The sequence below is a fragment of the Herpailurus yagouaroundi genome, unplaced genomic scaffold (genome assembly GCF_014898765.1).
Source record: "Herpailurus yagouaroundi ecotype Mexico unplaced genomic scaffold, PumYag 161, whole genome shotgun sequence".
In the NCBI taxonomy this organism is placed as follows: Eukaryota; Metazoa; Chordata; class Mammalia; order Carnivora; family Felidae; genus Herpailurus; species Herpailurus yagouaroundi.
Genome location: NW_024412402.1, coordinates 15,553,211 through 15,625,299, shown reverse-complemented (window position 1 = coordinate 15,625,299; position 72,089 = coordinate 15,553,211). Strand labels below are relative to the sequence as shown.

Sequence of the window (72,089 nt, the reverse complement as noted above, 5' to 3'; positions counted from 1 at the left end):
AATACTCCAGATTCCTTTGCAACTCAGTAGGACAATTCGGAGGTTGCTAAACACCATTTTTCAGAGGATCCCTTGTGCTATTGAGCCACAGTTCCTCACAGTGGTAACCCATTCATTGACACTTGCTTGATTGACTGTCCTCTCCCTGTGTCACTTTCCCTCTGTTTTATCATGTTTTCTGGAATCATCTTCCAGATAAATTGTTTATCTTCAAACCTTTGTCTCAGGGTCTGCTATTGGGAAAATCCCAACTAAATAAAATTTTTCATTTTCTCTTTTCCCTGATAGAAGGAAATCATAAAGGGAGGCTGGTGATGGTATCTTTGTGTCATATCTATATGTACTGAGAGGTATAAAGAGCCCACCAAACGTTGTGGCGGTTTAAAAGAAAAGCATTCTTATATTCTGGAAATTCGCGTTTAAGTTATAAGTAAAAAACAACAACAGAGAATAAATGTTGATATATTCATACAATGGAATTCTGCACCTTGGCGGTAATGAATTAACTTCCCATGCAAAGACATTAATGTCAAAAGAGTGACATTTAAATGAAAAATAGCAAATTTCAGTAGAATTAAGTTAATATAAAGTTCAAATATTGCCATAGGCTGTTGAGAGACACAAATATAGGGGTGAAACCTAAAGAAAAACAAAGGAATAATAACCACAAAACTCAAGAGAGTGATGACTTCTAGAGGGAGTGAGGGTAAGGAATCAGACTGGGGTCTACTGAGAACATTCAAGGCACTGACACTGCTCTCTGCCTTAAACTAGGTAGTAGGACCCAGGTGTTCATTGTATCAGAGTTCCTTATACTTTACATATTTTTAATTATTTTCTAAATGCTTACTATTTAATAAAAACATGTTAAAAATAGTTCCAACGAGATGATGATGTCTTTTTGATGTTGTCATTGATGATGATGTCATTTGATGTCACTAGGTTATTTCTCACCAATTTAGAAGTCCAATAACCACAGGCACTAATGTTCTTCTTACCCCAGATGAACTAGCAAAACATAAATACTCTTTTAGCTTGAATAATTATTTTTGTAAAGGTAAAGCCAGTGTTTTTGACATACCAAAAATTGCAAGTCAAGTATTGAAAGCATTAATTTCTGACTTTTTTTTAAATTTCAATCAATTTGATTGACAACAAATCAGCAGGGTCCCAGGGAGAGCAAGGAACACACAGAACAGGACTACTCCTGTGAACATGCCCTTGAACACCTGTCTTCACATCCCCCCAATGCTGGGTAAGAGCCATCAGCTCAGCTCCACTGTTAATGTCCATACCATACGTGTCCGCTTGTGATGCCCACATCGTAGTTTCTCTCGCCAGGAACTGTAGGTAAAACAAAATACGTAAGTGAAATTCATGACGGGCATCGGTTATATGTAAAACAAATTTAGAAAGGAGCCGAAAGTGACTGGAGACTATAATGGTGTGTTGCAAAAAGGGTTGGGATGAACAGGGACACCTTTCAAGAATCTAGAATCCACCTGGAGTCAGGTCTTGGGTGCCACTCCTGGCCCATGCTTGGGTCCAGTGTTTCACATGACCTTGCTGCGGCAGACCACTCTGCTCAAAACATTCTCTGGACCTCTGCTTTAAAATTCTTGTTCTTCTCTGGCCTCGCTGCTCTTGGATCTTGATTCTCTGTCTTTGCCCCTGTGGATTAAATATTTTGCTAAGTGGCCTACCTGATTCGGGGTTTCTCAAATTGATATTTTTTCTCAAGTTCTCCTTACATTGTCCCTTTAATCATAGAATACAGAAAAGTCTCATTCCACCATCAAACCTACCCTGGGCCTCCACACCCCAGGCTGGGCCCTGCTTAGGCGGAAAGATGTTAGACATTACCTAGAGACACAAGAGCTGCCAGCATTATCAGGGGATGTTCTAATTAGTTGCAAATCTGTTTATTTTCTCTGGTGGACTCTGACTTCTTTCAGGTAGAATCGTATCTTGTTCAGCTCCGCATTCCCCACCCCTGGCACAGAGTTAGTCCTCGAATGACATCTGAATGAGTGAAAACGAAACGGCATTGTGTCTCATCTTTTATTCTTACAAATTATTCTACTTTGATGATCTGAGCAGCTACAACCAGGAAACTGAGGAAAGGGAAGAGATCTTCAAATGGACTCAGAGAGGCTTGAAAAGGCTTCGGGATACACTAGATTTGAAATTACTTCAGATGTATTTCCGCCTTCCCTTTTAAGCTCTTGTTTGCTGAGAAACAAGGGAGAAAACAGCACTGAGAGGGATTTTAGGAGCCTACGAGAAGAGAGTAGGCAAGAGTTTACTCTGCCACGGGAGCTTGTACTGGCTCAGCCACAGGTAGAGGGCACACAGACCCAGTGGCACTGGTCTGGTCTGGCAAGTTCCGTGGCTGCTCTCTGATTCTGAGAAGTACAGATGGGAGAAGAGGACTGGTCTCTGCCTCTGTCCCTCCTCTTCCATTGCCCTTCGCCCAGTGGTCTTCTCTCTCTACATCACCGTTAGAATAAACATCATAGCAACTGTATTCCCCAAGTGGAATCCTATTCTCATTGCATCCAGTCATACAAACAATAGTCTACTATATTGAAACAGCGCATTTTTCATTCTGAGCATATTTCAGCCACCAAATGAAGAATTATAGGACTGGGGACCAAAGTCCAAACTTTTCGGTAAACAGAAAAGCCAAAGTCACCACACAATGACAGCGTGGACCCAGCATGGCCCCCTGGTGGTAGTGAGCAATACAAAGCCAAATTCAAAGGGAATCACAGCCCAGTCACCCCTCCAAGGATTCCCCGTCTGTCTTTTCCAAATCCTCATCCCATCAAAATGTTGCTCCGGGTCTAAGCCTGACAGATAGGGTTTGTAGGGGACGGTACACCAGTAAGTACCTCTGCTTTGCACAGAGACCTGCCTCAGTCCCCAGCTGGAAGACTTTCTCTTTGCACAACGTGTTTATGTTTTCTTACGGTGTTACTTGAAGCCTTGGGCATGCACCCCTCCCATTTTGTTTCAACAACTCCTAGACCAATAAAGCGAGGGCTTAACCAATGTGGCATTTGAGGAGACAATTACCGCAGCCAGGAGGAAGAAGTGCCAGGGTGAGGGGGAAAGAAGAGGAGGAGGGAGTGTAGGAGGAGGCAGAAGATAAATATTGGGAAGCAGAAGGTCCAGGTTGTTTGGCCTCCTGGGGAGAGCTGCCTCCTTCCTTCATCAGCAGTATGAACTCCTCAAGACAGTAAAAGTCCCAGGGTCAGGAAACCAGCCCTAGAGTCTTCATTCTGCCATTCAGTCTTTATGGGTCCTTCGAGAAGCCACTTTAAGGCCTCAGAATCTTAGTCCCCACACTGTAAAATGGAGACAATCCATTTTATATAAATGGTCATTTATATAAATGGCAATGCCTGTCCTTACAGATTCAAAAATATGTATGACAACGACATAAAATTGTTATATACGCTACAAAGTTCAGCTGAAGCCTTAACTAGTGTTCTCTCTGTACAATTGGTCAGCAAGGAAGCCCAAGTGATGTAGCACCTTCCCCAGAGAGGATTTTACTTCCTTGTTCCTGAGGCTGTAAATCAAGGGATTCAGCATGGGGGTGACCAGGTTATTCAGGATCTGAACAGTTGCATCCAGCCAGGAGCTTGGGGTGGGCCTGAGGTAGATGAGGACCACCGGCATGTAGAAAAGCAGGATGGCGGTGAGGTGGGCACTGCAGGTGGAGAAGGCACGGCGTCTGCCTTCAGTAGAGCGGATCTGCAGGATGGAGCAGACAATGCGGCTGTAGGAGGTGAGGATGAGAAGGAAGCAGCTGAGGGGCATGAGGCCCACGCTGACGAACCCCACCCTCTCCAGGGCTGAGGTGTCAGCACAAGCCAGCTTCAGCATCACCGGGATATCACAGAAGAAGTAATCCACCTCATTGGGACCACAGTAGGGCAACTGGAAGGTGAGAGTGGTTAGGAAGGTGGCCTGAATGCAGCCAAAAAAAGAGGTCCCCACGGCCAGGATGGCACACACCCTGTGGCTCATGATTACCGTGTAGCGGAGAGGGTAACAGATGGCGACAAAGCGGTCGTAGGCCATCACCGTGTACAGGAAGCACTCGGTACAGCCCAGGAAGTGATAGAAGAAGAGCTGGGACACGCAGCCCGCATAGGAGATGGCCCGGCTGTTCCCTGAGAGGTAGAAGAGCATCTTGGGGGAGCTCACAGAAGGGAAAAATATGTCACACACAGACAGTTGACACAGGAAGAAGTACATGGGGGTGTGAAGCTGAGTGGAGGAGACAATCGCCATTAGGATGAGCAGGTTCCCCATAAGAGTGAAGACATAGCAGCCCAAAAACAGGACAAAGAGCATGGTCTCCAGGTCCTCCGTGTGTGGGATGCCCAGCAGGATGAACTCAGTCACTGCTGAGAGATTCTTCATAGCTGTGAGAAAGGCAGACCTCTGAACGCAACCCACAATACCAAAGTCTGAACACCAACATCAAATTATCAAGCTTTTCACTGATGAATGCTTTGATTGTGTTTTTAACAGGCAATGCCAGCCTTCTTATGAATGGCAAGATGTATATCAAAATATCAGGTAGTAAGAAATGCCAATTTCAGCACCACACTCCATCCCACTCCTGGAAGGAGTGTGTTAGAGAGGCTGATGGCTGTTCTCTATGATGAGATCAGAGGTTTAGAGTATATACAAAATATTCTCCTGCTGAGAAACCTTTTTCAGTTTGTTCAGTTCTCTCGTTAGTATTTCCTCTCCTTAGGTGTCTTTGTATTTTTATACTCTCATGATATCTTTGAATAACAAACTTCCACTATTCATTATCCTTTAGAAAAATCAGCAGGTGGGGAGGGGGAGGGGGAAATGTGTTAGAAATCAGAGCATTTCATTTAAATCCTGGCTGTCTTAGTAAAGTTTATGAGATGTCTGTGAGGGCATCTGGCAAAAACATAAACCCTAATAATAAGTGCTCATTTTATGTATCTTTTTTATTTTTAATAAAATTTTTTAACATTTGTTTGTTATTGAGAGACAGAGAGAATGTGAGCAGGGGAGGGGCAGAGAGAGGGGGAGACAGAGAATCCGAAGCAGGGTCCAGGGTCTGAGCTGCCGGCACAGAGCCCTATGTGGGACTCAAACCCACAAACCACGAGATCGTGCCCTGAGCTGAAGCTGAGCTGACGCCCAACCGACTGAGCCACCCAGGCGCCCCGTATGTATCTTAAACTTCCTTCTTTAAGTGCTTTCCTTTGGTGATGGCAGTCTGTAACTATTTGTAAACAAATGTTTTATGAAACAAATTATTGAAAAGACTTAGACCGTATCCTCTTCAGATTACATCCCTCCTGACTTGAAAGGTCTTATAGCCCCATATCTTTTGGGTGACACTGCTCTGGTTCTTCTGGTGCTTTTAACTTTTCCTCAGGAGACTTGAGGCAACTCTGAAATACTAAGCAAAAGAAATAGTAACAGCAAGAAAGCAGCAATTTCATGTTACCGTGATGAAGAAATACAGGGACCCTTAGAGTGGAAAGTCAAAGAACAACTCAAACAATTCAAGAGCAGGGTATGGTGCCTGGAAGACACAGAGACCTCTTCCTCCCACTACTCATTTAATAACAACAACAATAATAATACACAGACACGTGCATATACATACATACCATTTAATGAATATTTACTGTGCTCCAAGGACTGTGCCCAACACTTTCCAAATGTGACTCATTTAAGTAAACCTATAAGAAGAAGCTATTACTACTATCCTCATCTACAAATCAGGGAACTGAAGCTTGGAAAAGTTCAGCAAGTGGCCGAAGGTTACTAAGCTAATATGTGACAGAGCTGAGACCCAGACGGGTTTCATTTCATTCAGGCTGCTTCGTACTCCTAATCACTAGGAAAACTGCCTTCTGCCTCTGCTTTTAAGACAGCCATCCACTGCAAGCAATGACACTCTTCTAGATGGGTTCACATCATTTTATAGTAAGATAGGACAAGCCTTCTTGTCTTACTTCTTCCTGGTTATTTCCAGTCTTGACTTTACAGCACACCTAGTTAAAATAGAATTCAGTTTTAGAGATCAGACAACAGACTTTTTCTATCCTTTTGACACTAGAACTTAATATCAGCCCCACTACAAGAGCTTTCAACCTGAGAAACTTAACAGAAACCCATGGGGGAGGGGAAGGGAAAAAAAAAAAAAAAAAGAGGTTAGAGTGGGAGAGAGCCAAAGCATAAGAGACTCTTAACAACTGAGAACAAACTGAGAGTTGATGGGGGGTGGGAGGGAGGGGAAGGTGGGTGATGGGTATTGAGGAGGGCAGCTTTTGGGATGAGCACTGGGTGTTGTATGGAAACCAATTTGACAATAAACTCCATATATTGAAAAAAAAAGAGCTTTCAAGTGATAGAGTCACATGCAACATGGGGATTCCAATCATAAACTGTGGCAAGTGACACTGAAAAACACGCCAAAGAGAATGACCAAGCCAAAATGAGTCATTCATATACCACCCTGCAACTGAGACAAAATTGAAGATAGCAGAGAGGGAAACAGTGACATCCTGGGGGAGAGAGGCTATTGACAACCTGCTTCTTATGACAAATTCTAGTCATACCTGAAGAGTGTCTCCTAGCAATGCCGAATTTTTATGAGTTCTGGATCACCTCTTCTTGGTCACAAAAAGGCTCTCAGAGGTCTTTGGTCCTTACTTATAGTTGGATATTCTATAATTCTATACTCCTGTTTGATTTATAAGTCTATTTTAGGAAAAAGATGTGCCCAGGGACCAGAAAAGCTCCTGTGTGTGGACCTGCTCATGTGTGAGGGGCAGAGGCGAGCAGTCAGATACGGGCAGCAGTCTGGATATTCACATCGTCCACCCGAGAAAACAGTCAAGCTTGCCAAAGTGTCATAACAAGACCTCACCTTTACTGTCTCAAGCAGAACACAGAGTGCTCTAACCAAAAGAGCTTCAATTCTCCTACTTATAAAGAACCGAGTCTCATAGGGTTTGTACAATCAAGATCTACACTCACTCACTCTCCCTGGATTGCTTCCTTGGAAATTTTTTTAGATTCCCTTACGTCATACTTGAGGTATAGAGATAGCTCTGAGGGAGCAATTAGTTTTTTAACCTTATTTATCATCCAGCTATGAAATAATAGCAATAAAATCATCAGAAAGAGATGCTGTAAAGTGGGAAATAACAATGTTCCTTCAAGATCACTTACATGGTAGAATGAGCTTCAATTCTATCATTTTTTTGGTTGTCTTGTACACTCTCAAGGCTTTATTATATTACCTGTCAGTTGCTTTTGAGGTTATCTGTACACTCATGTGACTATACAGTTATCTCTAATAAACATTACTATTAAAGACAGAAACCTCATCGGTTAATGATTATTTATTATGCATCTCCTATCATGATGTGTCCTTCAGGTCAGTACTCCTAAAGAGAAATATTTACATACTAGATGCATCCATAGCAGAGGACCCGTATAAATAAAGGGGTTGGCTATAGGGCACCTGGGTGGCTCAGTTGGTCAAGCGTCTGACTTTGGCTCAGGTCATGATCTCACCATTCATGAGTTCAAGCGCCACATGGCGCTACGTGCTGACAGCTCAGAGCCTGGAGCCTGCGTTGAATTCTGTGTCTCCTTCTCTCTGTCTCTCTGCCCCTTGCATATTCTGTCTCGCTTTCTCTCAAAAATTAATAAACATTAAAAAAAATTTTAAATAAAGGAGCAGGCTATAAACCTTCTCAAAATGATTGAGAAAAATGATTGAATAGCTAATATTCAGTTAATCCATAGTAAACATTTACCTCAAGCTAAGTGCTATGCTAAATTTTACATTCATTATTACTTTTAATCTCCAATAGAAACCTTATAAAGTAGGTGGCATTTGACAAAGAAACTGAAAAGTAGATGAAATATCTTGAAGATTACACAGCTAGAAAGAAACTGAATTGAGATTCTAATTGCAAAGCCAATGCTTTCAAGCATTATGCTTTGATGAATGCCAGAGATCTGAGTTTTGTACTGAAACAGAAACAGAGATATAATGTGGTCTTCAAGTGCTTGCATGGCTGGTAGTCTTGATATATGCTGTTCCATGTGATGACTCGGGAATCATAGGCAGATATGGTAGAAAGATTTATTTTCAGAATAGAAAGAAAGTGTTTATTAGAAAATGTACATAGGTGAAATACGCAAGCTTATGAGATGATTAGCTCCTTGTCGCTAGAAATATCCAAGGTGTGGAGAGAATCATCTTGTAGGTGTGCCATTAAGAATGTTGTCAATTTGGGGGCGCCTGGGTGACTCAGTCGGCTAAGTGTCCGACTTCGGCTCAGGTCGTGATCTCGCGGTCTGTGAGTTCGAGCCCCGCGTCGGGCTCTGTGCTGACGGCTCAGAGCCTGGAGCCTGTTTCAGATTCTGTGTCTCCCTCTTTCTCTGACCCTCCCCTGTTCATGCTCTCTCTCTGTGTCAAAAATAAATAAATGTTAAAAAAAAATATTGTCAATTTGGATGAATAACTTGAATCAATGTTCTTACTAATTATGAAATCATTTGGTTTTGTTTATACTGTAAAAATTTTCAATGATACTGACCTAACACAATAAAAGTGGAATGTTTATTTAATGATGGTAATTCTACTAACCCTTATACAAAAGAAATGACAAATATGCCCGTAGTGGTTACAAAAGTAACTATTGTAATACCAAGACTGCTGTGAAAACATTTTTTTGAAAGGAGAAACATAGGTCATGGAGCGAGTCCAGACGCTACTCAGGCAGGGTCTCACAAGATGAGAGTGGCCTGTTGAGATGTCATAGTGAACAGACCACAGATTTTTTTATTTTTAGACTACAGTTTTAATAAAAGCTAACATTTATTGTGCGTATATGCTAGAATTGTGTTGACTGGTCTACATGTATTATCTCTTTCAGTTCTCACTAGAACTCTATTAGGCACGTAGTATTATTTCCCCCATTTCTAGTAGGAGATTTAGCCTCATAGGGTTTAAGCAATTTAATCAAGGTAATAAAGTTGGTCAGTGGTAGAGCTGCATCTCAAATCCAAGGTAACATGACTCTTTCCTTTCGGTTATCAAGAAAAATGTTCAGAACTAATTCTGACTTTCAAATACTTATTCATAACTAATATCACTTTCCTTGTGTGATTGTTTCAGTTTTCTGGTGCACTTTTATGTCATTTTAATTAACTCTCTCAAGAACTTTGTAAGGTGGCCCTTATGAGCCCTGTTTTACAAATGAGGAGGTTGGAACTCACAGCATCTGTGACTTTCCTAAAGTTAGACCACAAAGGAACCCAGGCATTCCCAGGCTGAGCCCTCTTTCCACTACATCATTACTGCTTCCAAAAATGACTCCATACAGACAGCAGCTGTCCCTGTGTAAGAGGAGAGTTAATAGTAGATTCATTCTCGAGATTTAGAGGAGGCTTATGTATACCCTCACAGTCATTACTGTTTTTATGTAGTGTTTTCTGACAAGATTATGGCCGTACACTATGGGAGAAAGTGAGAGAGTGACAGAGAGCAGCTTGTTCAGCTCATGTCCTATTTCATAGGGTAGGAGTCCCAGAAAGTTCAGTAGATATTCCACAAGAGAGATGTCTTGCTATGGTATATTTGCAGGGAAATTTCCCTTATATTGAAAGCATCCTTGTTTTAATCAGAGAAAACCTTGTTTAACTCCTTTTTCCTCTACTCCAGGAATTTAAGTAAGTCACCGGCATATTCCAGAAACAACTGGTTTCTCAACTAATCACTCAGCAGAACTTTCTGATTATAAATAGCAAGGCTAAGTCTAGGCATTCTTGGTCCAGTGACAGGTGCTTTATTGTTTGTTGGCAAGACTGGGGTCTGGGGGAAATGGCCAAGTGAAAATTTCTTCCCTTACTGCAAAAACTCTGGGGAAGAATTGAACTATGAGACAAAAATGGAAAAGAGTAGGATGATGGCTAAAGGGTGATAAATTTCTTAAGGCTGATATTTTTTTCCTTTTCTTTCTTTCTTTCTTTCTTTCATTCTTTCTTTTCTTTCCTTCTCTTTTTTCTTCTAGTAGGAAAGTGCTCAGTTTCTTTGTTTGACCTCTTGACAATTTAATGGTTTCTATGAAAGAGATGTGATCCACCTAATAGAGGAGTTAAAGTAATAAATGTGGGAATAAAACTCATAGTTTCTACATCTTTGGTGGTGGAGAGATGGGAATGATAGAAATATCGGGGACTTGAATACATGGAACTTTCTTGAATGATTTGGTGTCCTCAGTCATTACCAATTCCTAAGTGATTTCACATGCTTGTATCTGGTCCCCACTCCCATTTTGATAACTCCTATGAGCCTATGAACTCCTGGGACATGGTTCAGGTAGCCACATCAAGCTAGAATACTGGAACAGCTTCTGGATCAGAGATAGCAGACAGATATTAGTGGAATTATCACTAATCTAGGAGGGTCTGAGATATAGCCCCATCTGCCAAGCAAACTACAGTATCCAATTTCCATGGGATACGCATATAAGTAGGTCAAGGTTCAAGAAAAGTAAACTTTCTAGTAAACAAAATATATCCTAGAAGAAACAGTATAGCATCCTTACAAAAGGGGGAATAAAGAAAAAATATATATATTTTAAAATATATTTTAATATATAAATATAAATAAATATATATTATATATACAAAGAAAACCCAAAGACGAAGAAAAAACTTGAAAGAAGCCTGAGTGGGGGAGAAACACCTTACCCATTAAAAAAAAGAAGAAGAAGGGGCGCCTGGGTGGCGCAGTTGGTTAAGCATCCGACTTCAGCCAGGTCACAATCTCGCGGTCCGTGAGTTCGAGCCCCGCGTCAGGCTCTGGGCTGATGGCTCGGAGCCTGGAGCCTGTTTCCGATTCTGTGTCTCCCTCTCTCTCTGCCCCTCCCCCGTTCATGCTCTGTCTCTCTCTGTCCCAAAAATAAATAAACATTGAAAAAAATTTTAATGAAAATAAATAAATAAATAAATAAATAAACACTACAAAAAAAATTTAAAAGAAAGAAAGAAACCTGATGCGGCTATACTCATTTCAAACAAAGCAGATTTCAGAACCAGGAAATCCATCAGGGATATAGGTGTTACATAATGACAAAAGGGTGCATTCTCCAAGAAGATACAATAATCTTAAATGTGTACACAATCTAACAAGAGATCATCGAAATACCTGAGGCAAAAACTGATGAAGCTGGTAGGAGAAACAGTACATGCGCTTAGCTCATTGCATGAGATTTTTCTTGGTTTTCTTCTAATCAATCAGATACTAGAAGCACATGGACTGTTTTTGAGGAAGCAACGGCTCAATTGGGAGAGGAACGGCACACGCTACATGATCCCAGCGTGACTATGTTGCAACTGGGGAAAAGAGGCACTGGGTTTCATTAAGTCTATGCGCAGTAGGGTACCCTGCTCTGGAAGGTACTGGGCTCAGTGTGAGTGGAAGAATCTCGAGGTAGTGCTATCTGCCATCCTCCTGTGGCCAAGTCTCTGCAGCCAGGAAAGAGCTGCAGGGTGAGGACGCCCAATGGGAGTTGAGCTCAGTTTCTCTCCTGGGATCCTTGCCCAGATCATCAGTTCCTGAAAGTACAGATGGTGCTTTATATTTTCCAAAAACATGAAGCACCAGCCTTGAAAGTGGGCTTCGATAAATGTGCCAAAACATACTTGTTGATTATGAAGACCAACACTTGTTTAAATTTGAGGAATTTACAGTTGGCACAACATGTTACTGCATGAGCTCGAATGGAAAAATAAAACCATCCTACTTTAAAACTATAGTCAGTTCTGTATGTTAAAGAAGACACATGGAAGATTGCTTTTGTTGTTATTGTTTTGTTTTGTTTTTTTGCTCTAGAAGTTCCCAAGCTCTAGCCTAGTCCACAAGCTGAAGGGTAAGAAAAAGGGAAGGGAATAATACATGTAATTAAAAAAAAAAATGATCTGTACAATAAATGTAAAGGGCCATATTTTTATGAGCACAGGGTAGTTCTACAAGTTGCATGGTCTTTGGGAAGCTGTCTCTTGTCACAACATCAATAGGACCTATCTAGATGGCAGCCATGGATATAAACAAGCTATTTTATAAAGACTAAGCCCTCACTTCTGAAACTCGAATGTTCACATGAATTACCTGGAGACCTTGTTAAAAGGCAGACTGTAATACGGTGGTTCTTGGGGTTGCCTAAAACTCTGCATTTCTAGCAAGCTTTCAGGTGATGCCACAGCCCTATTCCACAGGTGACACTCGGCCATAAGCACACTTGTGAGAAAATCCTGGGAGATCGGTCTCCACTATGAAGTCAGGCTAATGTTCCTGACGTTCACTCAACAGCTCAACAGAACTCAGGTCTAGGCCATTCTCTACATAAGTGAACAGATACTGAGGTCTTCCTCAGTATTCTTGAATATTCAAGATGAAAGTGACAATGGAATTCGAGTGTAATCCCAGTTTTGCATATAGGGATACTGAGCTCCTGGGGGTTAAATCATTTGTCCATTATCACATAACTATTTAAATGTATTGTCAGGATTCTACTACTGGTTTTCTGATCAGTGTCCTTTCCTTGCCTCATGTGAGTCAGGAAATCAGCCTACAATGGAAGATGAGGGGACAGGACCCAGTGTAAACCGTGCAGGCATCAGCAATGTTGAGAGGGAAAATAAGGGATAATAAAACCAATGCAGGTTCAAAAAATAAGTCCACAAAAGATCAGACCCAAGAAAGTGCAGTGTAGAGACAGCCATTTTAATATTGATACAATAGTATCGTAGGGGACACCACGTCAAATAGGGTCATTCCCACTAGGACAGAGTATGTGGGACATGAAGGTCAGAAACAAGCATAGGGAGCCCCTTTCTTCCTCATGGGCTGAATGATCCAGTCTCAGGTCCCAGGCAAAGCTACCTTTAAACCCACTTTTTCCTTTATTATAGATTATAGAGCCTGACTTTGAGGCCTCGTGGGTTCAGGCCAAGACGAAAGATTCCATTATTAGCTTCTTACTAAGATGTTTAACAATTAAGGGGTGCCTGGGTGGCTCAGTCAGTGAAGCATCCAACTCTTCATTTTGGCTCAGGATCTCATGGCTCATGAGATCAAGTCCTGTGTCAGGCCCCACAGTGACAGCATAGAGCCTGCGTGGATCTCTCTCTCCCTCTCTCTCTGGCCTTCCCTAGCTCACCCTCTCACCCTCTCTCTTTCAAAATAAAGAAACTTAAAAAAAAAAAAAAGTTTAACAATTAAGGAGAAACATCTGTCCCCAAAAGGTATGATTCAATCCCGTCTCTTAGGCAGTGGGAGGGAAGGCATGTGATACTGGTTAGCAAAATCCAAGTGGAATCAACCAGGAAGGCCACCAGCAGTGCCGCCTCTCACAGAGGACCCGTGGAGTCTCTCTCTTTGTGATCTTGAGGTTATACTGATCCCGATGCTGGCTTTCAACCTCCCTTCCAACTCTTTGTCCTATCTTAGAATAGAAAATTGGATAGCTCAGCAGTCTGATCATGATGAGTATATAAGATCGAAGGGAATAGGGGTGCCTGGGTGGCTCAGTCGTTAAGCATCTGACTTCGGCTCAGATCATGATCTCACAGTTCCCACACTGGGAGTCCCACACTGGGTGAGCTCGAGCCCCAGTTCAGGTGAGCCCCACTTCTCTCTCTCCCCTGCCCTTTGCCCCTTGTGGGATTCTCTCTCTCTGCCCCTTGCTCAGTTGCACCATGTCTCTCTCTCTCAAAAAAAAAAAAAAAAAAAAAAAGACCAAAGGGAACAGGCAAATATAGTGCACTGAATTCTCTTATTTAGGGATCTCCTACATCAGTGCTGTACCCGTTAGTCTGGAGTCTGTGTCACCTGTTTTTCATGTGGTCATTCTGGAAAATCCGGAAGGAATGTAAATATCTAAATATCTAAATGCTTTAAATTCCTCCAAGAAAGGGAACAGATTCTGGGACCATTGGCACTTGGCTGAGGGTACATGTGGGGGGGGGGGCGCAGCGGATCGCCCTACCCAAAGGGAACCGGGAACACAGAGGCAAGGTGGGATGGGCATCCTTCACTTGTATGTCAAGAAACTGACAGGCCAGGTGTAAAAGGAAAAACACACTACAGCAGGAGAGCGTAAAGGAAAGGGCAGCAGCAGGGGAGAGGCACTTCTTTCTCTGGACAGTCTCCTCAGATCCCAAAGACAGCAGGGTCCACGGAGGACTTGGTAAAAGCAATAGCAGCTTTCACAAGCTTTTTCTTGATGGAGCCTGTTAGGAGGAGAAAACAAGAATTAGGCTGAGGAATCACAATGACAGGTGAACGCTCTTCCCCGAGTCTCCCCTAAACTGGCCTGCTCGTCTCCCCGGAGTCCGGCTCCTGTCTTTCTTTAACACCCCTGACTTTCCTCTTCCTACTGCCCAGATTCCCTTTCATCTTCTCAGACCCCGGAAATACTGAGCAGCAGTGAGCTAATAAACCCCCGAGGGGTGAGAGCTCCAGCCCAGCCTTACACTCGGTACAGTACCGAGATGGTGAGGAGACTAAACACCATGTCATCTCCTTCTCACAATTCACAGTCCCCATCCTTGTCCCTTTCCCTCTTTACTTACCTCCCCCTCCCCCATTTAAGACTGCACTCTCAGCCCCCTCAAGGAAAGAACTATGGGGGAGTCCAGAAAAGGTCTGAACCGGGAGAGGACCACGGGACCTCCCTCTCAGTCATCTTCTAGCAGGCTTGGAGGCTCAGCACCTGGCAAGATGGCCAGCTTCCGACGGAAGGAAGGAGATGGGGTCTTAGGACTGAACTCCTACCTGCATTACTGTTAATCCAGCTTCTGGCCTTCTTTTCCAGAAGTTCCCACTCACACTTCTGGTGCTTAGCCTCGGCATGTAGCCAAACCACCGCCAGGACTGTGGCCCAGCTTGAGGAATCTGCATCCTGTACAACACACAGAGACTTCCCTGAAACCTCCAAGCTGGAGCAGGAGGCCCCTCGAGGGGACACAAACACCTCCTCACTCACTTTGCTCCAAACTGCTGTTAAATGTGATGACCTGCTCTCTCGGAACCTCATCTGCTACTTGCAAGGCGTAAAGCCAGGCCCTGAGCCTCAGGGCAAAAATTGTGAGTCTTAGATTAGAAAAGTCTTAAGTTTTCAATCCAGCAGAACCACCAGGGTGGTGCTGAAAACTCCTACAAAATCCCCAACAAGCATTCCCAAGCTATGATAAGAGAATATGTGCATAATTTCTTTATATTTGTATAAAGTATTGAATGTTTTATTTGAATATTTGCCAAACCAAAAGAAAAAAAAGAGGAATTACCCATAATGACATTTTTCAATAAAAAAAAAACAATTTTAAGTTTATTTATTTATTTTGAGAGACAGAGATAGCATGAGTGGGGGAAGGGGCAGAGAGCTAGAGAGAGAGACAAAAAGAGAGAGAGGGAATCCCAAGCAGTCTCTGGGCTGCCAGTGCAAAGCCCCATGTGGGGCTTGAACTCACAAAACCATGAGATTATGACCTGAGCCAACACCAAGAGTCAGCCACTTAACCATTGAGCCACCCAAGCGCCTCACCAATAAGGACATTTTTGAGACAGAAAACTGATTCATAAGAAAGTGAAATGATTTGCCCAAAGTTGGCCTTCTAGCAAATGACACAGCTGGGACTGGAGTCACACTGTTCACTCAAGAGAGAGTCTCAGGCAGAGAACAGAAAATGAGTTTTAGGGATGCCTGGGTGGCTCAGTCGGTTAAGGGTCCGACTTTGGCTCAGATCATGACCTCACCAACAGTGAGGTCAAGCCCCACGTCGGGCTCTGTGCTGACAGCTCAGATCCTGGAGCCTGCTTCGGATTCTTCCTCCCTCACTCTCTCTTCCCCTCCCCTGCTCACACTCTGTGTCTCTCTCAAAAATAAATAAACATTAAAAAAATCTTTTTTTAAAAAAGAAAGAAAATGAGTTTTCACCCAGGGTCCCACCTTCAGTTTATAGACACAACAGATCAAGAAAAACTGTTCTTTTAGATCATGACCTTTAAAATTTGGAAACAGCTAATCAGGTCCTCTGTGAGGAGTCCTGTCAATCAAAATTCTCAATTCCTTTCATTCTTCTTTAAAAGAACTGCTAATGTCAAAGCAATAAGAATCCCCATGCTTGATCTAGTCTAGAAACAAACATCACAGTGATGTTTAAAATATACCTCCTTAGGGGCACTTGGGTGGCTCAGTTGGTTAAGCATCCGACTCTTGATTTTGACTCAGGTCATGAAGTCATGGTTCATAGGTTCGAGGCCTGCATCCGGCTTTGTGCACTGACAGTGTAAAGCCTACTTGGGATTCTCTCTGTCTCCCTCTCTCTCTGCCCCTTCGCTGCTCTCTCTCTCTCTCTCAAAATAAATCAACTTAAAAAATAAAAATAAAAACTAAAATACACTTCCTTAAGTGCTCACATATGGAGGTCAGTGAACTTATGAAATTCTATGACCACAGCCCCAAATACATAACACACACAGCTCTTCTGAAAACCCTGTGCCTTCCACTGATCACATATCACATGCGTTGGTTCACATGAAGTTTCACCCCAAGTCTGCATGTTGTAACAGGTCTTACGTCATTTTGCTTCTATTCTCTGCTTACAAAATTGAAGATTTAGAAGCAAAAAGGGTATTTTGATTCCTAGTAAGTTTTTTCTTCCCCCCCAGGAAAAGTTACAAGTCATTCATTGTTCAAGGTCTTTTGGGATCTCAATTTTGTTACTGTTTCTATCTCCCAGTTTTGGCAAATTTACAAATTTAGCACTGGATCTAAATTTTCATTGAAAATACAAACCTCCAGAGAATGCAGAGCCTGGTGGCTCCAAAAACCTGTTGTAAGTTTGAAAAAATTCATTATTCAGTGCAACGAATTTTCAGTGAGTTTGTTCTCAGTCCATATACTCATCGTTTAAAAAATTCAAATTCCTTAATGAAATACAGATACTCCAGGGTTCCTGACTCCCTGGATTGGTTGGCCCAGTTACCATGTCAAAGAAGGAAATGTTAGTCTGACATGTCATTGGTTTCCCAATAAAACCGAGTTGGAACATCATGATTCTTATATCTTTTTCCAACGGTTTATAAATTATCCTTTTAATTATTTGTTCTAGAACAGTTTTTTTAGTAGAAATATAATGTCACACACACATATAATCCTAAATGTCCTAGTAGCCATATGTAAAAATATAAAAATAAACAGGTACAATTATTTTACTAATATGTTTTATTTAACCTAACACATTAAAAATATCATTTTAACATCAATATATAAATAATTATTAATGAATATTTGCATTTGTTACAGTAAGTCTTAAAATCAGCATGTGTTTCACAATTACATCCCATTTTAATTCAATTAAGAATTTGGTTCCTCATTTGCATTAGCCATATTTCAATTGCTCAATAGCCATTGGACAAGTGGATACTGTATTAGTTGACGCAGGTATAGGATTTTTGAGGGTTTTTTTTTAATCATTTAAAAATTTTCTTTTAAGCTTATTTTGAGAGAGAGAGAGAGCACGAGTGGGGTATGGACAGAAAGAGAGGGGAGAGAGAATCCCAAGCAGGCTCTACGCTGTTAGTGCAGAGACCCGTGTGGGGCTTGAACTCACGAACCATGAGATCATGACCTGAGCCAAAGTCAAGAGCCCAGTGCTCAACCAACTGAGCCACCCAGGTGTCCCTGAGGTTTATTTAACCACCTTTCACATTTTGAAAATTCAGAACAACACCTGTCCTTCAGGCTTTTGGTCTTTGTCCATATTTAACAATTTCTCAGAAGATTTGGTAAGTTGCCTTGAAATTCTGGAATGAAATTTGTCCTCATTGGCAGACTTAGACACATTTGAAATAACTAGGTGATTCCCTATTAATACCTGTCCTGACTTCAGTGAAATTTTGCTGATTTGTGGGCCACATGCACAAATTAGTAGCAATGTAGATTCTGAAGACAGTTCTAGAACTGAATCCAGCTCTGCCACTGACTGGCTGGGAAAACTCAGACACAGTATTATGGTTCTATATAAAATAGCAATAATGTGAATAGGATTTACTTTAATTATTATGATGAATAAGTCAGTGGATGTTAAGTGCTTAGCATGGTGCCTGGCAGAGAGTAATTGCTCAAAAAATGTTAGTTATTCTAACTAAGATGACTGACGGGGAATATGAAGTGAAAGAAGATGTTTGCTTTCCCTTTGTCATCCATCAACTCCCACCAATTAGGCTCTTAGTTCCTTGTTCGTTCTTCTCTAACATACCAAGAAAAATCTTCAACATCTATTTATTAGAAATCAATTTAGTCTATGGCCTCCTATAGTCTCCTTTCTCAGATGAGTCATGAATCACCCCAATCTCATGACCGACCCCAACCCCTCAAAAACATACATACTCCTTTTTCTTCTCTGAATCTTACCTTGACAGGGAGTGCAGACCATAGGTCTTTCAAACTTATACCTAGGATCCTGGCCAGATCTTCATCTAGATCCCAGGAACCATCTGCATTTTGGAGGGATATCAGCTGCACCAGATAAGTCTCTCCAAAGACTTTGGGGAACAAAAAAAGAGCGTGAGAAATTATAGAGCTATGATCCCTTAGTATACCTGAGAAAGACAGGTCTTAGCATACCTGAGAAAGACAGGCTATAGTGACAGCACAGAGCTAAGCAGATCCTACCAAGATACCTGTCATAGCCCTTCCCCTGGGAGGCAGGTATTTTCTCTGTGACAGTGTAGGCCACCTGAATGATATACTAAATCTAGGGGAGCTACACTTAAAAATTTAGCAACAAGGAAAAGATACGAGGAACTAAAGAACCCACATGATAATGCTGCTTAAAGTTTTATCCAGTCCTATTTAAATGGGCCTTAAAACTTGATGTATATTAAAAAAAATTCTACACCAATGTAGCTTGAATTTTAATTATAAACATTTTCAAAAGAAAGCAGATATAAAGGAAGCACCTAGCAACGTACCTCAAAGTGTAGTCTAGTGTCTTATCTGGGTGCTACAACAGTTGCTTAAAGACCACACAGAAAGTATCTCACATCTGGTTATCTATCATATGTGATGGTGTACTTAGAGCAACTTGGAAATTAGCAGGTGAGAAAAACTATAACTAGAAAACAATTCTACTCTAATGGGGGAAAGAATCTATAGCTCTAAATTTCAACAGTCTTAGTTTGAACCTCAGCTTTGCTAACACTCAAAATATACAAAAAGTATGGAAGGCCCTTCCTTGGTTCCATACAAAAAGTAGTTGCTAAATAGCTCACAAAAACCAGAAGCTCACCACTGCTAGGTAACTTTTCTTTCATCTTTGCTAAGAGGATGGTCAGAGCTGGAATGTTCTAAGTGAGGAAGGCCTAGGAAACCAACACAAAGTAAAGCTACTCTGTGGCTACCATGAAGAATTTTCTCAAAGTGGCCAAGATGGCAGAACAGCATGGAAGTTCTTTTGCATCTCTCATCCCTGAAATGGAGCCAGATCAACACTAAACCATCTTGCACACCTAGAAAACTGACTTGAGGACTAATACAATAATCTGCACAACCTGAACCACAGAACTTGGCAGGTACGCAGTGCAGAGAGGTGAACTGGTGGAGAGAGAAGCTGTGGAGGGCAGAGAGCTGTTTTTGCTTGCAGAGAGAAGACAGAGATGGGGGGGTGGGGAGAGTATGGGAAAGCACCCCCCATCAAAAGTGGCTGGAGAGAAAAGGAAGAGTATGCAAGGGACTGAACAAAAAAGGGAGAAAGGAGGAAGGAGAAAGGAGAGTGTTTAAATTCCATTAAGACACTATAAATAGGGAAGCATAGAGTCTGAAACTCTACAGCTCGATACCTGGCGGTGCTCTGGTGGGAAGGTCAAATCCCCAGGAGCCAGCATCAAGGTCCGTCAATTCCTGGGGCATTATGTCTTGGACAGGCAGTTCCATTGCTTGGAAGATATTTGGTGGAGGCTGTGAACCATGCCTACAGCCAAAGATCCTAGCAGACCCTGGAGAACAACCACATTCACTGGTGTTGGAACAAGGATGTTAAGAGGGAAGCCTGGTGCCAGATGTGTGTTGTGATTTGCCATAATCCCTGAAATGCTGCTGCTACACAACTGCATGAAATTTTTCATGGGTGGACTGGTGCCTAGTCACAGTCTCTGAGCATCAGCAGTGGCAGAGTCTCATGAACATTCCTTGAGGAGGGCTGGCACCAGGCCATTGCTCAGCCAGACCCTCCTCCAGAAGGCCAGAATGGGTCAAAGCCACAGTCCCTCAGAAGTGAGGGGCTGGGAAACACAGCCCCATCTGAAATAAAACTCAGGAGGGAGGTGCCACCTGGCAGCCTGACAGCTTCGTCACAGACGGTGTAAAAGCGAGAAGTGAACAGAAGCCGGAGACAAAGGAGGGGTGCTTGATTGCTAGTCGGGGAGAGCACAGAGCTCCAATACTAGAGACTAGGTAGCTGGACAACGCCATTTTCATCCCTCCCGCACATGGGCATAAACGCCTCTATGTGCCACAACAATCCACCCCTGTGAGGTAAGCAGTGCCATCTACTGGAGAATGGAGCTGTTATACTAAGCCCCGCCCAACTGGGCCAACAGAGCTCTTGAGGAACACCAAGAGTCTCTCCATGTGCTTAGTCTATAGACTATAAAGTGATTCACAGTTTGACTTCTAGGGGAGACTGATGTAATTTCAATCGTATTTCAGTCTGTTTGCTGGTCAATCTATTCAATTTTTTTTCTTTTTCTTTTCTTTTCTTGAATACAGAAAGAGAAAAAAATTATTTTTATTTTCCATTATTAAAAATATATCTTTTTTTTCTAAATTTTTAACTTTTTTGTAAATTCTTAAAATTACTTCCATCATCTCGTTTTATTCTATTTTATTGTATTCATTTTCTCAAATTTTCAAACATTTTCCTTTTTTCTTTTTTTTTCTTATATTTCCCTTTTTTCTCTAATTTATCAAGCTCCTTTCAACAACCAGACCAAAACACACCTAATTTCTAGCATCCTTTATTTGATTTCTTTGTGTTGTTTTTAATTGTACTTTTCTTTTAGTTTATTAATTCCTTTTCTTCCTTCAAAATGACAAAACGAAGTAATTCACCTCAAAAGGAACAACAGGAAGAAATGACAGCCATGGGTTTAATCAACACAGATACAAGCAAGATGTCTGGACAAGAATTTAGAATCACAATAATTATATTAGCTGGGGTTGAAAATAGATTAGAATCCCTTTCTGTGGAGATAAAAGAAGTAAAAGCTAGTCAGGATGAAATAAAAAATGCTATAAATGAGCTGCAATCTCGAATGGTTGCCACGGCAGCAAGAATGGAAGAGTAGATAAAGCAGAACAGTGAATCGGCGATATAGAGGACAAACTTATGGAGAACAATGAAGCAGAAAGAGACTAAGGCAAAAGAGCACGATTTAAGAATTAGAGAACTCAGTGACTCATTAAAAAGGAGTAACATCAGAATCATAGGAGTCCCAGAAGACAAAGAGAGAGAAAAAGGGGTAGAAGGTTTATGTGAGCAAATCACAGCAGAAAACTTTCCTAACCTTGGGAAGGACACAGACATCAAAATTCAGGAAGCACAGAGGACTCCCGTTAGATTCAACAAAAACCAACCCTCAACAAGACATATCATTGTCAAATTCACAAAATACTTAGGCAAGGAAAGAATCATGAAAGCAGCAAGGGGAAAAAAAGTCTTTAACGTACAAGGGAAGACAGAGCAGGTTCGCAAAAGACCTATCCACAAGAAACTTGGCAGGTCAGAAAGGAGTGGCAGGATATATTCAATGTGCTGAATCAGAAAAATATGCAGCAAAGAATTATTTATCCAGAAAGGCTGCCATTCAAAAACAGAAGCAGAAATAAAGAGTTTCCAAGACAAACAAAAATTAGTTTGTGACCACTAAACTAGCCCTGCAAGAAATTTTAAGGGGGACTCTCTGAGGGGAGAAAAGATGAAAACAAATAAATAAACAACCAAAAAAAAAAAAAAAAAAAGACCAAAAGTGACAAAGACTAGAAAGGACCAGAGAACACCACCAGAAATTCCAACTTTACAGACAACATAAGGCAATAAATTCATACCTTTCAGTACTCACTCTAAATATCAGTGGACTAAATGCTGCAATCAAAAGACATAGGGTAACAGAATGGATAAGAAAACAATATCCATCTATATGCTGTTTACAAGAGACCCATTTTAGACCTAAAGACACCTTCTGATAGAAAGTAAGGGGATGGAGAACCATCTATCATGCTGATGGTCACCAAAAGAAAGCCAGAGTAGCCATACTTATATCAGACAATCTAGATTTTAAAATAAAGACTGTAACAAGAGATGAAGAAGGGCATTATATCATAAGTAAGGGGTCCATCCACCAAGAATATCTAACAATTGTAAACATGTATACTCCAAACATGAGGCACCCAAATATATAAATCAATTAACACAAACATAAAGAAACTCTTTGATAATAATACCATAGTAGGGGACTTCAACACCCCACTTACAACAATGGACAGATCATCTAAACAGAAGATCAACAAGGAAACAATGGCTTTGAATGACACTGGACCAGATGGACCTAACAGATATATTAAGAACATTTTATCCTAAAGCAGTGGAATACACATTCTTCTCCAGTGCACTTGGAACATTCTCCAGAATAGATCACATACGGGGACACAAATCAGCCCTCAACAATTTCAACAAAGATCAAGATCACACTGTGCATATTTTCAGACCACAATGCTATGAAACTCGAAATCAACCACAAGAAAAAAATATGGAAAGATAACAGATACTTGGAGACTAAAGACCATCCAACTAAAAAATGAATGGGCTAACCAAGAAGTTAAAGAATAAATTAAAAAGTACATGGAAGCCAATGAAAATGATAACGCCACAGCCCAAACCTCTGGGACACAGCAAAGGCAGTCATAGGAGGGAAGTATATAGCAATACTTCAGGCCTTCCTGAAGTAGGAAGATGGTCTCAGATAGATAACCTAACCTTACACCTTAAAGAGCTGGAAAAAGAACACCAAATAAAACCCAAAACCAGCAGAAGACAGGAAATAATGAAGATTGTAGCAGAAACCAATGCTATCAAAACCAAAAAAAACAAAAAACAAACAAAAAAAGAAAACAGTAGAACAGATCAATGAAACCATAAGCTGGTTTTTTGAAAGGACTAACAAAATTGATAAACCCCTAGCCAGTTTGATCAAAAATAAAAAGGAAAGGACCCAAATAAATAAAATCAAGAATGAAAGAGGAGAGATTACAACCAATACAGCAGAAATACAAAAATAATAAGAGAATATTATGAGCAATTATAAGTCAATAAGATGGGCAATATGAAGAAATGAACAAATTCCTGGAGACATATAAACTACCAAAACTGAAATAGGAAGAAATAGAAAATTTGAACAGACCCATAACCAGTAAAGAAATCAAATCAGTAATCAAAAATCTCCCCAAAACAAGAGTCCAGGGCCGGATGGCTTTCCAGGGGAATTCTACCAAACATTTAAGGAAGAGTTAACACCTATTCTCTTGAAGCTGTTCCAAAAAATAGAAATGGAAGGAAAACTTCCACTCTTTCTATGAAGCCATCATTACCTTGATTCTAAAACCAAAGACCTCCCTAAAAAGGAGAACTACAGACTAATTTCCCTGATGAACATGGATGCAAAAATCCTCAACAAGATACTAGCCAACTGGATCCAACAATACATTAAAAGAATTATTCACCACGACCAAGCTGGATTTATACCTGTGATGAAGGGCTGGTTCAATATTCACAAAACAATCAATGTGATACATCACATCAATCAAAGAAAGGACAGAAACCACATGATCCTCTCAATAGATGCAGAGAAAGCATTTGACAAAATACAGCATCCTTTCTTGATAAAAACCCTCAAAAAAGTAGGGATAGAAGGATCATATCTCGAGATCATTAAAACCACATATGAAAGAACAACTGCTAATATCATTGTCAACGGGGAAAAACTTAGAGCTTTCCCCCTAAGGTCAGGAACAAGACAGGGATGTCCACTCTCACCACTGTTATTCAACATACTATTAGAAGTCTTAGCCCCAGCAATCACACAATACAAAGGATTAAAGGCATCCAAATCAGCCAAGAGGAAGTCAAACCTTCACTCTTCGCAGATGACATGATACTCTATATGGAAAACCCAAAAGATTCCACCAAAAAACTGCTAGAACCGATCCATGAATTCAGCAAAGTCACTGGGTATAAAATCAATGCACAGAAATCGGTTGCATTCCTATACACCAATGAAGCAACAGAAAATCAAGGAACCAATCCCATGTACAATTGCATCAAAAACCATACAATACCTCGGAATAAATCTAACCAAAGAGGTGAAAAATCTATACACCAAAAACTACAGAAAGCTTATGAAAGAAAGTGAAGACACAAAATAATGGAAACAATATTCCATGCTCCTGAATAGGAAGAACAAATATTGTTAAAATGTCAATACTATCCAAAGCAGTCTACATATTCAATGCATTACCTATCAAAATAACACCAGCATTCTTCACAGAGTGAGAACAAACAATCCTAAAATTTGAATGGAACCAGAAAAGACCCCAAATAGCCAAAGCAATCTTGAAAAAGAAAACCAAAGCTGGAGGCATCATAATCCGAGACTTCAAGCTATATTACAAAGCTGTAACCATAAAGACAGTATGGTACCAGCCCCAAAACAGAAACTCAGATCAATGGAACAGAATAGAGAATCCAGAAAGAGAACCACAAATGTATGGCCAACTAATCTTTGACAAAGCAGGAAAGGATATCCAATGGAATAAAGACAGTCTCTTCACATCCGGATGGCCAACAGGCACATGAAAAGATGCTCAATGTCGCTCCTCATCAGGGAAATACAAATCAAAACCACACTCAGATATCACCTCACGCTAGTCAGAGTGGCCAAAATGAACAAATCAGGAGACTATAGATGCTGGAGAGGATGTGGAGAAACGGGAACCCTCTTGCACTGTTGGTGGGAATGCAAATTGGTGCAGCCACTCTGGAAAACAGTGTGGAGGTTCCTCAAAAAATTAAAAATAGGGGCGCCTGGGTGGCTCATCGGTTAAGCGGCCGACTTTGATTCAGGTCATGATCTCGTGGTCCGTGAGTTCAAGCCCTGCGTCAGGCTCTGTGCTGACAGCTCAGAGCCTGGAGCCTGTTTCAGATTCTGTGTCTCCCTCTCTCTGACCCTCCCCCGTTCATGCTCTGTCTCTGTCTCAAAAATAAATAAAACGTTAAAAAAAATTTTTGTTTTTTAAAATTAAAAATAGACCTACCCTACGACCCAGCAATAGCACTGCTAGGAATTTACCCAAGGGATACAGGAGTGCTGATGCATAGGGGCACTTGTACCCCAATGTTTATAGCAGCACTCTCAACAATAGCCAAATTATGGAAAGAACCTAAATGTCCATCAACTGATGAATGGATAAAGAAATTGTGGTTTATATACAAAATGGAGTACTACGTGGCAATGAGAAAGAATGAAATCTGGCCTTTTGTAGCAACGTGGATGGAAGTGGAGAGTGTTATGCTAAGTGAAATAAGCTATACAGAGAAAGACAGATACCATGTTTTCTTTTTTTTTTTTTAATTTTTTTAACGTTTATTTATTTTTGAGACAGAGAGAGACAGAGCATGAACGAGGGGGTGGGGGGTGCAGAGAGAGGGAGACACAGAATCTGAAACCGACTCCAGGCTCTGAGCTGTCAGCACAGAGCCCGATGCGGGGCTCGAACTCACGGACCGTGAGATCACGACCTGAGCCAAGTCGGCTGCTTAACCGACTGAGCCACCCAGGCGCCCAGATACCATACGTTTTCACTCTTATGTGGATCCTGAGAAACTTAACAGAAACCCATGGGGGAGGGGAAGGGAAAAAAAAAGAGGTTAGAGTGGGAGAGAGCTAAAGCATAAGAGACTCTTAAAAACTGAGAACAAACTGAGGGTTGATGGGGGGTGGGAGGAAGGGGGGGTGGGTGATCGGTATTGAGGAGGGCACCTTTTGGGATGAGCACTAGGTGTTGTATGGAAACCAATCTGACAATAAGTTTCATATATTGAAAAAAAAAAAGACAGTCTCTTCAGCAAGTGGTGCTGGGAAAACTGGACAGCGACATGCAGAAAAATGAACCTGGACCACTTTCTTATACTGTACACAAAAATAAACTCAAAATGGATGAAAGACCTAAATGTAAGACAGGAATCTATCAAAATCCTAGAGCAGAAAGCAAGCAAAAACCTCTTTGATCTCAGCTGCAGCAACTTCTTATCAACATGTCTCTGGAGGCAAGGGAACCCAAAGCAGAAAGGAACTATTGGGACCTCATCAAAATAAAAAGTTTCTGCACAGTGAAGGAAACAATCTGCAAAACTAAAAGGCAACCGATGGAATGGGACTAGATATTTGCAAACGACATATCAGATAAAGGGTTAGTATCCAAAATCTATAAAGAACTTATCAAAATCCAGTGAAGAAATGGGCAAAGGACATGAATAGACACTTCTCCAAAGAAGACATCCAGATGGCCAACCGACACATGAAAAAATGCTCCACATCACTCATCCTCAGGGAAATACAAACCAAAACCACAATGAGATACCTACTACCTCACACCTGTCAGAATGGCTAATATAGACAACTCAGGCAACAATCGATGTTGGCGAGGATGCGGAGAAAGAGGATCTCTTTTGCGCTGCTGGTGGGAATGCAAACTGATGCAGCCACTCTGGAAAACAGTATGGAGGCTCCTCCAAAAATTAAAAATAGAACTACCCTATAACCCAGAAATTGAACTACCAGGTATTTATCCAAGGGACACAGGTGTGTTATTTTGAAGGGGCACATGCATCCCAATGTTTATAGCAGCACTATTGACAATAGCCAAAGTACGGAAAGAGCCCAAATGTCCATTGATGGATGAATGGATAAAGAAGATGTGGTGTATATATACAATGGAGTATTACTCGGCAATCAAAAAGAATGAATTCTTGCCATTTGCAACTACCTGGATGGAACTGGAGGGTATTATGCAAAGCGAAATTAGTCAGATAAAGACAGATATCATACGACTCCACTCATGTGAGAGATTTAAGATACAAAACAGATGAACATACGTGAAGGGGAACAAAAATAATATAAAAACGAAGGGGGACAAAACATAACAGACATACAGAGAACATATGGAGAACAAACTGAGGGTTGCTTAGAGGGGTTGTGGGAGGGGGGATGGGCTAAATGGGTAAGGGGCATTAAGGAATCTACTCTTGAAATCATTGTTGCACTATCTGCTAACTTGGATGTAAATAAATAAATAAACAAATAAATAAAAGAATTTTCTCATGACAACCCTGTGAGGTCAGTAGTTGTGCAGCTGAAGGAACTAAGGCTCTGGGAAGTGAATTTAATTTGCCTAAAACCCCACAGTAGTTGGGAGGACGGGGATCTGACTCCACCTGAGACCATAAAGTCCTCTCTTTAACTAGCAGCCTACAGGGAATGAATAAGTAGAGGGTAAATGGCAATGAAGATGTTTCAACAATTAAACAACTGTATACCACAAATTCTTGCTACAAGAATCAGAGACTAGAAAGAAGTTGCCTTTAAGCCTATTTTAGTAGAAAAGACACGTCTTAGTGGCAAAATGTACTTTGACTCAGTTTGTCCTGTACGTGAGAAGTCCAGCTGCTTGGAACACAGCTGGTGTTCTGAGGAACACCCTTTGGTGACAGAAAGAAAGTGAGTGGCCAGCATCAGGAAGATCTACTCTCAAATCCAACTTGCAGAAGACTGACCAGTGCAGCGGAGACCCAAACAGGGTGGCAGCAGAGTTCTGCAGCGGGAGGGCAGGAGAGTTCTGCAGGCAAGCTGGATGAGCTGAGATGGCAAAGGGGGTGCGTTCAGCCAGGCCTTAACCCACACTCTGCTGGGTAGTTTCAGGGTCCTGTATTGCAGAGTAGTGAAGGTGGGCTGACCCTAGCAAGCATAGGGACTGGACAAATCTCATCCTCTGCCTGCCACTTTTCAAACAGATTACCTCCCGGCTAGAGAAAGCCAGGGAAGCAGAAGCGTTGAAGATTAGTTCTTTGGTCCCCATAGATCAGAGCAGAGCAACAAGTCCCATCTCACCTGTAGGGTGAGTCTCCAAGTTGGTCCTATTGGTGGGACAATGAGCTCTTTCCATCTCAGGAGAAGTCTCTTTGAGAAACATGCATTTCTTCTCTGATCTAGGACCCAGAGGGCTGAGTGTGTCTAGTCTTATACATGTGATAGACACACATGGGTGAGGAAAAGTCCCTGGAAACATGCTCACCTGGAGAGCACAGGCCCTCGTTAACCATGGGCTTACAGAGACTTTTGTGAACATTCAGCTGACATGACATGCTCAAGTACTCATTGGTCCGTGTGGGCCGAGATGCACGAGGTGGGTAGGAGGACGAGGCCTTTAAATGAGCTGAAAACCACCAGTATAGACATTGAGACTGAGGCACCGTCTGCTCTCTGCTATATAGGCAAAGGGCACTGAGAAAGTGGGACACATGTCCTCCTATGCATGTCTGCCTCAGCCACCATCTTTTCTCCTTCTCCTGTGAGCCCACCTCCTGCACACACCCTTACCTCCTGAGCCCTTCCTGCTGTGTCCTCTGAACACTCGATACCCGACAATGATCTTTCCTGCATCTTTCATTTCATTACAGGAGGCTTCTTCCAACTACTTATCTTAACTTAAAACTAATCTTCTTCTTCCCAGAACTGTTCTCTCTCTGTCCCTCTCACATGGCGCTCTCCTGAGGTACCATAGTCTAAGTACCCAGGTTGGGGAGGTGGGACTGGCAACCTCGTTAGTCACAAAGGTGGCTTCCAGCTCATTACTCCTCTACCCTCACCTGGATTACCTTCCTCATACTCTTCCTGCTGTCAACCTCCAACCCTCTCTGTCACTTCCCATTATTCACAAAAGCATCTGAATGCTAGTTTCTAGACTCCCACTTCATTGCACAGCCTGCCATCATCTTGAGATTTCAGTGCCCTTGTAGATAACCTATCCAGCAGCCTCATTCAAAGCGTCTTAACTTTCTCAAATCAAATGGCTTCAACCTCAGCCACTCCCTCCCAAGCCAGAATCTTGTTATCCAGCAGAATTGTTCCACCTGTACAAAAAAAAAAAAAGCAAATTGAAAAAAAAAATCCCACTTTTTAAATACAGTATCCAATCTTTGGAGCCTTCTAACTCAGAGATCTCTATTTTGCCTGGTCTTTGACTTCATCTGGACCTCTATATCTGTGTCGCCTCTGCTTTTTCCCTATAGTCCCCTTCCTTTTATCTTCAGTCTGTCTCCTATTTAGCTTCAGTTCCAGGTCCAACACCTAACCACTCTCTTCAACTCCATGTCCCTGATTTCCTTTTCATGACACCCATCCGGTAATACCCCAACCTTGAAAGTACATCAACACTCTGCTGCCTTTGTTCTTACACCAAAGCTGCTGAGTCCTGCCGAAATGAATCACATGGACTGTGCTCCTCTCTGCTAGTTTGGTGCCACTAAAAAAGGCAAAGAATCAAAACTAAACTGGACCCTCAACACTCCTGGGCAAAGGCTTTATTTTTCCCTGGGAATTGCACTAATTGTCCACAGAGCTACTTGAAACCCTTTCCTCAAACTCTCTCTTCTACCTCTTTTTGTCTCAGACTCAGTAGCTAATCTTGCTGTCTCTTTCACTAAAACTATAGAAAACCTATCAGACAGAAACTCTAAGCACTTGCCTCTCAGTTTGTGAACTGGAATCAAATTCCACCACCTTTCCTCTCCTTCCTGGCAACAGTGGGCGAGTGTCCTAATACTTGTCCTTCCTGGATTTCACTGCTGCTCTAGAAGTCATCGTCTCCCACTTCCTCAGACACCTGTCTCAGTTAGCTACCCCATTCCCCCCGCCCCAAAAGTGCCAGCCCTCCCTGCTGACACTCTGACTTGGGCATTACAGCATCCTCAAATCTCCCCCATTCTGAAACTTTAAAGAGATAATAACACACAAAATTCCACCTCAACTCTACAACTTCTGTAGACACCACTCTCTATTCCATTCCCTTTCCAGCTTCATGTTTATCAAAAGTGTCTATACATTCATTTCCTACCTCTCTTTACTCTTTAACGTCCTGTAATATGGATTCTTTCCTGACCGAAGCCAATGAAATCGCCCTTGATTACAGCAGCAAGAACTTCTCTGATAGTAACCCAATAGTCCCCCTTCAGTTTCTACTTTGACTTGTCTGCAGTATCTTACACTTTGATAATTCCACTTTTTTAAATCATATTTCATTTGTTTTGATTGTGCACTCACTTCTTCTCATCCTACTTCATTCCTTTTCATTCTGGTGTGGGGAATCCTCTTACTACCCATCCCTAGATACTGGGATGTTTCCATTTCATCCCCCTTTCATCTCACTCTGTACACGCCTTCTGATAATCTCTTCTCATGACTTTAGTTATTACTTACATGTTAAATATTGCCAAATGTGTATCTTCATCCCTGAGCTTTCCTCTGAATGGCAGAACCATCTATCTATCTTTCTACTGGACATCTTCATATGAATATGCCATAGGGATCTCAAGTTCAAAGTACTCAAAAACAATTCAACATACTATCCTCTACACTGGCTCCTGTTTTTTTTAGTTACTCTATTTAAATAAATGGTACCACTAAAACAAAAATCTGGGTGCAACTGGAAGCCTGCCTCTACAACCAACATCACACATTCCCCTCTGGCCACAGAATCCTGCCCAGGGAATTTCTCTACCTGACCCTAACCCTCAAGCCCCTAATATCTGTACTCAAGCCCACCTGACTGACGCTTGAGACACCCATTCCCTAACACCACCAAATCACTACCATCAGCCACCTGTATAATCATTACCCATCTAATTCTCCATAGGCTACATCAGCCTCAGATTTAGACTGTGTGAATACTCAATGTGTATGTGTACTTTCTGTTTTCATTTTTCTTGTTTTTTTCCCCCCTCGGATTATTTAAAATCTCCTTGCCGGTGGGATATTTTCTAGTCCCCTAGAAAGGGACCACAGCATCCAGAAATCCTAGATGTGGAGAGGCAAGGAAAAAAAATTCAAGTTCACAAGCTTTTACTTCAAATGACGTGTTTACGTATCTAGGGCCCCTTGTGTCACATGAGTTCAAATGGGGTAAAACCCACTCACCAACTCTTTTGCATTGTGGCATCTGCACAGCAGCACCCAGCAGAACCGGCCTTGGAATGTCCCTACAAGCCAGGGGCCCCTGAACTGGCTTGTTGACATCCTTGTTGATGGCAATGAAAGCTGTGTGGGAGCTTATGACTCCACAGTCAATGCTGACTTTCAGCACATCTTTTTTAGTTTTTGCTGGAGTCTCCCCGAAGCCTATGTCCATGCTCTGGAGAAAGGCCTTGGCAGCAAGGCGGTGAATAGTGAAGCTAGAAGAAAAGAACCCCTGTGACTTAGAGAAGAGCACACACATACCAGTTCCTCAGGGCCCTCAAAAGTTAGCCTTGGCAAAGGGACAAAAAAGCCAGATAAAGGGAGAGAGAAGACTTGAATGGGTCGGAAAGGAGAAGTGTTTGTAGGGACACAATTGAGGCCCAAAATTAAGAGAGAGAAGTCAACCCTCAAGGATGGCAGAGACCCCCCCCAAAAAATAAATAAATAAATAAATAAATAAATAAATAAATAAATAAATAAAACAGTGAAGGAAAACTGGATTCTCACTTGTCATCAAGCTTGGGTTGTAGGGAAAATGTCACCTTATTCTCACAACTCTTGCCCTGGAGTGTGTAGTTGAGGCAAACTTCTCCTGTTCCCTCTTCTGGCTGCAAAGTAGAGAAGAGTAGACGTGATGGAAGGGAGAGGTCACCAAGAGAAAGGTCACAACTGGGGCCCCTCCCAACCCAACACATTAAAATTTCTGACTAGGACCCAGGTAGCTCAGGAAATCAGAAACTGAAATCATGGAGAAGGGGGTAGGTGGGCTCCACCCAACAAGTGTGATCATTTGATGAGACTCCACCAGTTTTAAGAAAATTGTCCAGAGCAGAGGTCGGGGCCGTAACTACCCTGACTAGAGGAACAAACAAGAATTGGAACTCACCGGCATGGTCCCAGTCAACTGGGCATAGACAATTAACCTCTGACCCTTATAGAGGACAGTCTGTTCTGGTGAAAGCGTTTTAGCAGACAGACCACGAGGCAAATCCCAGTTCACAGAAACATCCTCTACTGCGGGCTGTAGAGCGTGTTTCAGGGCCCTAAGTGCCTGGTGGAAGACAGAGAACAGACTAAGCAAAAAAATAATAACGGCAATAATAACTACTGTCAGCTGAATACTTATTATGCACCAGGTGCTATGCAACACTGTATATGTTATGCCTATTCCATAATATTGTCCTAGGAAGCGGTAGGGGTAAGGGAGGATAAAGTAAAGGATGGCAGCACCCCGGAAAGAGGAACTTACAAACATAAGCAGAGGAAGAAGATGCCTTCCCTTGTGTGCACTGATCAAATGGGAATATGAATTGACTGCCTCTGCCAATCTACCAGACATACTATATTTCGTCCTTCTTGTTCTCTTCGTCTCATTTGCATGGAGGATAGGATAGAGCATCAAAGTGTTCCTTGAGCAAGCATCTAGAATCCGGATCATGACGGTCACAATCCTTGGTTTCTTTCTGGTCTTAAACACAAAGCCCTGAACTCCTCTGGCATCTTGTCTCTGGGCTTCCAACTACTAGGACCAGATGCCATTTCTCCAGAAACTGCAGTAGGCCCCATTTACATCAGGTCAAAAGGAGCCCCACTATGTATTATAGCCCAAGGCGTTATGGATATAAGAAAATGAATTCTGGCGTCAAGATGTTGCCTCTGCCCTTGCGGCAGTGTCTCCCCCCGACCCCGCTCCACACTCCCTCTGGATTACAAGGCCCTCTGAACACAAGGCCTGTCCTCACCTTGGCCTGCATCCTGTCCTTGCCTGTGATAAATTCTGAAGTGCCACCTCCTACCCGGGCAATGCCTTTTATGAGGCTGGTGGAGGCTCCTTCTCCAATCCCAAAGGAGAAACATCTGCAATTGTACAAGGATGAGAGGTTAGAGACAGACACTACAGAGGGAAATTATAAATTAACACATAATAGTCAAAAATACATAAAGAGATAAATAGCTAGTCTAGTTCCTTGACCCAAATCAGGAGGCCAAATGCCTTAATGATGCAATTTATTTTTTTTATTTTTTTTTTTTAACATTTATTTATTTTTGAGACAGAGAGAGACAGAGCATGAATGGGGGAGGGTCAGAGAGAGAGGGAGACACAGAATCTGAAGCAGGCTCCAGGCTCTGAGCTGTCAGCCCAGAGCCCGACGCAGGGCTCGAACCCACGAACTGCGAGATCATGACCTGAGCCGAAGTCGACCGCTCAACCGACTGAGCCACCCAGGAGCCCCTAATGATGCAATTTAATCATCACAAGACTCCTAAGAGGCAGACTTATGCTTCATTTTGCAGATAAGAAACTGAGGGCCAACAAATTGAAGAAATATGCCCAAGATCACACACCTACCAAATGGTAGAGATGACATTTGAGCACTGGTCTATGTGACCGTAAGATCCCCCTGGCAAAACAATATATATTACGCTGATCCTAGAAGGAGAAAAAAAAAAATCTTCGGACCATATCCTCATCAATTATCTTAATAATAAATCCAAAGAACGGTAGGGGAAAGTGGGAGAGGTAAGATCAAATAGACACTATCATCAGCGCCTTGCTAACATTGTACTAGAGCCATATCTGCCCTGGCAAGACCAGTCCTAGGGTGGGAAAGGGTACCTCCTGCTCTTCTAGCTGGAGAGTTCTCTCCCTGCCATAATCCATGTGCACTAAATAGCTTTTTAATTACAATTTGGCTTCCCAACTAAACTGCCTATTAGTGGCAACACTAATATAAGCATTTTTAGAAGGCATGACAAGGAGACGTCTCATTGTAAATTAATGCACTGAAATTTTGGCTTATGCATCAGTCTCTTTTGAATTGGGTTAGTGTGAGTCATCATCCCCAACTCTAGTGACATCATAACATTCTGAACTTGTAGGGCTAAGAACCAGACTTCTAATTAGAGTGACCGACCTGTGACAATGCCCCTAGAGACCACAGCCTGCCAGCATCTTGATATTATCATCTTTAAATTTCCAGTGTGGCATTGCAACAGTAGCCTACATTCCTTATGGCTTATGAAGGGCTTTTATGTGCATGTTTAAGTGTTGTATGTGTAAAACTAAATCTAAACAATAGTTATGGATGGCTAACAACATGCCTAGGACTTACTTAAGTGCTTCCTATGGGTGACAATAATGATAGTAATTACAATAATGGCGACAATTTATCTAGCACATGTTGTATGTGAAGCACAGTTCCTAATTCTTTACTTAGGTATACCCTTTTAACCCTCACAGCAAACCCATAAGAAAAATACTGCTATTGTCTTTATTTTCAAATGAGGAAACTGAGATAGGGAGCTTAGCTGATTTATCCAAACAGCTAGCAAGCAGGTGAAATGGAACTTAAATATACGATATGGACCTAAAGGAGAACACCATAGGGCAGTACTACTCGCAGCAAAGCTAAAGTTGTTTCAGCCAGTAGAGAACTGGAAAAGCTGTATACAATATTCTTAACCATCTTTTTGAAAACATCAAATGGCTTCAAAGACAATAGGAATGTATGGGCCATGACCTGGGAGAGGAGAGAGGCCAAGAGAGATGGGACTGGTATCCGGTTACCTGTTACCCTTGAAGATAGTGCCAAGTACAAAACAGATGGCTCGAAAGACTGAAAAACTAAGCGGTTTCAGACTTGGACTTTCCAAAGAGAAGTTGCCCTTACAGACACCTCAGGGCTTTTTTTTAACACAACCCTGCAGAACTACTCCCCAGAGGTAGAGATGAATCCGAAAGGAACCAGCCGTCAAATGTCTGAAGCTCATTTGGCTCTAATTGGACTAGGATGCTCTGCTTCTAGTCTCCCAACCTGTCAGAAGGAAAGAGTCAATCCTTGCAGAGGGAAGAGAACATCATCTAGAGGCTCAGAGGAGTTCTAGAACTCTTCATATAGAATATCTGACACCTAACAAAAGAATAGAAAATCCCCAAATATTGGGGAATTGCACGATACTTCTGAATAATTTAGGCTTTAAAAAGTTGCAATGATACTACTCTTACGTGGATGCCAATGGAAAATGACAGATCCCAATTAGGATTCAGATATATATGTTTAAATGTATACACCTAAATGCATACATTAGAAAAGAAAAATCTAAAACTCAACTGCCTGAGCATCCATCCCCAGATGTTAGAAAAAGAACGGCCAATAAACCCAAAGAATTTAAAGGGAAATGAAAGAGTGACATTATTGATAGAAAAAACTACCATACAATAGAGAGGGTTAAAACAAAACACCTCAAAAGTGCTCTGAAAGGATTATTAAAATTGACAAACATTTAGGGCAAGGAAAAAAAACAAAGAAGACACAAATACCCAACATCAGGAATGAAAAGGTAATATATCACAGATTCTACAAAATTTAACAACAGCATAAGGCAATATAGCATAAGAGAATTTTATCCAAAGACATTTAAAATTCAGATAAAATATACAAGTTCCCATAAAAAGCAAAAATGTATAAAAGTAGGAATAGAGCATTTCAAAAAAAAGATATTTAAAAAATTTCCCACAAAAAAGGCCTCCTGACAACTTCTAGTAAACATTTAATAAAGAGGGGTGCCTGGGTGGTACAGTCGGTTAAGCATCTGACTCTTGATTTTAAGTCAGTCATGATCTCATGGTTCATGGGTTTGAGCCCCGCATTGGGCTTTGCACTGACAGTATGGCGTCTGCTTGGGATTCTCCTTCTCTCTCCCTCTCTCTCTGCCAAAGCAAATAAATAAACTTAAAAGATTGTTTTTTAAAAACATTTAAAAAAGAAAATCTTTCAGATAATAGAAAAATAGACAATTTTAGCTCATTTTCTGATGCTAGAATAACAATGACATCAAAACCTGACAAGAATAGTATAAGAAAATATATGTTGACGTTTCTCATGAAAATATATGTAAAAATCCTAAAGTTGAAAAAAAATCCTGAAGTTACCAGACAACTGAATCCAAAAATACATAAAAAAAACTTAATAGATCACAACTAATTTGGGTTTATTTCAGAAAGGCAAGGTTGGTCTAATACTAGTTATTATAAGTCACACATGAAAAGAAAAAAAGGATAAAATCAAACACTCATCTCAACAGATACATAAAATGCATTTGATGTAATTCAACAATCATTCATGGTTTTTGTTAGAAAAAAAAGAAAGAAAAAATAACTCTCAAAATAAATAAAATTTCCTTAATCTGATGGTATGTACAAAAAAACCTATAGCCAACAATCATACTTATTGATGCAGTGTTGAACATGTTCCCTCTGAAGTCCAAAACAAGGAAAGAATGCCAGCTATGACCACATCTATTCAGGTTTATACTAAAGTTCTTTTCCATGGCAAAAGGGAAGGGAAGAAAAATAAAATCTATAAGAATCTGCAAATATACTATTAGAATTCATATTTAAATAAGGCAAAGTCACTGAATAAAAGCTATTATAATCAATTTCTATTTAGAAATAAATGCCCAGTAAATAAAATGATTTTAAAAATACTATTTAAAATAGTATCTAGGGTACCTGGGTGGTTCAGTCAGTTAAGTGTTCAACTCTGGATTTCAGCTTAGGTCATGATCTCACAGTTTGTGGGATCGAAGCCCATGTCTGGATCTTTGCTGGCCGTGTGGGGCCTGCTTGGGATTCTCTCTCCCCTTCTCTCTCTCTGCCCCTGCCCTCCCCTCAAAATAAATAAATAAACATTTAAAAATCAAAAGAGTATCAAACATTTAGGGAAAAATCTAATAACAAACGCATGAATACCTCTACACAGAGAATTACAAAACATTACAGAGAGATTTTGTATGTATTGTTGGATTAAGGAAATGAGCACATTTACTAATTTTATGGGAAACCAGGTTTGTCACCATAGAGGAAAAAAGGCACAAATATGGAATAGAAGAAAAAAGAGAAAGAATGTTATGTTATTACCTTGGACGTAGGGGTATCAGTTAAAACAAATTCTTTTAATAGTTGCTAGTTCAGTCTGCCAAAAATGGCTACAATCAAGAACAGCCCCATAACAGAGTTATGCCTAATACTCAAATATTGACCTCTATTTGTCATTTTCACTGAAAGAAACTAGGCTTCTTGTAGAAATAACTGGCGATAGGGATGGAAAAGTATAGATGAGTCTGTACTCTTTTATAAGAAAGAAAGGAAATATTCAAACACCACAGAGACACATGAAAAAGACATAGGAACAAGTGAAACGCAGCTCCCACTGGCCAAAACTGGAATTTTTGAAAATCTAAATGAAAACTGAAAATAATGAACCTTAAAAAATTGAAAAACAATCCAAAATTTTGGAAGAATCCCAAAGTCTATATTCGCACAACAAAAGGAAGGGAGGGAGGGAGGGGGAAGGAAAATCTTTTTTTTTTTTTTTTTAATGTTTATTTATTTTTATTTTCTGTGCTGTCAGCACAGAACCGTGAGATCATGACCCGAGCCGAAGTCGGATGCTTAACTGACTGCGCCACCCAGGCGCCCCAAGAAACTCTTATTTACAGTAAGATGCCAACTAATCTGGAAAAGTTAACAGAACTTAAAAATCACCATTTGCAACCACTGACAGTAATAACATTTGGGTAATAATCATCAATGAATGCTGGATCTACAGAGTAAACATCTGCTGAGAACAAGATGTTTACAAAATTTCCAAGTTTTCCATCAGATACCACCTTTTAACGAAGTGGTCAAACCTATCAGCAGAATCAATGTTACTTTTGGAATATTTCTTCCCAAAATATTTAATATTAACCTAAGCGTGAATTTAAGTAATCAAACACAAACATAAATTGAGTCTCTACAAAAATAACTAGATAGTCCTCTTTAAAAATATCCGTGTCATGAAAAATAATGAAAGGCTGAGGATCTCTCCCGGAGTAAAGAAGATTAAGGAAACATAACAATGAAATAAAATGTTTGGTCTTAGATTTCCTCTGGGAACAAAAGCAAAGACAAACAAAGAAAAATCTGTAAAGGACAGTATTAGAAAGCTTGGCAAATATGGCCTGTATTTAGATAGTATCATCTCAACATTAGATATCCTGAGTTTAATAGTTTCATTGTGGTTATTCATCAGGATGTCCCTGTTCTTAGAAGATAAGGTGTGTTATTATTTGCATATGAAGAATTACAGTATCTGTGGTTTGCTCTCAAATATTTCAGACAAAAAATAGGTGAGGCAAATGTGCTAAAACACGGACCTCTGGTAGAAGGGTATATGAGTGTCTATTGTTCTATTCTTCCAACTTCTCTACAGGTTTCAATTTTTAAATAAAATATTGGAAACACACATTCAGAAGAATCAAGAAAGACCTAAATAAATGGATGGACACACCATCTAAATAGATTAGACTACTCAATATAACAAACACTAACTTGTCCCAAAACTGATCTATAAAATCAATGCAATTCTCTCTCCTTTTTTTAAGTAATCTCTATGCCCAAGATGGGGCTTGAACTCATAACCCCGAGATCAAGAGTCACATGCTCTACTGACTGAGCCAGCCAGGCACCCCTAAAGTCAATATAATTCTAATCAGTATCTCAACAGTCTCCTTTTTTTGGTAAAAACTGACAAACGAATTCTAAAATACAAATACAAGGAGTCATGAACAGCTGAGACAATCTTTAAAAAAAAAAACAAAGTTGAAGACTTACTCTATTGGAAATCAATATTTATCAGAGAGCTACGTAAATTTATCTGGTATAGTACTGGCACATGTCTAGATAAATAGACTAATGGGATGGAACAAAGGACCCAAGAACAATTACTACATGTGTAGATGTTTATCTGTGACAAAAATGACACTGTACATCAGTGAGAACTTTTCAATAAATGGTACAGGGTCAATATGAAATCAACATGAGAAGATAATGAAAATTGGCCCCTACTTCACACAACCCACACACACAAAATCCATGTGAACTATAGATCTAACTCTCTCTCTCTCTCTCTCTCTCTCTCTTTATATATATATATATATATATATATACATACACATATAACTATTATTCTATGGAATACTACACACCAATGAAAATTAACCACGGCTCCATGCAAAATAGGTACGAATATCAACATACTACTGAGGGCTAGAAGTAAAATACACAGAAACAAAAACGTATTGTATAACCCACTTATTTTTATTTGAAAACAAGCAAAAATAATCCATGGTGTTACAGGTCAGGAAAGCTATTTCCTTTGGAGAGATAAAAGTTGGTAGTGATCAACTCTGTGATTCACCCAGCTGTATGCTTGTGATTTGTGTAGTTTTGTGTATGTTTTACTTTGATAAAAATGGTTATAGTTTAAAAAAAACTGTCTTGGGGCACCTGGGTGGCTCAGTTGTTTAAGTGTCCAACTTCAGCTCAGGTCATGATCTCACTGCTCGTGAGTTCGAGCCCTACATCGGGCTCTGTGCTGACAGCTCACAGCTTGGAGCCTGGAGCCTGCTTCAGATTCTGTCTCCGTCTCTCTGCCCCTTCCCCACTCACTCTCCGTCTCTTTCTCTCTCAAATATAAATAAAACATTAAAAAAATTTTTTTAAACTGTCTTACTATTCAATTTTTGTTTCCATAATAGACATTATTTAGAAAATGACTTTTATCTTTTACTAGAGAGGGGAAAATGATATAGAAAAAGCTTGTTAGCTAGTAAAACTAAAATTCTTGAATCACTCTCTCCTCTGAAAGGAATGTCAACCCTGGTAGCAATTGGCAGTAAACTACATGTGCCACTACCCGGGTCAGTCACCCAGAACTCACATTCTCTTCCTACCTGTGCCTCAGTCTGTGGTTCCGAACTTCTTTAATTATACTGAACGTGTCAGTAACTTCTCCATCTGTGAAGACAAAAAGCTGTAGATAGAAAGAAGACATTCGTCACATCTCTGTGAAGATCATTTTTTAAGACGCCAGAATTTGCCCTTGGGAAAAATCAACTGTTTCATTCCAGAGACTACAGCCCCTTCAGACGGGTGTGAGGTCCCTAACGTTCCATGGTCACTTGCACCATATTCTCACACGGCTTGTTCGGGACCTGGGATTTTCATCACCTCCCCCTTCTCGTCTCATCTAAAACTTTTGTGGGACTCCACAAAATAACTTCCACCACCCACCGCCCACAGCATGGAGCTAAGGAAAGGAATTCTATTAAACGCTTCTTGTCTTGTCTTATTCTCTTCACTGTATGATAGAAGACTCTGAAATTTATGTCCTATTTTAATAAACCTACAACCAAGCTCAGGGGGATGGATTCTTGAACAGAGATTTCATTCTCTCTGTTGCCTTCTGCTGGCTCTGTTCCAGTTGTTCCTACCTGTAGGGGGTGGCCCGGGATGGAAGGTTCTCTGTAAATGACCTGGAGTGGTGTCAAGATTTCCGTGCCCCCTAGGTCCGCCCGCATAAGTTTAACTCTCCTCAGTGCCTCTTCCATGGTATCCTGAGTGTATTTCACACTATTCCTGAGAAAAACAAACACGCCCAATGATACGATAGCTGCTCAACACTACCCAGTATCAAGTCCCTGAACTGAGATACCCCCACTATAAACAACCTCACCTGAAACACCCAATGCCAAAGTCAACTGTGCAAGGAACCCCTCTAACAATCTACTTCTGTCTTTGAAGTTTCCTTTTGGACTCTCTGTAGGCTTTCTAGAAACTTACGGAAAGAATGCCTCGAAGGAAGATCCAAATGCATAGATATTGAAATGACAGTTTACAGGCAAACTCTTCAGCAGCAAAATCAGTGTTTCCTGAAGGAAGAGAGTACAAGGAGACAGTGAGACAGGCTCCTCCCAGACACACAGACCCTCCCAGTGTAATTCTTACAGGGGTGGGCCTTCCCACATTTCATGACTCCAGGCCCTTATATCCCAAGGCTATTCTCAGAGTGGTCATGTTAGACGTAGCTCAGAAGGGGAAAGTTCCAGATGGACCCCAATTTAACTCTTGCGATTCATCCTCCTTTGTGCACGTGACCAGAAAAAGAAAGTAACTAGCTTTACCTTGGCTGCCTCTATGCGCAACTGTGATTTATCCTGTTTACTTATGGGGCACTGCATACTCCCTGAGCAGTCCATGAGGAAGACGAATTCTCCACAGATAGCTGATGGCTCAACTTCTGGGATATTTGGGTAGAAACACACCATCGCAGATGGATCTTTCATCAAACCATCTAATTTGAAAAGATAAGGACACCAGAACATGAAAAGGAACCCAAGAATACCGAAGACCCCAAGAATCGGTGTAGTCAGTTACATAGGGAGCTGAGAAAGTCCAAATCTAAAATGCTATTTGCTCTTCATACTGTATATCCTGGCAGAGGGTTTGGGGTGAGTTATAAACATATAAAAGATAGAGAAGCAGAAAAGATATGGAAGAAAAAAAGAAGGTAGAGGTCACAGGTACAACCAATAATTAAAATATATAATTGGATGCTAGTTTCCTAGCAGGGAGGTAATTGAGTGAAATGCCTGAAGTTAAAATGTTCTGGAATCTGCCAGAAGAATCGAGCTAATTTATTGGCAGGGACACCTTCTCTTCAGATTAAATCAATAGGAAATTTATTATGTGGGTCCTTGTTTAGGTCTTTAATTATACTTTTGAAATAATGAAGGCTCATGGGCAACTCCTAAGTTGGCAGTTTGCAAGAGCTGGAAGTATAAGTGTCATACACACCAAGGAAAGTCCTCTGCTTTGGGGATGAAACATTTAATGATACTCTCCGGAAGTGGGATGTGTGTTAGACTCTAACAGCATCATCCAAGCAACACTGTGAAGGAAACCATGGGAGCCTGACCCATCTTACCAGGCTGTCAAAGCTTTGGTTTTATTTTGAGGAACAAGTGAAAACTGATGCAAGAATTGAAATGTTAGTATTGAGACAGAGATGAAGTGAGAATGGCTGGGTGATTAGATCCACTCCAGTTTTACAGTTCAGAGAATATAAGAGGACAAAGAATTAAATTCCCATATCTTACTGTTATAAAGTGATTCCAGGATTTATAGGTTTCAATACTCAGTAGCCTTGGGATTCAGTACGACTACAGGATGTGGCTCGTTTTAATCTCACCCTTGGGATACCCCAATGACCAAACTGGCTTCCAAATGAAATGGGCGCAGCTCATCAAATATTTGCTTGAATGCTAGTTCAAGAATAACTTCTAAAAAATCCAAATCGCTGCATACAGAATGGAAGGGTAGCTTTTTTTTTTTTTTTTTTTTTTTTTTTTTTTTTGGGCAAGGTAAATTCCATTCTATTTAAAGAGGCAGCTTATTGTAGTGGGATTGGCACTGGACTGGTAAATCAGACAATCTGCCGTGACAATGAAACGGGTGCGTATGTTTAATGTGTTTAGAACAATGCCAGATATACAGTATGCACTATCTAGGTATTTCTACTATAATTCCTTTGGCTTGGCTCAAATTATTTTCACCTTTATGAGTCTCTGCTTCCTCATTTTTAAATAAGACATTTCAAGCCCTAGCTCTTCTGCTTGCTGGCCTCAGTTTCTTCATCTGAACAATCCAAGTAGTAATACCTGACTCAAGATTATGTTAAGGGTTCAGTGATACATGTTTAAGGAACTGAATTGAGGCCTTAACTCAGGTTAAGCTCTTTTTTTTTTTTTTAACGTTTATTTATTATTTTTGGGACAGAGAGAGACAGAGCATGAACGGGGGAGGGGCAGAGAGAGAGGGAGACACAGAATCGGAAACAGGCTCCAGGCTCTGAGCCATCAGCCCAGAGCCCGACGCGGGGCTCGAACTCACGGACCGCGAGATCATGACCTGGCTGAAGTCGGACGCTTAACCGACTGCGCCACCCAGGCGCCCCTATTTTAAATTACTTCTCATTCTTTTAAAATCAGAGCATCTTGTTGATGCTTATTTATGTCTTCTATAAATTTCATTCTAGGATATTAAAGGAGCTTTACAGAATCCTTATTACAAGGGACATTGGGTCTGGTAAAGCTGAGGACAAGTTGCGTTTTAATTTTTTTTTTTTAATGTTTATTTTCGGAGAGAGAGAGAGAGAGAGACAGAGAGCAAGCTGGGGAGGGGAAGAGAGAGAGGGAGACACAGAATCGGAAACAGGCTCCAGGCTCTGAGCCATCAGCCCAGAGCCCGACGCGGGGCTCGAACTCACGGACCGCGAGATCGTGACCTGGCTGAAGTTGGACGCTTAACCGACTGCGCCACCCAGGCGCCCCAGGTTAAGCTCTTAATAACAATTTTGGAAAATTATTTACCAACTTTTTATGCTATTTTTATTAAATTATACATATAACTTTTTAAAAATCATGTTCTTAATATGGTCAAGTATATTCTAAGTTAAAAAAAAAAAAAAAATATATATATATATATATATATATATATATATATTGGGGGGCGCCTGGGTGGCTCAGTCGGTTGAGCGTCCGACTCGTGATTTCCGTTCAGGTCATAAACTCACAGTTCCTGGGTTCGAGCCCCACACTGGACTTAGCACTGACAGTGCAGCTGGGGGTTCTCTCTCTCCCTCTCTCTCTGCCTGTCCCCAGATCATGCGTCTCTCTTTCTCAAAATAAATACACTTTAAAATATGTGTATACATATGTACATAAGTATGTAAAGTACTTTCATCATGTGGTAGTATGCTTCATTTTGTAGAACTGTCAGTGGGTTTAGTGAGCCAAGCTGCCACTTGTCATTTTCTTCCTTGATGAATGGGAACAGAAAGTCATCTTGACCAGATATATGATCTAGAAAGTGAGATTTGAGCGGCCCTGCTAGAAGGGGATTCACAAGATCATAAAGGCTTCCCCTGATATCCCGCTCTGGCCCGCAGAGCCCATCATAGAGAACAGATGAGGAATTCTGCCTAGGGGCCAAGGGAACTTCTTGGAAGGAAAGGAACTGAGATCCTAATCCATACCTTTTAAGATTCAGCACTATAAAACTTTCTCTGGTGGATTAGAATAATCCTGACTGAAGACCAGGTCGCTGCTGTGGGCGTATTTCATGGGCACCCAAGGGGGAGCCACCAAAGAGAAAGGACAAAAACAGTACAAAAGGACAAAACTAATGTACAAAGACAGGGCATGGAGCTTAGTGGAAGAAGAGCTGGAGCAAATCTGGTTGAGGCTGGGAGCCCCTCTACCGGCTTTAGCATGGACAACTGGCCCAGAGAAAAAATGGCTGAACAAGTGAGGGCAAACTAAGGAGCTCTAAATCGACCTTGGCCAAACATTAACAATGGGAGAGAAGGATGGCCTCTGGAGGACCAACTACAGGAAACTGTCTTCATAGCAGTGTAGTTATAGAGAAGTAAGAACCTAACCCAAGCTACAGCATTGTGACTATGACTGTCCCCAAACATCCTTCCATTCCACCAATGTGAAAAAAGCTTCAGAGGTGGCAGTACCTCCAGTTAGACTTTGGTCCCTGCAATCCAGGGACATGGCTGCCCAGGAAGGCCCAAGACAGCAATAGACTCCTATGGGTTATACCAGTTATAGTTATAAGGAACAGTACACACATGGTAAGGAAAATTCAGAAAATAAGGGAAATTAAAGAAATTAAAAAACTATTAAGAGACTATATCCAGTTTTTAACATACTTAGAAATTAAGATCCTAGGGTGAGATGAAAAATCTATGGAGATGAATGATCAGGCATTATCGGATTTGGAAATCTTTGATAATTTGAAAAGTGAAAATGTCACATCATTATTTTCATTTTATTTTTTCCCCACAAATGAATATTTACTTTTTCATTGAAGTATAATTAACACGCCATGTTATATTAGTTTCAGGTACCCGACATAATGATTCAACAATTCTATACATTACTCAGTGCTCACTACAATAAGTCTATTTGCCATCTGCCACCAAACGTTATTACAATCTTATTGACTATATTTCCTGTGCTCTACTTTTCATCACTGTGACTTACTTGTTTGGAAACTGAAAGTTTGTACCTCTTAGTACCATAGATAATAGATAAGGGGATATATAAAAGAAATAAAATACACTAGAAATAGATAAAAGGGATTCGGAGGTACACATTTCCAGTTATTTTTATTTTATTTTATTTTATTTTATTTTTATTTGCACTTGTAGAGACTGATCATTGCCATCTATGTTTGTAAACTAGTTGTGTTTCCTCTTGTGAATTATTTGTCCATGTCCTTGATCTCGTTATCTACTGATTCACTTAAATTTGCCTCTAAGACACAACCACATGATACTCATTGTATCTAACGGTAATGTAAGCTCTTTGAATGTTTTACCTACTACTGGACAGAAGAAAAGTAAAGTGAGGGTAATTTGAGGGAAATTCCAAGACAAGAGTTACCCTTTAGGAGGTAACTACGAAGGGAGAAAGAAAATACCTGGGTTGTTTTTAGGATTCCCCAACTCCACAGCTACACTGGGGGTATGCACCTCCCTGTAGTAAATCAGGAGTTCCACATCTCGATCAAATTTGTGTCCATCAGCCAAGGAAATCTGAGTTTGGGAACAAGCAAAAGAGCCATGTTAGAACTATCACTGCTTGCTGCCTGGGGCTGAGGTCAGAGCTGCGGGCTACAGGCTTCTTCCTTGAGTGAGCATGATCAGCGGCACGGGCAAGAATGGAGAGAAGGCTCTGGATAAAGAAGGAACAAAGTAGGATTCCCTCTACTTAGTAGGGAAAAGTAAGGAACATTTTGGAAAGACTGAGTGAGGAACAAGGCCAGAACCCAAAGAACAGGGGTGCTGGCAACATTACTTTCTTATGAATTACCTGGGCAGAAGTCTTCTTATCTCCAAGGTACTCAATAGGACTCAAGGGGCAGTTGGACTGGATCGTCTCAATGCCATGCTGGGAACTGACAGTGGCAGTCATGCTGAACGCATAGGGCAAGTCATCCAAAGGGACTATGGGAGTCTTCAAATCAAGGCAACTGTCCTCAGGCGATCCTACAAGAAGTTACCTTAGTTCTGTTTTCCCTTCTCATATTTCTTAGCACCCCTACGACACTTGAGGGGGTTTCCCGAATTATATAACCCACCACCAGTATTCAAAAGGAAAGGATACTCACCAGAGCAACGGTATCGAGGATTCAAGACAGCTGGGAGCACATAGCGCAGGGCCCCATCCGCTTCCAGGGGCAGCTCCTGCACGTACTTCAGGGTGAGTGCCACCTTTGACCCAGGTTGCAAGTTCCCCACATTGCAACAGAAGACGTCCCTGGAGCACTTGTCCTCTTCCAGGAGGAAAGCTTGGTGGCGGTGGCTGATGGCACTCTCATAGATGATGTGGGCCTACGGATAACAGGGAAAGGAAGGTGATACCAAAGGTGGCATGGCTAAATGAAGAGACGAGCGGTACGGAAAACAGAGACTGATGGAGAAGCCCTGTGATTGGTCTTGCCAAGGTCACAGCTCTACTGTGAATGCCTGATGGACTATTCCCCCCAGATGATTTTAGGAAAATAGCAGCTAGAGGGGAATAGCAGAAAGAGCATTCAACATCAGCATTTTTTGTGAAGTTGCATATGCTAGAGATCCTAAGAGTACGCATTAAGGAAATAAGAAGGGAGGAGATAATCTACTCATCCCCAGTACCTTCTTCTTATCCTTTAATTCTGCTTTAATTGTCTTCCCATCCACCATGGCCTCAAAGCTGTAGACAGCTGAATCTTCATCCATGGGGAACACAAAGAAGGTCTCCAGAGGAAATTTCTCTTCATTTTCATAGTTTAAGGTAGCAGCCACACCAGCCACAAACTCACGAATGGACAAGGTCACACAGATGCTCTTCAATGGCACTAGAGATAGACCAGAGTTCAAGTGGTGAACAGACTTTACCAGAAGGCCTCCTGCATGCCAGGCCTTGGGCTAGATGCCAAAGATACAATGGCAAGTTAGGGTCATGAATCATGCCTACCTGGTTCCTCCTGGCGGGTTAGAAGGCCAGAAGGGCGCACCATGGTGATGCAGGGTTACTGTGGAAAAGACACATCATAAATACAGTGATATGTTGGGGATTATCTATTCAAAGACCAGACCTCATGTGCTCCTGTCTGGCACGAGAATACATTCAGAGGATTAATGGGAAGGAGAAAGAAGCTGTGAAGAAGGGGACGCAGATGCCAATAGTAATACTCCTTCTAAATGCCAGACCCAAGTGGTAAACTGGAAGATTCACTAAGTACCCAATCAACAGGAAGTCTCTGAAACACCCTGAAGCTGGTTCAAATACCAGTTCCTCTTTTTCAAATATACCATTCCTTAGATACTGTATGTAGAAGAACTAAAATTATCTTAACCCCTTTGAACCTCAGTATTCTCTTTCCACAATGAAAACCATATACTATTTGTCATACATGCATATATGGATTTATATATATGAAGTCCTTAGAATAGTGCCTGTCCTACAGAAAGTGTTTGATCAATGATAATAGACTTGTATTGCTCCTGCTGTAATTGTTACAGTTGTTAAATAGACCTTGCCTGTTACTTTGGATCATGCTAAACAGAGACCTGCACTGAAGAAGCGTCTTGATCCATAATGGTCCCCTGCAACTAAGATCACTTACCTTGTGACTTTTCTTTTGGGACACACAACTGAAACCACTGTTTCCTCCATCCAAAGTATTCTAAGATATATATATAAATATCACATATGCAACATGACCTCCATTTTATTTTATTTTTTATTTTTTTTAAACGTTTATTTAATTTTGAAAGAGACAGAGACAGAATGCAAGTGAATTAGGGGCAGAGACAGAGGGAGATACAGAATCCGAAGCAGGCTCCAGGCTCCCAGCTGTCAGCACAGAGCCTGACGCAGGGCTCGAACTCACAAGCTGTGAGATCATGACCTGAGCCAAAGTCGGATGCTCAACCGACTGAACCACCCAGGTGCTCCAACATGACCTCTATTTTAAATCATGCCATCCTAGGGGCGCCTGGGTGGCGCAGTCGGTTAAGCGTCTGACTTCAGCCAGGTCAAGATCTCACGGTCCGTGAGTTCGAGCCCCGCGTCGGGCTCTGGGCTGATGGCTCAGAGCCTGGAGCCTGTTTCCGATTCTGTGTCTCCCTCTCTCTCTGCCCCTCCCCCGTTCATGCTCTGTCTCTCTCTGTCCCAAAAATAAATAAACGTTGAAAAAAAAATTTTTTTTAAAAATAAATCATGCCATCCTAGCCACCTATTCCAAATTTTATTATAATCTTAGACACCTATTTCATGTGATATGGTAACAAGAAGATAAATTTACATATCTAGATTATGATTTACACTATGATTCTTTTATCCAGAGAATCAGTGGGTGGGTCTGGTCCTAGTCATTGGCCCTAGTACCCCTGGAAGCTGCCCTCTCACCATTCTAAACAGAATCACTGGTCACCTTGCCTCTCCCTGCTCTGTCAAAGGGTGACATGAGCTACAATCTCCAGCACCAGTTAGGGGGCCTTTCACTGAAAATACAACTTAAGGAGCTAAAATGGAAGTGTCTGGTGTACAGAGAATGCCGAAAAAAACAGAAACTTATGTACTTATCCAGAGTCCCAGAAGCAGACGAGGCTCTGGGAAGCCCAACCTTCACTGAGGAACCCACAGGCCAGAAAAACATGCAGGCTCATGAGAAAGGCAACTTTCCTTCCTAGAACAACATCCCCCTCAAGGATTCTGAAGCTTCTGGAGGACTACTTCTAGGCCCTCTATGCTCATCCCAATCACCATTTAAAACCTCACCCTACTCCCATCCAGAGCAATGTCCACGTCGCTCATCCATCTGATGGCAATGGTGCATCTTGTACACCATGCCCCACCCATGTCCACAGATCAGCGCCAATAAATCAGACTCTTCATTCTGTGTTTGGTATTTTGAAGAACTGGATAAAAACTGAGTGTGGCGGGGTGCCTGGGGGGCTCAGTCGGTTAAGTATCTGACTTCAGCTCAAGTCATGATCTCACCATTCGTGGGTTCAAGCCCCAGGTCAGGCTCTGTGCTGACAGCTCAGAGCCTGGAGCCTGCTTAGGAATCTGTCTCCCTTTCCTTCTGCCCCTCCCCCACTCATGATCTCCCTCTCTCTCTCTCTCTTTCTCTGTCTCTCTCTCAAAAATAAATAAACATTAAACAATTTAAAAAAACTGAGTGTGGCAAAATGGCTCCCATTTGATAGAAACACAGAGGGCAGTAGCAGCTGTGGGGAGAGGAAAGAATGGTCAGGAAAAGGACTTCCATGCAGATGCTTGACTGAGGTAAGATCTGGTAGGTCGGGCTGGGGTTAGGGGAGGGAAAAATTTCTAAAAATATCAGTAGGAAGCTTACAACAGGAGGAAGACCCAGGACCGTCGACAACTGAAGAAATGTGTCAAGTAACCCAATCTCTGAGGCTTGGCAATACTCACCAAGGATGGCTTCCAGGTGAGAAGACAGAAGCAGAGGGGTATCTCCTACAAAGAAACAGTCTTATTTCCCAATTCTAACCCCAGAACAAATCCTTCATTGAGGGGAATTTGCTTTTCTGCACCTTCTCCCCCACCCTTCTCCGTACAAACTATGGTGGTTCAGAACTAGTTCTCTGCCCCCCAGGATGCCATTTCAGAAATGCACCTGGCAACACTGACCGCAGCAGCTGACCAAGGTCAAAGCGTTGACTCTGAGGCGGCTGGGAGAATAGAGGGGGGGCCCACTGAGCCGGAGGGCTGCGTGTTAAGGTGGACCCTCAGGAATCCAAGAGTCCAGGCACCTAGCGGTTCAGCTACCCACCTAGGAGAGGGCGGAGCCAGCGCGCTCGTGGCGCAGCGGGCCACACCCCTGCAGCCTGTTGCAGGGGACAAGAGGGGAGTGGAGCTCAGATAGAAACAGAAAGTGATTTAATCTTTAAAATTTCAGTCCTAGGTTTGCAGCCTCCAAGTATTAACAGAAGGGACCAGAGTCGCTTCCTTAAATTTCTATAGGCAAGGGTTTAGAGGCTGCAGTCCTACTGGGGTCGGGGGTGGGGGGAGGTTTGAAACTCCATTTCCACAGCAGAAAATTCGATAAAATTGAGAAAACATCAATCTTCTACAAGAAAGAGAGAGAGAGAGAGAGAGAGAGAGAGAGAGAGAGAGAGAGAAATAAGTAAAGTTAAAGAGAAGGAAAGTAAAAAGAAGAGGGACCTTGAGAAAATCAGCAGATGCCTAAATCCCCTTTCCAGCCCTCACCCCCCCCCCCACCCCCCCCAAGATCCCCCTAAACTGCCAAACCTGCAGAAAACCCCCGGGGAGCGAACACCAGGATTAAATTCCCCCACCCCTTGGGTTTGCAGTTAAAACAAGCCCCAGCGGGTTTGGAGATGGGGAAAGGGAGCTGGAAAGGACGCGTCTTGGCCGTCAGGGTTAAGGGGTGTGATCCAGCTCCAGCGCGGGCTGCGGGATCCCCTACCTTCTCCCGCAGTCTGGGCGCTCTGACTCACAGCCGGGGGGAAAACAGCTGCAGTCAAAATTTCCAGGAAGACCCGCCCCTTCTAGGGACCGGTTACAAAGTGGCGACTACTTGATTAAGGGATCAATGGAAAATTCTTCAACCCTCGAACGTTTGCTGTTTTTCCAACGCCTAGTCTCTGCTAAGGACCAATCAGAAGACAGGCAAAGGGAAGAGACTGTTTTACCAGCGAAGTGCTTTCACAGTAACATCAACAATCACATCAAATCACATCATATTCCTGTAACAGATTGAATTACCTAGGACTTACTGTGCACTAGGCCCTACTAATAATACTGTATGGTAGGCCCTGAACTTTATGGGCATTATCATTGACTTCTAATCTCTAGTTTGAGTTATTTGTCCCAAGACTGCATCCTTCCTAACAGCACAGGGGGGGAGGGCCCGGAGACCGGACAATGCTCACAGGGACCAAGTCTTCCAGTCATGGATCACTTATGGATTTTTCATCAGGATCATAAAATTAAGGTGTTTGGTTTTTGTTTTTTGGGTTATTGTGGGTTTTGTTTTGTTTTTTGTTTGTTTGGGTTTTTGGGGTCTTTTTTTGCTTTTTTGTGGGTTTTTTTGGTGCTGGGGCTAACAACATAAGTAAGTTAGAATATCTATGCTCATTTTGCTGGCTAAGGAACACTAGAAGCGATGAAGTTTCCTATGTCTTCTTTATTTCAAAATGATCTGTTAAGTCTGAGGCTTAAAAAAAGAATTGTATTGCTATTGAGAATATGTAGAGGGTAAAGAAACATAATACATATGAAAACTCAGGTTCATTTTGGTCTCTGCAGTGTATTCATATTTACTTTCTCTGAGTTTGTTGTCTTATCTGTAAAATGGAAATAATGGCACACTTCCCTCCCTGGGTTGTTTTTAAAGATTCGGTGGATCTTGACGTGATGTGATGTGTGTATATACACATGTATGGTAAAGCACAATATAAGCACAGATTCTGTTTTATCAGTTTTAGGCTCTAGGACTATGTTCTTTACATGTATCAAACTAATTGTGAGAGGGAATGATCCTTTTCCCTTGGTAGAAATCACATCTGATATTGTTTCTCCTGACTATAACTTCTGTTGGCCGAAGTGTCTGGTCAACAAAAGGAAGAGGCTGGAAGAATGGGCAGAGTTCATCTTCTTACCCGGTTGGACTAGAGAGGTTAAAAAAAAAAATAGTTTGCTACAGACGGTATATGGCAGCTGGGTTGGAAGGAACTGAATCTTGGAAGGACACTTATATGAAAAGCCTCTGAATCTGGCACAACGTACATAATTAAGTAGACCTTAATAGCTGTTAAAAGTATGAATGTATTTTATTGATCTGTTTATTCATACTTCGTGTAAGCCCGATGAATAATTCACTCTTTGCATATAGGCAATTTAATAAATCCAATGATCAAATTTTGAAAGAGAACATGCAATTCATTCTTTTTAAAAAAAATATTTTTAATGTTTATTTATTTTTGAGAGAGAGAGAGAGACAGAGCGTGAGTGAGGGAGGTACAGAGAGAAGGAGGGACATAGAATCCAAAGCAGTCTCCAGGCTCTGAGCTGTCAGCACAGAACCGTGAGATCATGACCCGAGCCGAAGTCGGATGCTTAACTGACTGAGCCACCCAGGCGCCCCTTGTAATTCACTCTTTTAGTCAACATATAATTACTGGGCTTCTACTGTATGCAAGGCATTGTTCTAGACATTGGCATTGTGGCAATAACAAGACACAAAGACCATTCCCTATCTGGAGCTTACATTGCAGGGGGAGGAAATAGTCAATAAACAAATAAGCAAGTAAATAAAGAAGAAAATATCTGGTAGTGTGAGTGCTTAACGAAAACACATTTGTAGTGTAATAGAGAATAAATACAAGCCACCTTAGATTAGGTGTCTCCACCCAAAATTCTGTCCTTGTGACTTTAGGTTGCTCAGTAATCTCTAATATCAATTCTCAAGTTTAGCCCAAGTTTAACCAAGTCTATGGTCTTTCAGAATAAAGACATTTCCTAGCCTCCCTTAAAGCTAGGTATGACATTATGACCGAGTTCTGGCCAATGGGAAACAAAAAATGATGTGTGCAACATCACACCATTCCCTTTCAAAGCAAAGAGTTTGGGGCGCCTGGGTGGCTCAGCTGGTCAAGTGTCTGACTTTGGCTCACGTTGGTGGATTTGAGCCCCATCTCAGGCTCTGTGCTGACAGCTCAGAGCCTGGAGCCTGATTTGGATTCTGTGTCCCCCCCTCTCTCTGCCCCTACTCCACTCATTCTCTGTCTCTTTCTCTCAAAAATAAACAATAAACATTAAAAAAAATCAAAGAAAAGAGTATGACCACCTCCTCACTTTCCCCTCTTCCTATTCACTGATAGAAATGCACCACCAATCATGACTTATTCCTTTTCCTTCTCTTCAGGAAGGTCCATTCTTCCTTAGCTCTCCCTTCTACCTGTCAAGTACATGCTTCCCCCCCCCCCCCAACAAGAGACAATAATGAGTCACCAGCAATTATGAATATATTCAAGGCTCATCTTATCTCTTCTAGTTCAGGAATTAGATACCCTACATTTTGATGTACACCTAAATTCCTTTTGTTAGGCATGGACTCTCAAGCTAACAGGAGGCTCACTATAGCCATTGCTTTCCAGGATTAATAAAAAAAGGCCTAAAGTAGTCTAAAAACAAAAGGAATCATTTCAGAGCATTCTAAAATCCTATTCAAATAAACACACTTCCTGGATGCTACTATTTTCTAAGTTCTAGAGATATAGTGCTGAACAAGAATAGACACAATCTCTTCATGGAACTTATACTCGAAGTATGTCTATAAAATAATTTCCAACTTTTCATTCAGTTACTTATCTAACAAATACTTAAATGCCAACTCTTTACTTGCACTGTGATAAGTATTGTGGATTTAATGACAAATTATGATGCTTACTCTCAGGGGATTTACAGTCTAATAGAACCTAAATTCAGTTCCTTTGGAATTTCTTTTGTATATATGAATACTATTAACCTATCTTACCACTTCCAATTTTTTTAGAAGATAAAATTATCAACTAGTAACTATTAATTATAGAAGAGGATTGAAGAAATCAATCAGGAATTATAATTGGAAGTCAGGAAATTATAATTAGACGATTTTCATATACTTCGGATCTCCATTGAATCACGAAAGCCAAAACTGAAAGCGAGAGTATCATGCATGCCTTTATGGACAATTCACAAGCACCTTTGAATCCTAGCCTTGTAACAGACAGCTGACCACAGCACACCCTGGTGGCAATTCCTATTCTCAACATATTCTGTTTTGTGACTTTTTCCTTTAAAATAAAACAAATAGGGGCGCCTGGGTGGCGCAGTCGGTTAAGCGTCCGACTTCAGCCAGGTCACGATCTCGCGCTCCGTGAGTTCGAGCCCCGCGTCGGGCTCTGGGCTGATGGCTCAGAGCCTGGAGCCTGTTTCCGATTCTGTGTCTCCCTCTCTCTCTGCCCCTCGCCCGTTCATGCTCTGTCTCTCTCTGTCCCAAAAATAAAATAAATAAAATAAAATAAAACAAATAGTTAAACACATAGAAGCGGAGTGCAGAATGGTGGTTGCCAGAGGTAAGGATGAGAGAGAAGACGGGGACAGAAGAAAGGGTATAGAGTTTCAGTAAGGCAAAACGAATAAACTCTAGATATCTGCTGTACAACATTGTGCTTACAGTTAATCATACTGTATGGTACACTCAAACATCCGTTAAGAAAGTAGATCCCTTGGTAAGTTTTCTTACCAGAAAAAAATAAAAATTAAAAATTTTAAAAAGCAGAGAACACAAAACAGTTGCAGGATTGAAATCCTTTTGGTGCACTAAGGGGTCAAAAATTCCAGGTGTTGGCAAAGATTAAATATCCGTATCTACATCTTCATGGGCGATATAACTTTACTAAAACCTACCTTCTACATAATACAACTTAGCTACTAATCTTTAGACAATTTAAAACCCCAGGATCACATCCAGATTTATCACTGATAGTTTCTTTTCAGTCAAATGAACATTGCTAAATAAGAAAATTTTCAAACTATGGAATGTATTCAATTAGAATAATACTAATGCAATTCAAATTCTAATGCACATCGCACTGAATTGCAATCTATTATTGTCGTCAAAGGTGTGGGTGCCCACATTAACCTTTGATGAATATTTAGGGTATTTGACCGTGTCTTTGATTAACTGTAGACATGTTCTGAAAAGAAATCAGGAGGAAGTGGCTTCCAGGTTAGTCTATTTTAGGGCATGTATTATTGTACAATTGACTGTGGATGTTAGTTAAATTATGTTCATCTGTTCAATATTGAGCTCTTTCTTCTCTTAGCCCATCCAGTATTTCACCATAGTAATGTTTCGTATCACATTGTATCCATGTTCATTAAGGAAGATGACATCCCGTGACATAAAAGCGTACACTCTATTTGCTTCACTGTCCTCTCAATGTCTTTGGCAGAAGCCTAATTCTTAATTTCAGCATCATATTTATGTTTAAACAAAGCTCGGGGCACCTGGCTGGCTCAGTCAGTAAAGCATGTGAGTCTTGATCTCGGGGTTGTAAGTTTGAGCCCCATATTAGGTGTAGAGATTACTTAAAAATGAAATTCTTTAAAAAAATTTTTAAATAAACAAAGATTGATGGTGATGAATGTCCTGGTATCGTGTCTGCCTCGAGTCATTCTCCACATTCATGCTTTCACCGTCTATCTCTATCCAGACCTCTGCTCCGGGAACATGAGGAATCACACAGAGTTCCAGGAGTTTATTCTACTGGGAATACCTCAGACAGAGGGACTGGAGACTGTGCTATTTGTCATCTTCTCATTTGCTTACCTCTTCACCCTGCTTGGCAATTTACTCATCCTTACAGCAATTGTTTCTTCCTCTACCCTTCACACCCCCATGTATTTCTTTCTGGGACGCCTATCTATTTTCAACACGTTGTTCCCATCTGTAACCTGTCCCAAGATGCTATTTTATCTCTCTGGCCAGAGCCAAGCCCTTTCTTATAAGGGCTGTGCTGCACAGCTCTTCTTCTACCATTTCCTGGGGTCTAGCGAAGGTTGTCTCTATTCTGTGATGGCCTATGACCGCTTTGTGGCCATCTGTCACCCACTGAGGTCTGTGTCAGCTTAGTTATGGCAGCCTGGCTGGCAGGTTGTCTCCAGGCCACCATCCTGACCTCCTTCACCTTTCAGTTAACCTACTGTGGCTCCAACCCGGTGGAGTACTTCTTCTGTGACATTCCTGCTGTCTTACCCCTGGCTTGTACTGACAGCTCCCTGGCCCAGAAAGTGGGCTCCACTAATGTTGGTTTTCTGGCTTTAATGCTTTGGTTCAGTGTCTGTATCTCCTACACACGCATTGGGATTGCCATTCTGAGAATCCGATCAGCAGAAGGCGGGCAGAAAGCTTTCTCTACCTGCAGTGCCCACCTCACCGCAATCCTCTGTGCCTATGGACCTGTAATCATCATCTATCTGCAGCCTTCACCCAACCCCTTGCTTGGTGCTGTGGTGCGAATATTAAATAATATTGTCTCACCCATGCTGAACTCGTTAATCTATTCCTTAAGAAACAGGAAAGTGAAAAGATCCCTGAAAAGAGTGTTCTACAATGTAGTATTTATTTCTCTGGCATAAAGTATGGGGTTTCTTAAATGGATTTTGGAAATTTTTGTCTCAACATCATCTACTTATTTTCTCCTCTTAAATAAATAAGAAGATAGTAGAAAATGCTTCCTTGAAAGTGTTATATTTTGTTTCCCTAATAAGAGTTTCTATGCATGTCTCTGTAACACTTGGGGCCCCAAAAATTATCCCCCTAATATTATCCTCAGTGCCTTATTCCTGGGTAAGGAATCCATGGGGCATAGCAAGCAGCTGGAGACAGACTTCTTATCTTCATAATGCAACCAAGTTTGTCTTGTTGAGGATAGTGAGGATCGGTGGTGGTCTAAGAAGCACCCCTCAATAGTCCATCTCCAGGCTAAATCACCCTTCACTTCATTTCTCTTGCTGCATTTGGAACGTTCCTCTTTTCTGCCTATAAACATTTTCAGTTCCTCCATGTTGCTAAGAATAGTAATGACACATGTTGAGCATGATCTGCTCTGCAGGCACCATGATGAGCATTTCACAGTATTATCTTATCTAATCTTCGCATCACCCCATACAGTAAATTTCCCATTGTATAGAAAGAAAAAAAAAAGGTTTTGAGGATTAGAGACCTCAAGTAGTGGACTCAAGTTTGCACAATAAGCAGTAAAGCAGACCTCGAACTCAGATCCAGGTAACTCAAAGCCCCTACTCTTAATCCCTTTTTTACATGACTCCTTAAAAGTCCTGCTTGGCAATTTGCTCATCCTTATTACCTCTCTCCAGTGCTCATGATGCATAGAAAATGTTCAATAAATAACTGGGAAAATATTCCCTGGCATAGGTCATGTTCACATGTTGACTTTACTATTATCTCTCTTTATTCTGCCACTATCCATTCTCCCGTATGCAGATAGTGGCGCTGAGAAATAGCAATCGTTGTCTTGCCCTTTGTAACACATCTAGTTACGTGGTAAAGCCAGGCCTAGACCCAAGCTGGGCTTGGGTCTATTAACTCCTATTAACTATTAACTCCTATTAACTCCTATTAACTCCTATTGTTCTGGTTTTCCTTCTACCCCATCCTGCCAATGTTACTCCTTAGTATGAAAAGGTGGGGAAAGCCTTCTTCCTGTCCTGTGTTGTTTGAGGAGAAGAAGGCCTAATTATGAGGTCAATCACCAAGATCATCTGGTTCTCCCACCAAGTTCCATTTTCCAGCTTGGTCTCCAATAATACTGGAGTTGATCATTATTTTTCAATTTTTTTTTCCAGAATCTAAGGAGAAAGAAGGGTGTTATTTGCTGGAGATCTCACAGACACAACAGCCCTTAGTTTTCATGACATTTTGGTGATTTGTAGTTTTTATATTCCATTCTTATTCACAAAGCTTCCCAACCTACTTGAAAGCATTTAAAACAAAGCAAAAAAAAAAAAAATTGAAAATCCGAAATAAAAAAATATATTACTGCCCTTACAAAAGGCATAAAACAAAAAGGACAAAATGAAGCCCATATAAGTGTAGATAAATGACTTAAGGTGCAGTATAAGGATTCCGATGGTGAATGGATAAACACAACGTGATATATACATACATGGAAGATTGTTCAGACTGAACAAGCAAGGAAATTCTGACACGTGCTGCAGCCTGGATAAACTTTGAGAACATTGTTTTAAGTGAAATATGCCAGTCACAGAAAGGCAAATACCATGTGATTCCAGTTATACGAGGTATTTAGAGTAGTCAAATCAACAGAAAAAGAAAAGAGAATGGTGGTTTCCAAAGGCTGGGAGAGGGGAAAATGGGTAGTTGTTTAATGGATATAGAGTCTCAGGTTGACACCAAGTTTTGCAAAAAGTTCTGGAGATTGATGGCGCACCAGTACAAAAATACTTAACACTACTGAACTGCACTTAAAAACAGTAAAGATGGGGCGCCTGGGAATCTCAGTCAGTGAAGCATCCGACTTCAGCTCAGGTCATGATCTCACGGTTCACGAGTTCAAGCCCCATGTTGGGCTCTGTGCTGACAGCTCACAGCCTGGAGCCTCCTTTGGATTCTGTATCTCCCTCTCTGTCTGCCCCTGCCCTACTCGTTCTCTCTCTCTCTCTCTCAAAAATAAATAAAACATTTTTTAAAATTTTAAAAAGGGTAAGGATAGCAAATTTTATGCAGTGTGTAGTTTACCACAATTGAAAAATACATTTGCTTATCCTTTTTTCACATTTCCTGTGGTTTTTGAGTTTGCTAGTTCTCTCCCTTGTCTTGTAACTACATACACTTCTGAACCCTCTCAAATCACAGTTTGATTGTTTAACATCTCAGTTTGGTGTGGGAAGAGAAGATATGTAGCCTAAGTTGTCCTTCAAGGGATGTGCCTGTAGTCACTATTCCCTGAGTCCTTAACCCTTACCTAGCACTATGCAATTGCTTTATGTACATTCTCTACCTTATCTACGTTAAGAATGCGGAGACCATTTCACAGAAGATGAAACAAGGTTTAGGGATGTCAAGTGAGTTTCCCTAAGTCACACAGTTTGCTTGTGGATAAAACTAGGATTCTAGCTCACATCCTCACACAGCTGTACACAATCTAGCAATTTTGCAGAAACTGGGAAAATAAATGTTTGACCTTGTACACACACACACACATCCCCCCAAAAATCTTACTCTTGCTTTTTTCCTTTTAATATTTCTGATGTATGAGAGCTACCCCACATCATTTCTTATTCCTGTCTTCAAGCCCCCCGAAAATCCCTTCTCTTAGCCACCTGTGACTCTTCCTTTTATTTTCCATAAGTCACGCCGTGCCTTTTCTTTCATGAATCTTTCCTTCCTAGCTTCTCTAGCCCTCCCCTTACCCAATACACTGGGTTTATAAAACAAAGGCTCAAGAAATATGACAAAGGCTTCCATATAGCAGATGGAAGCAACAAACAGATTGTGAATACTTACACCTTATTTTTTTATCTTCATATAAATTATCTGTGTGTAAATGGATGACTGAAAGAGTGTTCACCCAAGTATTAAAAAAGGGTAATCCAATTTTGAGTTATTTCCACTTTCTTCTTTATGCTTCTGCATCACTCTCATGATTTTGCAATGACATTGTGACATTTATTTTTTAAAAGAGCTATTTTCAAGAGAAAACAGATAAAAAAAAAAAACCTCATTATGGGATCAAGGGAGGTTAATTATTCATGCCAGAAATTTTAAGGGGAAAAAAAAGAACAATTACTTTTGAGGAAAAACTAGACATTCATTTCTAAAACCAATGGTGTAATGTGTATTATGTTGTTTATAAATTGTGCCCCAACTAATTTGTAATAAAATGTTCTAATCCCAAAGAGTGTGGTTCTATTTTTCTCATCCTCATTAGTTACTATCCTCTGTTGATTCCAATCTTCTGAGTGTTCCCAGAAGATACCTATGGCGGGGGTCGGGGGGGTGGTGCTTTACCTGATGATGATCAGAATCAAAGTCTGGTTCTCAGGGTACATTCAGGTACAGGCAAAAAATGAAGTTCTGTTCTAACATCATCAGATTAGGCTAAAGCAGGGCATTAATCCACATACGTTCTCAGTAGCATCTCTCTGACTTTGTGACTGGCTTTTCTCCTTTTTTCCTGACCACGTATCTCAAATTATATAGTGCAAGGATCTTCCTTATTTATCTTCCTCGGTGTATTCTAGCTCCCTCTGACAGCTAGAACTATCTCTTCTTATTCCCTCTCTCCCATAATATACTCAAATGTAATGCTGCCGAAGACCCTCTTTGGGTTTTTGTTTTTAATGTTTTATTTATTTTTTGAGATAGAGAGAATGTGAGGTGGGGGAGGCAGAGAAAGAGGAGAGCAGAGGATCTGAAGCAGGCTCCATGCTGACAGGCTGACAGCAGCAAGCCCCACTGGGGGCTCGAACTCATGAACCGTGAGATCACTACCTCAGCTGAAGTCTGACTTCCAACTGACTGAACGACCCAGGTGCCCCCATCTTAGCATTTCTTAAAGCTCCTCATAGAGAGACCATTACCTTTACAGTGACCGGCTGGGCCCTGAGTAATTGCTGTTTGGCTTCTCAAGCTTTACCTCACAATTATTTTCCTCTTTCCTTGAGTTCTTCAAATGGGCTGTGTCCCCCTTCCAAAGCTTTTGCACATGCTCTATCCCGGCCTCCACCATGCTGTGCCTTCCCCTTCCTGCACTCTTACTCGCTCTTCAGGTGGAAGATCAGATAACATTTTCCCAGGGACATCCATCTGGACCTTCAGGGAACAGCACCTAGCTACAAATCATGATGTGCACACCCATTTACTGACAGGAAGGAGGGACATGGGTGAACACAAACACTCTCCTTTAGAACTTTTCAACCCATTGAACTTTTCTTCCTAGAATTTGCCACCCTAAATATTTATAACTTATATGTATGATTGTTTGATTAATGCCTTTCTTCTTTTACTAGACCGTAAGCTCTTTGAGGGCAGAGACCAAGGCCAATTCCTGTTCACCAGAACATAGCGATTTTAGCACATCATGGCAGCTGCTTCTTAATTTTTCAGGAGTGAATAAATGACTTCATTGAAACTTCTAATTTTTTTACGTGGCTTTCTTTCCTCTGTCAACCCTTTCTTGTCTCAGCTTCTTGTTTAGTTTAGATTTTTTTTACTATTATTTTTGCTTGCTTTTTTTTTCATTGTAGAGAAAGAGCACACAAGCGGGGGAGAGGGGCAAAGGGAGAGAGAGAGAGAGTCTTTCTTATTTTAATGTTTGTTTGTTTGTTTGTTTGTTTGTTTGTTTTGAGAGAGAGAGAGCATACAAGTGGAGGAGAGGCAGAGAGAGAGAGAGAAAGAGAATCCCAAGTAGACTCCACACTGCCGGGGCAGAGGCGGACACCAGGCTTGAGAACCATGAGATCAAGACCTGAGCCAAAATCAAGAGTTGGATGCTTACTGGACTGAGAAACCAAGGTGCCCCAATGAGATGAAGAAGTTCTAGAAATGTATTGTACAGCATAATGACTATAATTAACAATCCTGTATTGAATACTTGAAATTTGCTAAGATGTAGGTTTTAAATGTTCTTGCCACAAACAGAAAGAAAGAAAGAAAAAAGAAAGAAAGAAGAAAGAAGAAAGAAAGAAAGAAAGAAAGAAAGAAAGAAAGAAAAGAGAGAGAGAAAAGAGGAAAGGAAGAGAGAGGTGATGGATATGTTGATTAGCTTTGTGGTGATCATTTTACAATGTATATGTACATCAAAACATCCAATCATACAACTTAAATATACACAACTTTTATTTCTCGATTGCAGCTCAGTGAAGATTTAAAAAAAAAAAAAGAATGACTGACCCTTGTGTTCATAGCAGCTTTATTTACAATAACCAAGATATGGAAGCAACCCAAGTTCCATTAATAAACAAATGGGTAAAGAAGATGTGAGATACACACACACACACACACACACACACACACACACACACAAATGGAATATTACTCAGCCATAAAAAAGAGCAAAATCTTGCTATTTGCAATGACATGGATAGAGCTAGAGAATATAATGCTAAGTGAAATAAGCCAGTTGGAGAAATACAAGTACCATATGATCTCACTCATATGTGGAATTTAAGAAAAAAATAAACAAGAAAAGGGAAAAAATAAGAGAGAGAGACAAATCAAGGAACAGACTCTTAACTATAGAGAACACACTGATGTTTACCAGAGGGGAGGTGGGTGGGGAGATGGGTTAAATTGGTAATTGGGATTAAAGAGGACACTTGCGATGAACACAGGGTGATGTACAGAAGTGCTGAATTACTATACTGTACATCTGAAACTAACTGGAATTCAAATAAAAATTTAAAAAACAAAAAACAAAACAAACGAAGACTGAATGAAAGCTGCCTTTACAGGTTCAGTCTCAATGCCAAAAATTAATGTTTCTGTTATTTATTGCTACCCAAAATACAACCACTAAACTTAGTGGCTTAAATGACAATTTATTATTATAAAAACCAAACCATTTGCTTAACAATGCAGATAAAAATAACTTGCAATTTTACCTTTGTTGCTTATGATAATTCTGGAACATCTTTGCAGTTTCTGGAGGAAAGTGTAAACAAAAATAAGAAAATTTTCAGAGTTATTTTATTAAAGTCTACCCTACTGAGATCTCATCACTGTCCTGTAATAAGTATCATAGCTGAAAACGGCTGACCTTTTGGGAATGTAGACCATTTGTATTTTCAATGTGACCATGATATTAATGTAGCACATGTCACCTTAATTCTAAATCAGGTTGGATAATTCTAAATCATGGACTAAAGATGGTCCATGACACGTATCTTCCCTGAATAAATTGTTACCAGACCAAGGTAAATGTAACGGTATTTCACTTTCTACTCAAAAGTGTATTTATCATCTTTTTTATTTGTACAGACTATTTTGACTTCAAAACATTAAAGACAAGAACAAATAAAATGGTAGAATTATGAACTTTTACATCCTTTTATCATGTGCAACAAAAACATTAAGTTTACTTTTTATATCAAAATTCCAGAGGTGTAGTAGATCTACCTAAACACTCCTTAAACACTGAAATCTCTATGGCCAAAAGTCCTAGAGAATAGGCCAAATCCCAGTTCCTTTCAAAATTTGTGTATTTATTTTGAGAGACAGAAAGAGAGAGCAGAGGAGAGGCAGAGAGAGAGAGAGAATTCCAAGCAGGCTCTGCACTGTCAGTGCAGACAGAGCTTGACGTGGGGCTTAATCTCATGAACCATGAAGGGCTAGTATCCAAAATCTATAAAGAGCTCACCAAACTCCACACCCAAAAAACAAATAATTCAGTGAAGAAATGGGCAGAAAACATGAACAGACACTTCTCTAAAGAAGATATCCGGATGGCCAACAGGCACATGAAAAGATGCTCAACGTTGCCCCTCATCAGGGAAATACAAATCAAAACCACACTCAAATATCACCTCACGACAGTCAGAGTGGCCAAAATGAACAAATCAGGAGACTATAGATGCTGGAGAGGATGTGGAGAAACGGGAACCCGCTTGCACTGTTGGTGGGAATGCAAATTGGTGCAGCCACTCTGGAAAACAGTGTGGAGGTTCCTCAAAAAATTAAAAATAGACCTGCCCTATGACCCAGCAATAGCACTGCTAGGAATTTACCCAAGGGATACAGGAATACTGATGCATAGGGGCACTTGTACCCCAATGTTTATAGCAGCACTCTCAACAATAGCCAAATTATGGAAAGAGCCTAAATGTCCATCAACTGATGAATGGATAAAGAAATTGTGGTTTATATACACAATGGAGTACTACGTGGCAATGAGAAAGAATGAAATATGGCTCTTCGTAGCAATGTGGATGGAAGTGGAGAGTGTTATGCTAAGTGAAGTAAGCCATACAGAGAAAGACAGATACCATATGTTTTCACTCTTATGTGGATCCTGAGAAACTTAACAGAAACCCATGGGGGAGGGGAAGGGGAAAAAAAAAAAAAAGAGGTTAGAGTGGGAGAGAGCCAAAGCCTAAGAGACTCTTAAAAACTGAGAACAAACTGAGGGTTGATGGGGGGTGGGAGGGAGGGGAGGGTGGGTGATGGGTATTGAGGAGGGCAGCTTTTGGGATGAGCACTAAGCTTTTCCACTACCCTTTGGAGAACTGACCAATTCCACTGTACCACTGTACCCTGTATGCTTCCAGTAATAGCTGAACTTTCTCTTGGCCTCTTACATTCTTCTTCCCCCTTTTTCCTGGCAATAAGCTTTTCCACTACCCTTTGGAGAACTGACCAATTCCACTGTACCACTGTACCCTGTACCACACGCTAGGCGTGTGACCCAACCAAGAAAATCAGACTTGAATCTGGAGCTGAGGCACGTGGAAGCAAAAGGCAGCTGAGGCTGAGTCATCTGGTGGCGGTGCCCCGTGACTGCTCCAAAATTCTTACTGCCGTGGGCCCCGGAGCTGCCCTAGTTCCCAACCTTCCATGAGCTACATTTTTTACTCATTTGTTTAATTCTCTGGGCTACCCCAGTTCCTGTTGCATTCAATAAGTCAATCCTATCAGGCAGTGCAGTAAAATAACAGAATTTGTGTATTAAAATAACACATACATATAAAAGAGTAGTAAATACATAAATATGCATACAAAATACGTGATATTGGCACCAAATGAATTTAATTATTATTCCACTGAAGTATATTTTACAACAGAAATCATAAAAGATTTCCTCTTTAATCACTTTTCTTCCCTCCCCACCCCCTCTCTCTCATTTCTAAGGTCCAATTAGACCAAGTAATTAACTGCTCTCTTACTCAATAGGATCCCTGACTTGGGGGGTTAATACCCAAAGGAAGACAAAGGTATTTAAAATCTCCTGCGTTTGGGAATGATCACAGTTTCTGGAGTCAGAGAGGAAATTTCTGTGAGGGAGTTAAAGTGCATTTCAATTCGTGACATTCTATTAAAAAGTGACTGAAAAGAGAAGAATTCAGGATAACCACCTGCAGACTACAGACAGATGGGAATTTAGCAGGGGAGGGCTCTTTCCTTCTGCTGGAGAAGGAAAGGAAAACAGCATTCAATAGAACCAGCCAGTGTTGTTCCCTGTTTGCCATGTAAGCACCCAAAGTTTGCCCTTCACTTCTCTTATTTTAGATCTCACTGTCTCCTTCCCTTCACAATCATCAAAAAAAAAATTTTTTTTTAAGTGATAGACAGATAGATAAAGATCTTAGGGAATAGCATTCATGAGTCGATCTATAATTTAAGGATATCACTGTATTGGAAAAGTTAAAACAAGTTGAAAAGATAGAAGTTGTTTTTTTCTTAAACATGGAAGTTGGAGAGGAACCTCTACTACCCCTGTGTCTTCTACTGCCATGAAACGAGGCTATTGCTTAGCTTGGGTATGGTTAGATGAGATAGACCTTGGAGACTGAAATGGAGGCTACCAGTTACTCGATTGCTCCAAAATCCGGAGGATGTGAACCCTGTTAAATATAATCTTTTGTTCATTAAGAGCTATCTCAGACCCTTCTTTTGGAGAGTGTCCCATTGTTGACCTTATACCTAGGGAGACCATGTAAGAAAGACTCTGTATCTTTTGTATGAATGGCTTATAAATGATTTTGGGGAGAGTTAATGTAACCAGATTGTCTTAGATAAATGTAAGAACCTTGAATTGGACCTTGTTTGTCATAAAGACATTGAGCCTTCATATTTGTCCTTTTAGAATTGCAAAGTAGCACCGGTATCAATGCAATTTAGTAGTGTGCATAAAGAATGGAAGATAGGAGACCGGTCATGTAAGGCTTCTTGGTGATATTGTAATAAGGGGCACCTTTAAATAGAAACTGCACTGCAGAGAGATGCCCAGTTTGGAGAGAAGCGAGCAGATGAAGACAATTCTAGCACTACTCTTCTAGATCATTGGGCTCCTTTTCCAGTTCACTGACTTAAACACAGCTCATTTATATACATATTAAATTTAACCACAGATTTCTTTCCACAGACACCCAAGAGTTGATTCTTCCATAAAAATGAGAAATCACACAACGGTAACTGAATTCATCCTGCTTGGAATCCCGGAGACAGAGGGCCTAGAGACTGTCCTTTTTTTCCTGTTCTTGTCATTATATTTGGGTACTCTCTTGGGAAATGCGCTCATCCTCACAGCTATCATCTCCTCCTCTCGGCTTCACACTCCTATGTATTTTTTCTTGGGAAATCTCTCCACGTTTGACCTGGGCTTCTCTTCAACCACTGTTCCCAAGATGCTGTTATACCTTTCAGGGCAGAGTCGGGGTATCTCTTTTCAGGGCTGTGTGTCCCAGGTCTTCTTCTACCACTTCCTGGGCTGCACTGAGTGTTTCCTGTACACAGTGATGGCCTATGACCGCTTTGTTGCCATATGTTATCCTTTGAGATACATGGTCATCATGAACCGCAGGGTCTGCTCCATCTTGGCCACAGGGACCTGGATGGGTGGCTGTGTTCACGCCATTATTCTAACCTCCCTCACCTTCCAGTTGCCCTACTGTGACTCTAACCAGGTGAGCTACTACTTCTGTGATATACCTGCCGTCTTACCTCTGGCCTGTGGTGATATAGCTCTAGCCCAGAGGGTTGGTTTTACAAATGTTGGTCTTTTGTCTCTCGTTTGCTTTTTTCTCATCCTTGTTTCCTACACTTGCATTGGGATCTCCGTATCAAAAATTCGCTCAGCAGAGGGCAGGCAAAGAGCCTTCTCCACCTGCAGTGCCCACCTCACTGCAATTCTTTGTGCTTATGGACCGGTAATCATCATCTACCTACAGCCCAATCCCAGCGCCTTGCTTGGCGCAATAATTCAGATAGTGAACAATCTTGTTACCCCCACACTGAACCCACTAATCTACAGCCTGAGGAATAAGGATGTAAAATCAGCCCTTTGGAATATATTTCACAAGAGAGGCTTCTCTGTGAAGAATAAATGAGAAAATCTAAAGCTTTGCTGGGCAAAGTTTGATTCTCCATTTCTTAGAACAAATTCTCATTTTCACCTTCCAAGATATTGAAATTAAATGTACTCTGAATTGACCTACCACTTAACCTCACTAGATTTTTAAATATATTGTATGTCTGTTTTCATGTTTCCTCTGTTTTATAATGAAAGATAATAAATAGAGCCACTTAGTAGACATTGAACTGATTCTTATGCTGCATGAATTCTCTCCCAACCACCATCCTTCCTAAAGCATTTCTTAGTTGTTTAAATCTCTGAAAGTTTCTTTCTCATAGTATCAGTTAAAATCATGTTCATAAAAATCTAGGGGCGCCTGGGTGGCTCGGTCAGTTGAGCTTCGGACTTCGGCTCAGGTCATGATCTCACGGTTTGTGGGTTCAAGCCCCGCGTCAGGCTCTGTACTGACAGCTCGGAGCCTGGGAGCCTGCTTCTGATTCTGTGTCCCCCTCCCTCCCTGCCCCTCCCCCACTCACGCTCGCTCGCTCTCTCTCTCTCTCTCTCTCTCAAAAATAAACATTAAAAAAATTTTAATTGTGTTCATAAAAATCTAGAGAGAAGGGAGAATGGAAAAAATTCAAGAAAGTCCAGATTAATGTAGAATATCAGAACTCAATACCCTTTCTTTTTGTAGAGTATAGCCTCCAATTTTCTGCCAATCAACGCCAAAACTCACACTAAATTGGGTAACGTTTAAAGTAATATCTTTCTCATGTGTAGTCAAGTGTAGTTATAAGGTTTTTCTAGTGTACACATTCCTTCAGGATCTGGCCATTCTTCTTGCATTATTAGTTGTCTGGAAGACTATGAACTTGAATCATTTATTAGCTCCTGAAAGAATCAGCTTTAGTTTTGTAAAAGGTAGTATAAAACAAGCAACCCAATCAAGTTTAAATACGTTACTTCGTGTTTTCTCCAAAATAAGGAATACTGATTTATCTTTGTCTCTTATAGAAAGTCCATGTTAGAATTTTCACTCAGATTCAGGTGGCAGTAATAAATTTTCCTCTCTGTTGAAAAGAACATATTTCTTCTTTTCTCATAATAAGATCAGTATAACTTGTTTTGACACCTTTAATCTCTATGTTTTATGATGTTAAGGAAAAAACAGGTAAATTTTATTTATAGAAACAGTGTTCAATTTTGTAACTAACGTATTCTTTTCTTGATTTTGTTTTTTCTTTGTGTATTTTACATACCAATTGTTTATGGCTTTTCTTGTAAGTCACCTTAAATCCTTTTTGGAAGGAAGCAGAGAATAAATAATGCACTGAAACAGAAAGAGAGAAAGAGAGGAAGAAATAAAGAAAAAGAAAGAAAGAAAGAAAGAAAGAAAGAAAGAAAGAAAGAAAGAAAGAAGCAGGGAGGGAAGGAGGGAGAGAGGAAGGGAGGTAAGGGAGGGAGGGAGGGAGGGAGGGAGGGAAGGGACAGAGGGAGGAAAGGGATGGAAGAAGAAAAAGAAAGCAAGCAGTATTTTAGGAGTAAAACAGTATTTTTCATAATGCAATGATTCTTTTCTTCCTTTTCTTACCTACAGTTCCTATCTATCAGCAGGTAATTGAAAATAAGTTCCCCAGATACGGGGCGCCTGGGTGGCGCAGTCGGTTAAGCGTCCGACTTCAGCCAGGTCACGATCTCGTGGTCCGGGAGTTCGAGCCCCGCGTCAGGCTCTGGGCTGATGGCTCGGAGCCTGGAGCCTGTTTCCGATTCTGTGTCTCCCTCTCTCTCTGCCCCTCCCCCGTTCATGCTCTGTCTCTCTCTGTCCCAAAAATAAATAAAAAACGTTGAAAAAAAATTAAAAAAAAAAAAAAGAAACTATAACCATCACACTGGGTGTGGAATGAGCTATTAGAAAATATTAAACGGGCTCCAGTGACAGATGCCAATCATCAATGCTTTGTGGTTTGCTGTATAGCAACCTCTAATGTGAGGTTGTAACTATACCTTACAAGCAATGAAGTAGTCACTCTGGCTAAAAATCCAAAGGACACTAATCTAGTTTCAAGCAAGCTTTGTTACACTGAAGGCATTTCCAGATGAGCAACAACTGATCTGAAATAATAAGCATGTCAAATGTTAAAGGATAAAATGTAAACAACGGCTCGATTTTCCCTTATCTCTTTAATATAAACATCTCCAAACTTAATAACTTCTATTATAGCAAGGTTGCTATCATCTTAAATATTCTGTTAACTGGGAAACACGAGAGCTACCCCCAACTCTTTAAGCCCTGCCCATGATGTCGTCAGCCTTCTTCATACCCATTCGCCTCTTTCTTTCTCCAGGCTTCAAGAATTCATACTCACTGCTTCCCATCTTCCCAAATGTAAACACCCTCACTTTCTTGCGTGAAATCCCCCTTTGGCAGGCAAGGGCTCAAATAGGCATATGTTTTACAATTTCCACCCTTATGCTCTTATTTTATTTTATTTTTTAAATGTTTATTTATTCTTGAGAAAGAGAGAGTGCGAGCAGGAAAGGGTCAGAGAGAGAGGGAGACACAAAATCCGAAGCAGGCTCCAGGCTCTGAGCTGTCAGCACAGAGCCCCATGCAGGGCTCGAACTCATGAACCATGAGATCATGACTTGAGCCCAACTTGGACACTTAACCGACTGAGCCACTCAGGAGCCCCAATCCACTCTTATGCTCTTTAAACTCACACACAGAGACACACAGACACACACACACACACACACACACACACACACACACATTGTTTTAAGCACTTTATCACTTTTACTGGGAAGAAACACGTGACAATACTAAAAGATAATAAACACTTGTTTATTTATAATGGCTGAGTTTTCCCATAATGTGTATTAACATTTAATTCCAGCCAGTCCTGAATCTCTTCTCTCTTCCAATTTGTTCACCTTGAAGGGCCAGGTTTATAGGCTAAGGGCCTGGTTTCAGAAGTTTCATTGGCAGGACCAAAAGTAAAATCCAGCCCTTCTGATTTGCAGGTCAGCTTCTTTCTGTGTCACAAATTTATAAATGCTAACCGAGAAATCTATAGGTGACCTTGATGCTTCAGAACCTTGGTTCATTTCCAGACAGGAAGTCGTCACCACAATAAAAATACTAAATAAAAATAATCTATCATTTTGTTGCAAGAGGACATCTCTATTGAATCTGAAATTTTATTTCTCCTAACACAAAGCGTAGAAAAGCTTTGGAACATGAAACAAATTATACTACAGGGGTGCCTGGGTGGCTCAGTTGGTTAAGCGTCTGAGTTGGGCTCTGGTCGCAATCCCACAGTTCATGGGTTTGAGCCCCGCATCGGCCTCTGGGCTGACAGCTCAGAGCCTGGAGCCTGCTTCAGATTCTGAATCTGCCCCTCTCTGCCTCTCTCTGCCCCTCCCCACTTGCACTCTCTCTCTCAAAAATAAGTATTTTTTTCTATTAAAAAAATAGAAGGATCTATCGGTGAATCCTTCCCCAGGATATGGCAACCTAATATTATAATAAACCTTCCAGTAAGATATTTCTCACAATTGAATATTAAGTCCACATTCACAGTGTGTGGGCTCTGGGCAACCCCCACAGGCTGACTGGCATTCTGACAGAGCTGACATGAAGATTTACTCCCTTTGCTTGTATTTCTCTGTCTACCCTCCTACTCCCTGGAACCACTAGCTTTTGTTTCGAGTAGCAACTGGGTTGAAGTTATATCATGTACTAGGTCCTGGGAATATTATTTTGCTTGGCATATCACTATATGGCTAGGAATGTGCTTTTGTTTTTAATATTTCAAATGCTGGGCTGGTCTTGTGAAAATGACAGATTTCCATGTGGGAAAACAGAAATTAATTGAGAGCCTCAGGGTAGGCCGATTCAAATTGGGAAGTATTAAAGGAGCCTCACCCCATTCCATCAGAACAGAGCCCGGAAACAAGCCACAGGAGGAGGAACCACGACCCCAAACCTTCAAATAAGATGGATATGAAACTGTGGAGGGAAGAATTTTGCACGCTTAATTCTTTGCATTTTAACACACAACAAAAGGGTGTTTCATATTTATATTTTAATTTCTTTCTGAAATTTTAATAAGAAGATTCATATTCAGAACCGATCCTCGTATGCAGGTTAATTTTGTTGGCATTATATTATTTGGCACAGCACGAACACTGTTATCAGTGCTCCCTTTACAGCTTCTTCTGCTGAGCTATATTGAAAAACGTGGCTAGACATAATTTATGACGAGAGATAAATTAGAGAATGCATTGTTGGCCGACGGTGTAGCGTGTCCTTGATGTTAAATAAATTTATGTTCTGTTCTGAAGAGGCCAGCAGGAGAGTCCGCAGGAGGATCCAGGCAGATCCCTATAGGTTGCCGGGCAACGTAGGCGTCCTGCCTGCCCCCAGCAGAAGAGGGAGGGCAAACCAAGATGCCATTTTTGCTAAGGTTTTAGAGGGAGAAAGACAGACTATTCTCTTGCATTCACAATCTAGCTTTATTATTAATAAGACCAACATTTTGTTTTGACCCTCAAACGTATCCTTAGATTTACTCATCAATTGTAGCACTGAGACATGAGGAAGTAGACAGATGCTTGATTAGGCTCCCTCATATATATTATTAGATCATTCTCTCCTCAGGTTGTTGCAATACTTCATACAGCCCAAGCTGCTTAGAGATGAATTCATGAATTTATGAAATATGGTTCAACAACTGTCTAAAATTCTAACCTCAGGCTCATATGTATAAAGAAGCATCACGCTTTCCAAGCGCCTGCCAAGCTAAGCTTTATACTGAGCGCAAGACAAAGAAAGTAATTCTTTATCAGTCATAGCGTCTTTTTTTAATATAATTTTTCTTAAGCTTGTTTCTTTTGAGAAAGAGAGAGAGACAAAGTGTGAGCAGGGGAGGGGCAGAGAGAGAGGGGGACAGAGAATCTGAAGCAGGCTCAGCAGAGATCCTGATGTGGGGCTTGAACTCACAAACCGTGAGATCATGACCTGCACTTAAGTTGGATGCTTTACCGACTGAGCCACCCAGGCGCCCTGATCATCAGAACCTCTTTAAGTGATTAGATAGTAC

General features: G+C 41.1%; 4 protein-coding genes across 6 annotated transcripts; 2 read left to right on the top strand and 2 right to left on the bottom strand.

Annotated features, from left to right (window-relative positions):
• Positions 1–3,483: 3,483 nt before the first annotated feature.
• On the bottom strand, positions 3,484–4,437 carry LOC121035328 (olfactory receptor 149-like). The gene has a single exon (XM_040482851.1). It carries the CDS (start codon positions 4,435–4,437, stop codon positions 3,484–3,486), a length of 954 nt encoding a protein of 317 aa, XP_040338785.1.
• Positions 4,438–13,811: 9,374 nt separating this feature from the next.
• VWA5A (von Willebrand factor A domain containing 5A) lies at positions 13,812–50,932 on the bottom strand. Of its 3 annotated transcripts, XM_040483380.1 has the most exons (19): positions 50,850–50,931; positions 49,832–49,876; positions 47,363–47,420; positions 47,041–47,243; positions 46,515–46,737; positions 46,217–46,392; positions 45,825–45,939; positions 41,456–41,625; positions 41,115–41,203; positions 40,766–40,910; positions 40,226–40,305; positions 33,190–33,304; positions 32,334–32,498; positions 31,955–32,055; positions 31,409–31,662; positions 19,946–20,101; positions 18,519–18,649; positions 14,876–15,002; positions 13,812–14,331 (listed from the first exon to the last, which is right to left on the bottom strand). In XM_040483380.1, the coding sequence occupies exons 3-19, from the start codon at positions 47,403–47,405 to the stop codon at positions 14,252–14,254; spliced, it is 2,373 nt and encodes a 790-aa protein (XP_040339314.1). In that variant the 5' UTR covers positions 47,406–47,420; positions 49,832–49,876; positions 50,850–50,931; the 3' UTR covers positions 13,812–14,251. The 3 variants fall into 3 exon arrangements, with proteins under 3 accessions (XP_040339314.1, XP_040339315.1, XP_040339316.1); XM_040483381.1 differs by lacking the exon at positions 19,946–20,101 and having other exon boundaries at positions 50,850–50,932; XM_040483382.1 differs by lacking the exons at positions 13,812–14,331; positions 14,876–15,002; positions 18,519–18,649; positions 19,946–20,101 and adding an exon at positions 29,880–31,288 and having other exon boundaries at positions 50,850–50,932.
• Positions 50,933–55,661: 4,729 nt separating this feature from the next.
• LOC121035327 (olfactory receptor 148-like) lies at positions 55,662–56,569 on the top strand. The gene is given in 2 exon segments (XM_040482850.1): positions 55,662–56,043; positions 56,046–56,569. Coding segments are annotated over 2 exon segments (906 nt in total).
• A 9,510-nt stretch (positions 56,570–66,079) lies between these two features.
• On the top strand, positions 66,080–67,018 carry LOC121035270 (putative olfactory receptor 10D4). The gene has a single exon (XM_040482804.1). It carries the CDS (start codon positions 66,083–66,085, stop codon positions 67,016–67,018), a length of 936 nt encoding a protein of 311 aa, XP_040338738.1. The 5' UTR covers positions 66,080–66,082.
• The last annotated feature ends 5,071 nt before the right edge of the window (positions 67,019–72,089 follow it).

Coding starts and splice junctions, on each gene's coding strand:
- LOC121035328 (XM_040482851.1), bottom strand. CDS start 4,437: ATGAAGAATCTCTCAGCAGTGACTGAGTTCATCCTGCTGGGCATCCCA.
- LOC121035270 (XM_040482804.1), top strand. CDS start 66,083: ATGAGAAATCACACAACGGTAACTGAATTCATCCTGCTTGGAATCCCG.
- VWA5A (XM_040483380.1), bottom strand. CDS start 47,405: ATGGTGCGCCCTTCTGGCCTTCTAACCCGCCAGGAGGAACCAG. Junction 47,244..47,362: donor AACCCGCCAGGAGGAACCAG/GTAGGCATGATT, acceptor GTCTATCTCTAG/TGCCATTGAAGAGCATCTGT. Junction 20,102..31,408: donor GCCACAATGCAAAAGAGTTG/GTGAGTGGGTTT, acceptor GTTGTTCTCCAG/GGTCTGCTAGGATCTTTGGC.